At 46.7% G+C, this 72089-nt stretch overlaps 4 protein-coding genes across 5 annotated transcripts in view; 1 reads left to right on the top strand and 3 right to left on the bottom strand.

The window, feature by feature from the left end:
• Positions 1–12354: 12354 nt before the first annotated feature.
• On the bottom strand, positions 12355–13596 carry LOC125553100 (uncharacterized). Its single transcript, XM_048716865.2, has one exon. The coding sequence runs from the start codon at positions 13487–13489 to the stop codon at positions 12623–12625; it is 867 nt and encodes a 288-aa protein (XP_048572822.2). The 5' UTR covers positions 13490–13596; the 3' UTR covers positions 12355–12622.
• A 3559-nt stretch (positions 13597–17155) lies between these two features.
• LOC147977013 (receptor protein kinase WSS1-like) lies at positions 17156–18233 on the bottom strand. Of its 2 annotated transcripts, XM_087519137.1 has the most exons (2): positions 17794–18233; positions 17512–17647 (listed from the first exon to the last, which is right to left on the bottom strand). In XM_087519137.1, the coding sequence occupies exons 1-2, from the start codon at positions 18128–18130 to the stop codon at positions 17643–17645; spliced, it is 342 nt and encodes a 113-aa protein (XP_087375263.1). In that variant the 5' UTR covers positions 18131–18233; the 3' UTR covers positions 17512–17642. The 2 variants fall into 2 exon arrangements, with proteins under 2 accessions (XP_087375262.1, XP_087375263.1); XM_087519136.1 differs by having other exon boundaries at positions 17156–18233.
• A 33991-nt stretch (positions 18234–52224) lies between these two features.
• On the bottom strand, positions 52225–53264 carry LOC125553110 (uncharacterized). Its single transcript, XM_048716886.2, has one exon. It carries the CDS (start codon positions 53161–53163, stop codon positions 52339–52341), a length of 825 nt encoding a protein of 274 aa, XP_048572843.2. The 5' UTR covers positions 53164–53264; the 3' UTR covers positions 52225–52338.
• Positions 53265–69856: 16592 nt separating this feature from the next.
• The window catches only part of LOC147977012 (uncharacterized), a 3254-nt gene continuing 1021 nt past the window's right edge, over positions 69857–72089 (top strand). The window contains exons 1-3 of the mRNA XM_087519139.1: positions 69857–70266; positions 70783–71679; positions 71887–72036. Coding sequence (XP_087375265.1) covers positions 70237–70266; positions 70783–71679; positions 71887–72036 — 1077 coding nt within the window. The 5' untranslated portion in view covers positions 69857–70236. The remainder of the gene's footprint in view (positions 70267–70782; positions 71680–71886; positions 72037–72089) is intronic.

Below are 72089 nucleotides of genomic sequence, written 5' to 3'. Positions count from 1 at the left end.
ATGGTGTCATGCCGGTGACGATGGAGATCATGACGATGCTTCAGAGATGGAGATCACAAGCACAAGATGATGATGGCCATATCATATCACTTATATTGATTGCATGTGATGTTTATCTTTTATGCATCTTATCTTGCTTTGTTTGACGGTAGCATTATAAGATGATCTCTCACTAAATTTCAAGATAAAAGTGTTCTCCCTGAGTATGCACCGTTGCCAAAGTTCGTCATGCCCAGACACCACGTGATGATCGGGTGTGATAAGCTCTACGTCCATCTACAACGGGTGCAAGCCAGTTTTGCACACGCAGAATACTCAGGTTAAACTTGACGAGCCTAGCATATGCAGATATGGCCTCGGAACACTGAGACCGAAAGGTCGAGCGTGAATCATATAGTAGATATGATCAACATAGTGATGTTCACCATTGAAAACTACTCCATTTCATGTGATGACCTGTTATGGTTTAGTTGATATGGATCACGTGATCACTTAGAGGATTAGAGGGATGTCTATCTAAGTGGGAGTTCTTAAGTAATATGATTAATTGAACTTTAATTTATCATGAACTTAGTCCTGGTAGTATTTGCATATCGATGTTGTAGATCAATAGCTCGCGATGTTGCTCCCAGTTTAATTTTTATATGTTCCTAGAGAAAACTAAGTTGAAAAATGTTAATAGCAATGATACGGATTGGATCCGTGATCTGAGGATTTTCCTCATTGCTGGACAAAAGAATTATGTCCTTGATGCACCGCTAGGTGACAAACCTATTGCAGGAGCAGATGCAGATGTTATGAACGTTTGGCTAGATCAATATGATGACTACTTGATAGTTTAGTGCACCATGCTTAAACGGCTTAGAATCGGGACTTCAAAGACGTTTTGAACGTCATGGACCATATGATATGTTCCAGGAGTTGAAGTTAATATTTCAAGTTAATACCCGAGTTGAGAGATATGAAGTCTCCAACAAGTTCTATAGCTAAAAGATGGAGGAGAATAACTCAAGCAGTGAGCATGTGCTCAGATTGTCTGGGTACTACAATCGCTTGAATAAAGTGGGAGTTAATCTTCCAGATAAAATAGTGATTGACAGAATTCTCTAGTCACCATCACCAAGTTAGTAGAACTTCCTGATGAACTATGATATGCAAAGGATAACGGAAACAATTCCCAAGCTCTTCGTGATGCTGAAATCGACAAAGGTAGAAATCAAGAAAAACATCAAGTGTTGATGGTTGACGAGACCACTAGTTTCAAGAAAACGGCAAAGGGAAGAAGGGGAACTTCAAGAAGAACGGCAAGCGAGTTGCTTCTCAAGTGAAGAAGCCCAAGTATGGACCTAAGCCTGAGACTGAGTGCTTCTACTGCAAAGGGACTGGTCACTGGAAGCGGAACTACCCCAAATAATTGGCGGATAAGAAAGAAGGCAAAGTGAACATATGTATATTTGATATACATGTTATTGATATGTACTTTACTAGTGTTTATAGCAACCCCTCAGTATTTGATACTAATTTAGTTGCTAAGAATAGTAACTCGAAATGGGAGTTGCAGAATGAACAGAGACTAGTTAAGGGTGAAGTGATGATGTGTATTGGAAATGGTTCCAAGATTGATATGATCATCATCGCACACTCCCTATACTTTAAGGATTAGTGTTAAACCTAAAATAAATGTTATTTAGTGTTTGCGTTGAGCATAAATATGATTGGATCATGTTTATTGCAATACGGTTATTCATGTAAGTTAGAGAATAATTGTTGTTCTGTTTACATGAATAAAACCTTCTATGGTCATACACCCAATGAAAATGGTTTGTTGGATCTCGATCGTAGTGATACACATTTTCATAATATTGAAGGCAAAAGATGCAAAGTTAATAATGATAGTGCAACTTATTTATGGCACTGCCGTTTAGGTCATATTGGTGTAAAGCGCATGAAGAAAATCCATGCTGATGGGATTTTCGAATCACTTGATTATGAATCAGTTGATGCTTGCGAACCATGCCTCATGGGCAAGATGACTAAGACTCCGTTCTCCGGAACAATGGAGCGAGCAACAGATTTGTTGGAAATCATACATACTGATGTATGTGGTCCGATGAATATTGAGGCTCACGGCAGGTATCATTATTTTCTGATCTTCACAGATGATTTGAGCAGATATGAGTATATCTACTTGATGAAACACAAGTGTGAAACATTTGAAAAGTTCAAAGAAATTCAGAGTGAAGTGGAGAATCATCGTAACAAAAAATAAAAGTTTCTACGATATGATCGCAGAAGTAAAATATTTGAGTTACGAGTTTGGCCTTCAGTTAAAACAATGTGAAATAGTTTCACTACTCACGCCACCTGGAACACCACAGTGTAATGGTGTGTCCGAATGTCATAACCGTACTTTATAAGATATGGTGCGATCTATGATGTCTCTTACCGATCTACCACTATCGTTTTGGGGTTATGCATTAGAGACAGCTGCATTAACGTTAAATAGGGCACCATCTAAATCCGTTGAGACGACACCGTATGAACTATGGTTTGGCAAGAAACCTAAGCTATCGTTTCTTAAAGTTTGAGGTTGCAATGCTTATGTGAAAAAGTTTCAACTTGATAAGCTCAAATCCAAATCGAAGAAGTGCGTCTTCATAGGATACCCAAAAGTAACTGTTGGGTACACCTTCTATCACAGATCCGAAGGCAAGATATTTGTTGCTGAGAATGGATCTTTTCTAGAGAAGGAGTTTCTCTCAAAAGAAGTGAGTGGGAGGAAAGTAGAACTTGATGAGGTAACTGTACCTGCTCCCTTATTGGAAAGTAGTTCATCACAGAAATATGTTCCTATGACTACTACACCAATTAGTGAGGAAGCTAATGATGATGATCATGTAACTTCAGATCAAGTTGCTACCGAACCTCGTAGGTAAACCAGAGTGAGATCCGCACCAGAGTGGTACGGTAATCCTGTTCTGGAGGTCATGTTACTTGACCATGACGAGCTTACGAACTATGAGGAAGCGATGATGAGCCCAGATTCCGTGAAATGGCTTGAGGCCATGAAATCTAAGATGAGATCAATGTATGAGAACAAAGTATGGACTTTGATTGACTTGCCCATTGATCGGCGAGCCAGTGAGATTAAATGGATCCTCAAGAGGAAGACGGACGCTGATAGTAGTGTTACTATCTACAAAGCTAGAATTGTCGCAAAAAGGTTTTCGACAAGTTCAAGGTGTTGACTACGTTGAGAGTTTCTCACTCGTATCTATGCTTAAGTCTGTCCGAATCATGTTAGCAATTGCCGCATTTTATGAAATCTAGCAAATGGATAAACAAAACTGCATTCCTTAATGGATTTATTTAAGAAGAGGTGTATATGATGCAACCAGTAGGTTTTGTCAATCCTAAAGGTGCTAACAAAATATGCAAACGCCAGCGATCCATCTATGGACTGGTGCGAGCATCTCGGAGTTGGAATATATGCTTTGATAAGTTGTCAAAGCATATAGTTTTATACAGACTTGCGGTGAAGCCTGTATTTACAAGGAAGTGAGTGGGAGCACTACAGCATTTCTGATAAGTATATGTGAATGACATATTATTGATCGGAGATAATGTAGAATTATTCTGCAAAGCATAAATGAATGTTTGAAAGGAGTTTTTTCAAAGAAAGACCTCGATGAAGCTGCTTACATATTGAGCATCAAGATCTATAGAGATAGATCAAGACACTTGATAAGTTTTTCAATGAGTACATACCTTGACAAGATTTTGAAGCAGTTCAAAATGGAACCGTCAAAGAAGGAGTTCTTGCCTGTGTTACAAGGTGTGAAGTTGAGTAAGAGTCAAAACCCGACCACGATAGAAGATAGAGAGAGAATGAAAGTCATTCCCTATGCCTCAGCCATAGGTTCTACAAAGTATGCCATGCTGTGTACCAGACCTATTGTATACCCTGCCCAGAGTTTGGCAAGGGAATACAATTGTGATCTAGGAGTAGATCACTGGACATTGGTCAAAATTATCCTTAGTGGAATAAGGATATGTTTCTCGATTAAGGAGGTGACAAAAGGTTCATCGTAAAGGGTTACGTCGATGCAAGTTTTGACACTGATCCAGATGACTAAAAGTCTCAATCTGGATACATATTGAAAGTGGGTGCAATAAGCTAGAGAAGCTCCGTGCAGAGCATTGTTAACATAGAAATTTGCAAAATACTTACGGATCTGAATGTGGCAGACCCGTTGACTAAACTTCTCTCACAAGCAAAACATGATCACACCTTAGTAAACTTTGGGTGTTAATCACATATTGATGTGAACTAGATTATTTACTCTAGTAAACCCTTTGGGTGTTGGTCACATGACGATGTGAACTATGGGTGTTAATCACATGGTGATGTGAACTATTGATGTTAAATCACATGGCGATGTGAACTAGATTATTGACTATAGTGCAAGTGGGAGACTGAAGGAAATATGCCCTAGAGGCAATAATAAAGTTATTATTTATTTCCTTATATCATGATAAATGTTTATTATTCATGCTAGAATTGTATTAACCGGAAACATAATACATGTGTGAATAAATAGACAAACAGAGTGTCACTAGTATGCCTCTACTTGACTAGCTCGTTGATCAAAGATGGTTATGTTTTCTAACCATAGACATGAGTTGTCATTTGATTAACGGGATCACATCATTAGGAGAATGATGTGATTGACTTGACCCATTCCGTTAGCATAGCACTTGATCGTTTAGTTTGTTGCTATTGCTTTCTTCATGACTTATACATGTTCCTATGACTATGAGATTATGCAACTCCCGTTTACCGGAGGAACACTTTGTGTGCTACCAAACGTCACAACGTAACTGGGTGATTATAAAGGTGCTCTACATGTGTCTCCAAAGGTACTTGTTGGGTTGGCGTATTTCAAGATTAGGATTTGTCACTCCGATTGTCAAAGAGGTATCTCTGGGCCCACTCGGTAATGCACATCACTATAAGCCTTGCAAGCTTTGCAACTAATGAGTTAGTTGCGGGATGATGTATTACGGAACGAGTAATGAGACTTGCCGGTAACGAGATTGAAATAGGTATTGAGATACCGACGATCGAATCTCGGGCAAGTAACATACCGATGACAAAGGGAACAACGTATGTAGTTATGCGGTCTGACCGATAAAGATCTTCATAGAATATGTAGGAGCCAATATGGGCATCTAAGTCCCGCTATTGGTTATTGACAAGAGAGGTGTCTCGGTCATGTCTACATAGTTCTCGAACCCGTAGGGTCCGCATGCTTAACGTTCGTTGACGATATAGTACTATATGAGTTATGTATGTTGATGATCGAATGTTGTTCGGAGTCCGAGATGAGATCACGAACATGACGAGGAACTCCGGAATGGTCCGGAGATAAAATTTGATATATGGGATAGTAGTGTTTGATCTCCGGAAGGGTTCCGGAATTCACCGGAAGGGGTTCCGGATGTTTCCCGAAATGTTTGGGCACGAGAACACTTTATCTGGGCCAAAGGGGAAAGCCCACGAGGCTTTTGGAAAGTGCAAAAGGAAGTTTTGCGGAGACCAGAGGCTAGACGCTAGGAACCCTGGCGTCTAGGGGGTAGACGCCGGGAACCCTGGCATCTAGCCCTGGAGTCCGAGAAGGACTCTTGCCTTTCGGGTGAAACCGACTTTGAGGAGGCCTTTACTCCAAGTTTTGACCCCAGGGCTCAACATATAAATAGAGGGGTAGGGCTAGCACCAAAGACACATCAAGAAACCCCAAGCCGTGTGCCGGCAACCCCGTCCCCTCTAGTTTATCCTCCGTCATAGTTTTCGTAGTGCTTAGGCGAAGCCCTGCGGAGATTGTTCTTCACCAAACACCGTCACCACGCCGTCGTGCTGCCGGAACTCATCTACTACTTCGCCCCACTTGCTGGATCGAGAAGGCGAGGACGTCACCGAGCCGAACGTGTGCAGAACTCAGAGGTGCCGTGCTTTCGGTTCTTGGATCGGTCGGACGTGAAGACGTACGACTACATCAACCGCGTTGATATAACGCTTCCGCGAACGGTCTACGAGGGTACGTAGACAACACTCTCCCCTCTCGTTGCTATGCATCACCATGATCTTGCGTGTGCGTAGGAATTTTTTTGAAATTACTATGTTCCCCAACACTTGCCATGGGAGAAGTGCTTAGCTTTGGGTTCGATCTTGCGGTGTCCTTTCCCAGTGACAGAAGGGGCAGCAAGGCACGTATTGCATCGTTGTCATCGAGGATAACAAGATGGGTTTTATTTCATATTGCATGAATTTATCTCTCTACATCATGTCATCTTGCTTAAGGCGTTACTCTGTTTTAACTTAATACTCTAGATGCATGCTGGATAGCGGTCGATGAGTGGAGTAATAGTAGTAGATGCAGAATCATTTCGGTCTACTTGTCACGGACGTGATGCCTATATACATGATCATGCCTAGATATTCTCATAACTATGCTCAATTCTGTCAATTGCTCAAGAGTAATTTGTTCACCCACCGTAGAATACTTATGCTCTTGAGAGAAGCCACTAGTGAAACCTATGGCCCCCGGGTCTATTCTCATCATATCAATCTCCATCACTTTAATCTTGCTTTGCTTTTTACTTTGCCTTTACTTTCTACTTTACATCTTTATACCAAAAATACCAAAAATATTATATCCATCAGATCTCACTCTCGTAAGTGACCGTGAAGGGATTGACAACCCCTAATCGCGCTGGTTGCGAGTAGCTATCGTTTTGTGCAGGTACGAGGGACTTGAGTATGGCCTCCTACTGGATTGATACCTTGGTTCTCAAAAACTGAGGGAAATACTTACGCTACTCTGTTGCATCATCCCTTCCTTTTCGGGGAAAACCAACGCAAGCTCAAGACGTAGCAGCACCCTTAATATAACTTGCAACACATACCAAACCCTCAATAATACACGGGTTTAGAGAACTCCTAAAGTCATCTAAACCCTTCCAATGGTGCTGAAAGTTGATTCTGATGACATGAAGCTAGCTAGTATAGTTAAGAACTGGCCTACCATGTTTACCAACATAGGGTATCTAGATGCATTCACCTTGCACCAATCAAGAAGACTGAATTCATGGTTGGCTGTTATGTTTCTCATTCACGCTTTGATGGTCTTGATTAAGTGCTTGATAAGATTGACCGGAACTCACAATCTACTAGTGGCATTGAGCTACTTGTCACACAACTAGACTTGGATGATGACGCACCAGATATTTGTTATTTCATTATGTGTGGGTATAGACTATAGACTGGTTGGTTGGAACGTTATGCACATAAAAGAACATTCTGCAAATAGTCGCGTCATTCAGGTATTTGTCAGAGTGAATGGTTTAGAAATATCTACCATGATATTTAATGTTATTTAAATATACTTGAACACACACATACATGGAAATATTTGTATGCACTATATAATTTATGGAAATTTCAAAAATATTCCAACAGCACCCTTATTGATATTGAAATATATTGCTTTTTCTGAGAAGTTCAAAGGCCACATATTAAGTAGTTCGGACCCTTACAAAAACACTCTTATTGAAATTGAAAATAAATCCATGTTATTGGGGGTGTAAAAGTCTTCTTCTTTCTACATCCACCGGCAGTCAAAGAGGGAGCTGGAGGATCAAGATGTATAGAACAATTGTTTCCCTTTCGAACTATCCCAACGTAATTTGGTAAGTTCAAAATGGGCATGACTAGTTTAGTACCCTATAACAAACAAAGCAATGCCTCTTAGAGACCAAACCCTATAATTTTTTAACCCTGCCACAACCTAGCCGAAGCGTTGGTCCTTGCCTTGTCCATCGTTAAAAGCGATAGTTGGGAGGAAAGGGTGTCCATTGTCTTGCCGGGGCAACCGTAGATCACAACTACCTTTTTGTTTTGCATGTGATCACTATTTTTTTGACATCCAACTTTCCCTTTATTCACTGGTGATCAAAGTTACATCCTTTACAAGCACATGATTAATATAGAACGTCTAGGATTTTCCATCCAAGCAATAGGAGTAGAAAACTTAGCTAGGCCATCTAATGCATGAACAACACAATTCAGTTCTATGGGGCAATAGGTGGTGGGGGCGTATTTCTTAGTTTGTAGGGCATGATACGAGAGCCACCTCCTGGGTTAGTCTTTCCGACTCCCAAGGAAGCCCCGCCGCCGCCAACCTCGACCGCCTCCTTAACCATTCCTCATCACCGTCGTCGGTTGTGGCCTCCACGGCGGACCTGTCGGCGGCGGCGGGCCTTCCCTCTATGACTGCATCCCTCCCTGTCTCTTTCTCCATAAAACCTCCTCCTGATTTGTCTCGTCTCCTTCATGATCTGTTTGTGCTGCCACTTGTTACGTGGCTGGCTTGTTGTGAGGGTTCCAAATCGAGCAAAGCTTCTCCGAGAAACCACGTGGTTGGTTGCGATGTTCCGTTGGTGGATGCAGGGTTGAACCGATTCATGGGTCAGGGCTACTGCTGCCCTAGTTTCAGTCTGGAGCGGCTAGACGGATTGCCATTATCGTGTGGTATTCCGTGGTCTGGCGACAACTAATACGATGATCGAAACGAGAGTTGCGAAGTGCCCTGTCCTCTATGGCTTTGGAGGGCCGTGGAAGTGATGCAACAGACTGATGACATGCATACAGCTGGATGTGTGAAGATCTAAAGGTTCTACACTGGTGGTTTGAATCATGTGATTTGCAGGTTTGTGTGTGACATGCATCTATGTTCCCATGAGGCGTTACTCCACTCGGACACACGGATGATGCTGCATTGCCGGTGTGGACGACACATCAATGGTCGGCGTTCATTGATTTTGGTTGTTAGTGCAGATTTGCCATAGTCATGTCGGGTTGCTTGAGCATCCGTAATTTGGATTTTTGCGGCTCTATTACATTTCTTCTTTGATGAGATCAGGGAAATGGAGGTGACAATACATCATGTCTTCGATTTGGTGGTGCTTCTCAAGTACCTAGTCCAAAGCACCGGGGTGAAAGCCCTAGGTTTGACCTACTTGGTTATACCTGGCAATGGTGGTTTACCTTTTTGAAGGAAATGCATGTAGTTTTCTCGGACTTGGTCTTCAGGGTGAAAACCCATGATCTACCTTCAGTTGTAAGATCCGGTGTTGACGGCATTTATGCGACATACCCTTCCTGAAGGCATTGCTATTGAAGAAACCTTTATCATAGTCCTGATGTAGTCATGCGATGGTTGTTTCCGTATTTCGTCGATCGTTGGTTTGATCGCTTTTGATTTATTTCTTCTACCCGGGCATAGCTTCGGTCTTGTATGACTTTGCTCACTGCCGGCGTGACATTTTGTGTGCGTGTGGTGGTTGTGTGCATCCTAACTGCGCAGAGGCTGGGTGTGTTCATTGTGTTTGTAGGCCCTTGATGCTACAGTAAGAATCAATAAAAGTGCCCTTTATCGAAAAGGGCAATGAGGGTTTTTTTTTGGGGGGGGGGGGGGGGGGGGGGGCTCTACAGCACATGTGATAACAATCATCAAATATTGTTCTGGCTGCTCTGCCGAAGCTGCCACCCTCCATAGAAAGCCACCATATCAGGTAAGTTACAGGCTAGCAATATATCTTGTGAGCTGTGGAAATGGAGGATATGGGATAAGGTATAAGTTGGGCGTGATAATACAAAGCTATGAGTTGTAATACGAACTATAGTAGTTGTTTCCCTTTTGAACTGTCCGGACGGACGTAATTAGTCTGTTTAAAAAAAACATGACAAGTATGTACCCTATATCAAACAAAACATTGCCGTGAGGCCTCCGTATGACGTGAATGCATGCATGCATATATCATCGAATATTACCTCCTGCCAGAGGTGGGGAGGCTACGCGGGGTCGCGGCAGGGTTCAACAGAGGCGTGGGAAACCTAGCCGCGCTGCCGCGGCCCCCTCCCCACCTCCTCGCCGCCACCAGAGGTGCGGCCGGCGAAGCCGCGCTGACTCCCGGGAAGGTGGCGGCCGAGCGCCTCGGCTGACCTGGCTCCGTGCGCTGTGCCGTCTCCCCCTTTTCCCGTCGACTTCCGCTGCGCACTGACGTTGGTGCGCCTCCGGCGGCTCATCCCCCCTCCCCGGCCCTCGCCCGCCCCCTTTCGGTCGGGCTTCGGCTGCTCCTGGACTTCACCAGCGCGACCTCCCCCCTCCCCACCTTCTGCGCCAGATCCATGGCGGCCGCCAGCGCCCCTGCTGCTGCTGACGCCGGATCCCGGGAGGATGGGGTTGGGGCTTCTTGGTCGGGCTGGCCAGCCCTAGGGGCGCCGCGGTGGCGCTCTTCCACCCTGCGGGTTGCGGCCATGGCTCCGGAGCGACGGTTCATCTCGGTGGTCCTCAGTGGTTGCCCGCGGCTGCTGCCTCCTGCAGCGTGCTGATCGGGTGTGTGGCACGCCTGCGAGCTCCCTTCACCCTCCCCATACCATGCAGGTGTGGCCTCGGCCCTGGCGGCCATGGACCTGTGCCCTCCTCTCGTGTCCATGGTTGGTCGGAGCGGCTCCAGATCCGGCACTCCCCACGTTCGAGTTGCGTCTATTTCCGGCTCATTCGGCTTGTCGGTGTCTCGGTAGCTCCGCAAGCACCCCCTACGGGCGTTTGTGGTTGGCCCATATCCACCCCGGTGCGGCTTCGACTCTGGTGTGCCTCTGGAGCTGCACCCCTTCCAGCTCCTTCGGCTCGCCGGGCGTCCCAGCAGCTCGGATCTGCGTTTCTCTCCAGATCTTAGCTTGTTTGGGTCTTCGACCAGCGTCGCATCCCTCCATTCTTCCGCCCGACTGCCCAACCCTGCCCACCTTCGTGCTCCTTCCGCCCTTCCGCATGTTCACTAGCTCATTCTTTCGGCAGCGCACGATGCCTTCCTGCGATGGCAGCTTCGGCCTCCTCCTCGACCTCCTCCTCCTCGACTATTGCTCCGATAGCTTGGGACTGCTCAGACTCGGCCAGGGCGAAATCCTTGCTCGAAATTTCAATGCTGGCAGCGAAGACACCCGCGAGTGCCTTTTCCTTCTTGGAGGCGCTGCCATGGTCGTTTTCTGTGCCCCGCTTCGAGCATCAGGGGAAACCCTAGGTCCTGCTTTGTGGATCGGACGACAATGGTGCCCCGGCGTCGTTCCCCTTCATGAAGGCATCGTCTTGTATGCTCGCGGTGTCCTCGCTGGTAATTTCGATGATGTTGTTCGTCTTGTTGGTTTGGTTTGGGCTGCGTCCTAGGGTGGCGAGATTAGCCGTGTTACTTTTCTGTTTGAGCTGAGCATCCTATGTCCCTCTGCTCCGGTAGCCATGTTCACGCCTCCTGCGTTTGTGTCATGACTTCTACCACCCTCTATACTCGTTCTTAATTTCTTCTATCAATGAAATGATACGCAAGCTTTACGTATTCACAAAGAAAAAAGAGCTATCTAGGCTAGCTTCTTGTAGCTTAGCTAACAGCCTCCCTTCGAGGAACGCTCACCCCTGACATCCTGATTTCTATTTTTAGAAAAGGAGGACAGCCCCTAATCTCTGATGATCAGCCTTGACATCCAATGGACCAGATCCCTTGGGCGCACCCTTGACATTAAGCTGTATGTGCCGGAGCAAAACACTCAGCAACCATTTATCTACCGTGGCAAAATTTCTCGCACAACCGGACAATTTGCTTCCTAAGCGTATCGATGGTCTGAGTCAGATCCCTGCTCTACACTGTTTTTTTTTGAGAGAACTCTACACTATAGATATGTTCTTGCCTTATTGGTCGATCCAGAGCGCTAGCCCCTTTAATCTTTTTTTCACGTGCTTGTGATGAAGCTCTTGCTTCTGCGGGGATTTTTATCCTTGGCCGTACAAAATACTGTAATCGTTAAACTACAACAGTATTGAAGGATCTGGTCTATTAGATCAACATGGATACACTGTGCATATTATTTGTACGAATATCTGCTCTTTTGCTCCATCCGCTTCATCCAAACATTCGACATTGATGCATCTAACATCTAACATTTACACTTGCACAAGAGAAGTGTCTATAGATTAAGCATTTATAATTCACTATGTGATCTAGAGTCCAAATGCCCTACCAGGATACAACAACATCATAAATCACAGAGAATAGAACACATGACATGCATACATCCACGGCAAATTTCTGGATACATCCACGGCAAATTTGTACATAAGAAAACATGGTTGGTATACATTAGCTGCAAGCCGCCATTGATATTGTTTTCAGCAAGTATGTAAGATAATTTCTGGAAATTTTATTTAAAGTAGGAAATTAACACATCATAGAGAATACAAGAGATAGAATAATATGCCCACCTTGACATTCACGAACCAAGTTCATAAGAAAATACACTTGGTCTACATCAGCTGCAAGCCGCCCGTTGATATTCGGGTCAGCGTGTATGTAAGACATTTTAGGGAAATTTCATTGAAAGTAGGAAAATGATACTATATAGATCCATGAAGTTACATAACATGATTGGCCCCACCAACTGATTGTGAGATATACTGAACTTGGACACGGACGTTAGCTCCATCATGGAAGATGGAACTAATCCGCTTATAGATCATTCATCTCCTGTTACGACTTTGTTGCTCCCAGACACGACATGGTTGGTTCCAGATACGGTATTGTTGCTCCCAGATACTGTATTGCGGCTCCCGGATACCGTATGGAAGCTCCCAGATACATTATTGTCGTTTCCGGATACGACATTGTTGTTGTCAGTTATGACATGCTTGTTCCCAGATACGACATGGTTGCTTCCAACTACGGTATTGTCACTCCCCGTTACGATAGTGTTGTTACTCCCTGACACACTGTTGTTGTTCCCAGATATGACAGTGTTGTCATTCCCAGAAACAACATTGGTGCTCCCAGATCTGACGGTATTGTTGGTCCCTGATATCGTATTTGGTTGAGGTTGTTGTTGGAGTGTTCTTCTATTACGCTTCACATACAATGGCATGTTAGTGAAAGCCTTACCCAGTGAACGACCAGCGATGGCGATGCCCTTGAACCGTATCAAACTCTTGGGTACCTCGCCAATCAATGAATTATCCGAGAGATCCAAGTAACGAAGGTGGTCAAGCTCACCAATCCACGATGGAATGGTGCCGATCAGTCTGTTGTTGGCAAGGTTGAGCTCCTCCAGCCATGCCAGGCCTGCCAAGGATGCTCCTGCAATGGGTCCTGCAAGGCCGCGCCCGGGGAGCCGCAGCGCCGTGACGCGTCCACTTACGCCGTCGCACTTCACACCTTCCCAGCCACAACACGTGGTTCCGGACCACGCTGCACGGAGGATGACGCCACCGCCGGTGAGGTTCCGGGCAAAGTCCCGCAGAGTGCAGAGGTCGTCGGCGTGGCACGACGTCGCGCTCGTCGCCGGCAGGAGGAACACCAAGCAGAGGAGCACTAGCCAGCATTTCACCATGGATTAAGCTGTGGTATGCTATGTATCCACAAACAGAACAACTCTTTGTAAGAAACCTTCTTTGGGATGGAAGTAATTCACAAGTGCTCTTGGCAAAAACTGCTTGGGTGGTGCATGTTGTCTTATAGTGTGTGTGTGTGTGTGTGTGTGTGTGTGTGTGTGTGTGTGTGTGTGTGTGTGTGTGTGTGTGTGTGTGTGTGTGTGTGTTTGTAAGCATGCGTTACAAGTGGTTCAGTACCCATAGTCCGCGGTAACAAGGCCCACGTCTGCCTCCCAATTCAAACTTGATTTTTGTTGTTGTCTGCCGACTGAAAGCCGTGGACTAAAGTTGGCAACTTCCGCTACTCAATTCAAACTTCTTATAGTACATAATTGCTTGTGGTCAGCTGCTATAGTTCCAATTTATTGTCTACAGCATAAGATACTTGAATTTGGTAGACTGCCTTAACAACCGCCATCTCACTGCCACTGGATAAGGTATAAGTTGTGCGTGGGAAAACTAAGCTATGAGCTGTGTCAGGAAGGAACTGGTAGTTGCTTCTCTCTTGAACTATCCCAATATAAGTTAGGTGTGAGAAAAGAAACTAAGCAACGGACCAAATATATTCCATGTATTAACCCCCAAAGCTTGTTTACTCTGGGCAACCAAAAAGGGAATAATCGTGTGCTTTTCCATGTATATTTGTGTACTTTGTTTTTTTCCGAATGTGTACTCTTTTATGTACTTCAACTTGCAGCAGTTAAGGTACTTGAAATGCACTGAACTCTCCGCTTAAGACAGAAAATGCAGAGAACGAGAAATCTACTTGATGAATGCCACCAGAAGTATCACTATCAAGAGACAAAATACCAATCAATCATGTATGCGGGACGCTATTTAGTGAACCTACTAGCTAGTGTTCACATGTCTGTACTAGCTACAAAGAAGCTGCAGTTTCTCTTGTGACCTGTGGAGATGGAGTACCTACTAGTCACTAGATAAGGTATCACTGAATATCTAGATGAGGTGTACCTAGCTCTCCATACGGTGAGAGCTAGGTAAATAAACTTGTAGTTTAGCTAATAGCCTCCCTTCAACGGACGTTCTCCTCAATGACACCCCTCACAGCCAAACCTCCTTTGGCAACCCTCACACACGAGTCTGCGTCCTGCACTATATGCATGTATCTTCTGCGATCGAGATGGCCGAGCACAACCCCCTTTACTATGTGCCTGACGATTCTAGGTCCACCTAAATGTCTTCCCAAATGGAGATCTTTTCTTGTTTGCAAGATATCAAATGCAGCATCAGCTGGATGCAAATTCCTTTTCCTGGCAGTCATATCCTTTGATAGGGCTGGACGCGAGGTGAGCTGTGTTGGACTTTGGTGGACCGAGCTGAGCTAGTTAGAAAGTTGTGATGAGCCGATAGAACCAACTTGACTCGAACTTAGCTCCTGCTTGGTCCGGCTCATGAGCATCTAAGGGGCAGTTGTTCAGGAGCGATCTAGGGGCTATGTTTTTCCGCTTTTGAAAGCAAACTAAGGACGTATGTTGAACTTGTATTTTCATATGAAAAGTAAAATGATGGTGGTAAATTATGTTGAACATATATCTAGAAACGGCCATAGTAAAGTAAAATGATTATATTTTCATATGAAAAGTGTAGAAATCGAACCAGTAACAAGATAAAGCTGGCCACTATAGCCTCTTTCCATTCAAACAGAGAAGTAGAGAGGAGATATATTTGTTAGATGATAATAGGGCTGGGAAAAGGATAGATATCTCACATGCCTAAAATTAAAGGGATACATTTAGGTTCTACCGCAATAACATAAACACATGACTTAAATGGGTAAATGACAATAACGACACAGAGACAAAGTTCTTATACATCCAACGAAAAATATAGAAACATCCACATGAGAACACCACCTATGATCCATCTCCATGCCCCATACACCAAAATAGCAACATCCACATGAGAACACCACCTATGATCCATCTCCATTCCCCATACACCAAAATAGCAACATCCACATGAGATTCTACATGTAACAACAGTTGACCCAACTGTTGTGAGTACATGACCAGTGAAATATGTAAAAATAAACTGTAGAAACTAATGTAGTTACTAATAGTTGAAATCCACCTTGAGAGGAGTCACTCTTTGAGGTATGCATATGTTCGATGGACCTGTGGTGGAGCGGAGTTCCATGTGACGCATCGACGACGTGGAGTCTTGGCGGCGTGGCATGGCAGGGCCTGGGCGACGGATGTGTGATGATGGATGCGCGTAGGGAGGACGTGTTGTCTGGCGCCGTGGTGGCATCAACAACAGTCCTGGCAAGGTCGATGCGTTAGTATCTGCTCTGAAGATGGATCAATGGAAGACGGTGGCGACGACCTATGAGAGTGCGTCAGACCGGTTTGTGCCGCAAACCTGGTATGTGGCTTGGTTGGGACCTCCGGATTTAGATGTTAGGCTTAGGTGAGAGGTATGGGTGTTCGGCTGACACTTTCTGCACCCCTTCATCAATGGATTGGAGTAGTGACAGATGTTGCCAAGATGACGGCTTCAAACATATTGATGTATTACTTTGTAAGGTTTTGTGAATAATTAATAAATTGGTTACATGCATCGCCCAGATGCAGAGGCCGGGGTCACCCTCCTTCAAAACAAATAGTTGTAATCCACCGCACTCTTGGGAAACTTTGTGGTCTGAACATCCTCCTCCCCCTCCTAATTTTCTGAAAGGAAGCCATGACATAACATAAGGGGTTTAATGTGTAACAAAAATATGGAAATCATACCAGCACATTATGTCTTTATGGGCACCTTTAATATGACTTGCAAGACACACCAATCCCAAAATGATAGCTGGGTTTAGAGAACTCCTAAAGTCATCTAAACCATTCCACCGATGCTGAAAGTTAAGTCTGACAACATGAAGCTAGCTAGTATAGTTAAGAACCACCTTACCATCTTTCCTTTCATAAGGTATCTAGATGCATTCACCTTGCACCAATCAAGAAGACTGAATACATGGTCGTCTGTTATGTTTCCCCACATAAGGTATCATGATGAAGTGCTGGATAAGAATCACGGATTTGGATGATGATGCACCAGATATTTGTTATATCAGTATGGGTGGGTATAGACTGGTTGGTTGGAACGTTATGCAAATAGTCATGTCCATAAGATATTTGTCAGAGTGATTGCTTTAGAAATATCTACCATGATATTTAAAGTTTTTAAAATATACTTCAACACGCACACATACATGCAGATGTTTATGCATGTATGCAGTATATAATTTACGGAAATTTGAAAAATTATTTGAAAAACACCCTTATTGAAATTGAAATATATTATTTTTCTCAAAAGGTTAAATATCACATAATAAGTAGTATATACCCTTAAAAACACCGTTATTGAGATTGAAAAAAAAAATCGAAGTCATTGGCGGTGTCGAATCTTCTTCCGCCCACATCCACTCGCGGTAAGTCGTGAGCAAAGGTCATTCCTGCCTCTGGGCCTCCATCCAGTGTAGCCAAGAAGCAGTGACTGAGTAGTTGTCGATGTAGAACTTAAGGCATTTACGTTCGAGACATGTGTAAGAAATCGTCGCCCCAAAGAAGAAAACACCAAAATCGTTGCAACTGATATTAATGTAAGCAAGTATGTAAGATAAAGTCTGGAAATTTTATTTAAAGTAGGAAAAGGATGCTCTATCCATGAAGTTACATAACACGATTGGCCCCACCAAGTGTTTGTGAGCTACACTGACTCGCAAACCATTAACCTCCTTTCACAACTTTGTTGCTCCCAGACACGACATGGTTGCTCCCAGATACGGTATTGTTGCTCCCGGATACGGTATTGAGAGTCCCGGATACGGTGTGGAAGCTCCCGGATACATTATTGTCTATCCCGGAAACAACATTGTTGTTGTCAGTTACGATATGTTTGGTCCCAGAAACAACATGGTTACTACCAGATACGGTATTGCCGCTCCCAGTTGTGATGGTATTGTTGCTCCCAGCAACAGTGTTGTCATTCCCAGATACAACCGTGTTGTCGTTCCCGGATACAACATTGGTTCTACCAGATCGGACTTTGTTGTTGGTCCCAGATATGATATTGGGTTGTTGTTGTTGGAGTGTTCGTCTGCTACGCTTCACATACAATGGCATGTTAGTGAAAGCCATACCCAATGAACAACCAGTGGTGGCGAAGCCCTTGAGCTGTATCAAACTCTTGGGTACCTCGCCAACCAATAAATTGTCAGAAAGATCCAAGTAGCATAGGTGATCAAGCTCACCAATCCACGATGGGATGGTGCCGATCAGTTTGTTGTTGGCAAGGTTGAGCTCCTCCAGCTGCACGAGGCCCGCCAAGGATGCTCTAGGGATGGGCCCCGCAAGGCCGCACCCGGGTAGCCGAAGCCCCGTGACGCGTCCACTTGTGCCGTCGCAGCTCACACCTTCCCAGCCGCAGCACGAGACACCGGTCCAAACAGCGCGTAGGAGCACGCCGCCACCACTGAGATTCCCGGCGAAGCCCTGCAGCGCACGGAGGTCGTCGGTGTGGCACGACGTAGCACTCGTCGCCGGCAAGAGGAACGCCAAGAATTGGAGCAGCAGCCAGCATTTCGCCATGGATTCAGCTGAAGTATGCTATGTCTACACAAACACAACAACTATTGGTAAGAAATCTTGTTTGGGATGCAAGTGATTCGCAAGTGCTCTTGGCAAAAACTGCTCGGTGGTGCATGTTATCTTATAGTGTGTGTGTGTGTGTAAGCACGCGTTGCAAGTGGTTCAGTAGTACTGTTAGTCCGTGGCCACAAGGACCACAACTGCCTCCCAATTCAAACTTGGTTTTTGTTATCTTCTGTCGACTGAAATCCGTGGACTCAAGCTGCCACTCAATGCCAGTATGCAAGTAGAGAGAGGAGATTAATAATTGAATGATCCCATATGCAAGCAGAGAGAGGGCTCTTGTCACCCATGCCATGCAGAGTAATAGTTGAGTGATCCCGTGCGACTACAGTTCCAGTGCACAGAGAGAAAGAGGGACACCGAAAAATCGTAGGAGGATATTATATGCGAACGTCAATGAATACGATGGTGTGGATGACATGGAATGGCTCGGAAGAGACGACGCACTGTGACCGGCTTAATAAGGGCTGGGAAGATACGATGCATTCTCACCAACCTAAGGTAAAACTTTTTTTGCGTGGGGCCAATGTAAGGTAGTACTCCCTTCGTTCCTAAATACAAGTCTTTTTAAAGATTTCACTAGAAAGACTACACTCGGATGTATATAGACGCATTTTAGAGTATAGTTTCAGTCATTTTGCTTTGTATGTAGTTTATAGTAAAATCTTAAAAAATAATTATATTTAGAAACGGAGGAAGTAATTAGCAAGCACTAAGAGCATTTAGAACCGCATATAGCAAATCTGGATCCTCAAACGTCGGCGGACATGCCCGGACGCGTTCATGAGCAGTGACCGGTCACATTTCAAATTTTCCTTCGCAAAGCTGGACACCTCAATTAGCAAATCTCAATTCCATATAAACACATGCAGCCTACGTGAACGATGCAACATAGATCATCCTGTTATTACATCAGGACATGCCATCGGACTATCAAAATTTGGCATGTTCTACCTAAATATTAGTTATGGAGAAGATCATCCACGGCTGCCCTTGCCCTTGTCAGCGCCTTTGTCGTCTTTCTCGCGGAAGTGGCACACGAAAACGCAAAATGGATCCACCTGGATCTTCTCGTCGTCGGAGTTGTCCGACCCGTCGCTGTCCTTCTTCTCCTCTTTGGGCAGCGCAGCCATGGCACGGGCTGCCCGATTTTGCTCCCAGGCGAGGGCACGTTTGTTCCTCCGCCGCCGCTTCTTTAGGATGTGAGCACAAATGGCTTCCTCCTCTACGGCAGCGCGCGTTACCGCATCCGCCATGCCCTGTCGGCAGCGGGGTGACCCAGGACCACCCTTATCCTCTTCCCATGGTGGGCACACCGATCCCTGTAGCAGTCATACTCCGGCGGACCGGACATGGGGAGGCTAGTGGACCACGATGATCCAGCCCCGGCGGATCTGAGCGCCTGTTGCGCCGACACAATGGATTCGTGTCGGGAAGATCCCCCCGTCGATCGGGCGCAGTTCTCCTCATAGCGGCGGAGTGCAATGCAGACGGCCATAGACTCCTTCAACCCGCACTGGATGACACCATTCAACCGATCCTGACTGGTTAGAGTAAGGTCTGCTGACCCCCCCCCCCCCCCCCCCCATCCCGGAGAAGGCCGGAGATCACTTGACGGAAGCTTTAGTGGCAGAGTTGATTGAAGGGGAGTGGAGTGGACTAGCTAGGATTTGGTACAGCGTGCGTATGGGAACAAATATATGTAGGGTCGGCGTGGGCTAGCGTGGGCCGGCTCAAACGTGGCAGACGCGCCCAGTCGCGCCCAAGCCACCCCATATCTGCCCCAGATTCGGGCAGAATATGAGGTGTGCCGGTAAGTCTGGACGTTTGGGACCAGTTTGAGGCGTCCGTTTATGTCGCTTTTTTGACCGATCACTGACCGGGCCGTCCGCCCAGGCATTTGAGGGTTTGAGGCGCCCGTTGCAGATGCCATAAGTTCACTAGAAATTTGAGATTGTCCTCTAATATAATTTCAATCTAATACATCATGTAATTAAGAAAGTACATCAGGATGTACTCCCAATCGCATGTGTAATGGTTACACAAACGAAACAGATAATGGTAATCAGTCCGCCAATCACCTTAGGCTACTCATAATGCGGAGTATCATATAATAGTATCATACATATAATACTAGTGTATGATACTATCTTCATAATGTATAGTATTATAAATTATATTATTTATTATTATGCATGACACAAAGTAGCATAACATTTAATATGATACGGTATCTATCTATGTTACTCTAATCCTTTCTTTCTTTTTTAATTCTCTACCACATCAGCGTGTTTGCTATTTCCAAATATATGATACTAGCTAAAATAACTATTGGCAGCCTTAGTGTGGGGGGTTATATTTGGTGCGGCCACTCGGCTAGTATGCAAGATTGACGTTGGGCGCTTCTGTATGAAGTTTCAAGTACGGTTTAATAATGATGGATTTGAGTGGGTTTGATGGCCGTTTACCGTGCAACACAACCTAAACTCATGAAATAAATTTTTTTTATTTGGTACTGTAGATTTTTTTAAATGGAAGAGGACCCCGGTCTCTGCATCTGGACGATGCATGCAACCACTTTATTAATTATTCACACAAAACCTTACAAAGTGACACAAAAGTAAGACTAAAGCCACCGTCTAGGCAACATCTGTCGCTACTCCTATCTAGTTGATGATGGGATGCTGATAGTCTGGACCTAATACCACAGACCTTGCAGCCAAACTTAACATCTAAGACCCGAGGTCCCAACTAGGACGCCTGCCGGGTATGGGGCACCCACCAGTCCGGCGCACTCCTCAACCTGGACGCCTGCCGGGTATGAGGCTGCCGCAGCCATCTGCCACAAATCCATGTTTAGTGTTGTACTGCTACATGTACCTTGCCCGGTCTAGCTGCCGTCGATGCCACCACGACGCCAGACAACGCCACCATCCCGCGCTCGTCCATCATCACACGCCCACCGGCGAGACCCCGCTGCTCCATGTCGCTGAGACCCGCCATTGTCGACGTGTCAGATACCATGCCGCTCCTCCTCTTGTCCCCTCCAGCCAACGCTTGCTCCAAAACGATGCCCCCAGGAGGGAGAACGACATCGAAACGTCGCCATCGTCCGATCCGGTAGACCCAGATCTTGGGTTTCCCCCGGAACCTTCCGATCAGGTTGATGTGACCTGCAACGACGATGCCTTGAGAAGGGAACGATGTCCTAAACGCTGTCATCGTCCCCCATGACCGCAGTCGGGCGTGATTTTCACTGGAAGCCACGTCTTCCCGATCTCGCGGTTGGCTGGAACCGAACGGAGTCGCGCCACGAAGAAGAACGCCGATGTCGGTTAACCGGCGGAGATCCGACATCTCCTCACCGGTCCCTCCACGCGCCGCCGGTCGGCTGAAGGCCACCCCGTGGCGGATCCGATCGGGGTTGGATCCGCAATCGCCGCCGCCACCATCTCCGCGCAGATCAGGCACCCGTCGGATGGGGCGCTGCCACCGCCGCCGTCCATCACAGGGCCTCCACTCCGCCGGCTTATCGCGCTTCGGCCACCGCCGCACGACAAGGGATCGCCGTCCCAGCCGCCGCCTTCGGATCCCATGAGAAGGGCCACCCCTGCCGCCTCCAATGAGATCTCGCCGTGTCCACCCGCCCAGGTGCCGTCGGCGCCGGGCCCGCCGCCACAGCGGCCCTCGCCGGCGGCAATGGCGGCAGAGGGAGGCGCGAGAGGAGGCCTGCGGCGCTAGGGTTCGGGGGCCCCTGGCGTCGCCTAGGGGGAGGCCATGCGAGGGGGAGATTTATATTGATATCTTTTCTATAACGTGTTCTAACATAAAAATGTTTGAATTTAAAATAAATAAATAATACTAATCGTATTTTCAAATGGAGTAGGTCCAGTGCTAATCATAGAAATGCACTGTGCACTGCTCCAATTTACTGTCTACAGCGTAAGACAGAGAAATGCACTGTATACTTTGACAGGATGATTGGTAGACTGCATTTACGTCCGCCATCTTTGTATAGGGCCTCTCTGTAAACTTGGCCACAGTGAAAATTAATAATCCTATTAATTTCTACATGTCGGTAAGAATGAGAAACTGCTTGATGCCACCACAAGAATCACGAGGAAGAGAAAAGATCTGGTATGTATGTTTGTTGGATGATATTCAGTGAACCTACTAGCTAGTGTTCAGTCACATGTCTGTACTAGCTAAAAAGAAGGTGCGGTTTTCCTTGTGAGCTGTGAAGATGAAGCACATGAGCCATGAGGCGTACCTAGTTAGTAGATAAGGGTGTGTTCGGTTGCCCGCAGCGATTTAGCCATCACTGCATGTGTCTCAGTTGGGACTAATTGAGAAAAAATAGACAAAAAAACCATTCCTGCACATCGTTTGATTGCCTGCATGGAGACTGCCTGCATTAGAGGAGCAATTTTGGCATGGTGTTTGGTGCCCTGCATTGTTGTGCTGATGCAACTACATGGTGTTTGGTTGCATACACATGATATGATTAAGAGTTAACAGTTACACATAACACATAGAGTTATACTAGAGTGCCTTGGCGACTGCGGTGGATGGTAGCCGCGGCGCCGTCTTCGACATGACAAGCACGGAGTCGCGGGCGAGCCATCCCATCGGCGGTGCCGCGAACAAGTTGCATGTGTCGCCACCACAGAGCAAGTCTGTGTGGAGGGACAAATATGAGGGTGTTAAGGGAGAAATGCAGTGCGCACACCATGGCGGTGTCAGTGCAGTAAGATGCAGGAGAGGAGGATGAAAGGAATGATGTCGGCGACAGTATATCAGGATGCAGGCGAGGAGGCCGAGAGGAACCACGTTGATGGTGGAGCTAGTGTAGCATGACGTGGGAGAGAAGGCCGAGAGGAACGACCCCAACGACTGTTCGAGTGTAGTAGGACACAGGATCAAGCCGCGGGGCATAGGCCTAGAGAAACAATTAAGGAATGTCATTAAACCAGACCACACATATGCATATGTATAATTATGAGAAAGATGTACATCTACTCGTCTAAAAACATTAAAACAGAAAATGTGCAACACGAAAATCGTGTGGAACTGCAAGATGAAGCTACTGGTCGAAGGAAATTTCAAATGATCGACTGTGCACGACGAATTTGACAAAATTCGTCCAACATAACTCAAAAAGTGAACACGAAATTGAACATTTATAACAGACGAAACTACGAACAGACTGACTAAGTGAAACCACAACATCGAAGTGCTTCTTTTTCGTGTAGACTTTATTTTAAATCGAAGCACCGTTATGTACATTAGAAGGGACTAATGTTTGGACAAGATTAAGAGTTAAACGAATAGAGCACATGCAACCTCAGCTACACATTGGTATTAGACAAAACAAGGGTGCACCCCTAGACCCACCCATGTGTTCTCTCTTGCATGACTCGAGTTTGGCTAGTTGGAAACTATATATTTGGCCACTCCTAGCAGGCCTGGCTGCGAGGTGCTTTCAAGTCTGTGCTGTGCAGGCCAAATAGTGAACGCAGACAACCAAAAAACTCATTTTTGTCCCGCGAGAGCCTGTTTGCTCTATGCGGACAACCAAACACCCCTAAGGTATTATTGAATATATTCCCTCACTAGTAGAAAAGGGGGCAAAGGTTCAGGCCGAGTAAGCCCATTAGTCCCGGTTCAGTCTAGAACCGGGACCAATGGGTGCATTGGACCCGGTTTGTGAGCCCAGGGGGCCGGCCGGGCCACGTGGGCCATTGGTCCCGGTTCGTCTGGACCTTCTGGTCCCGGTTTGTGGGACGAACCAGGACCAATGGTCCTGGCTCCTGGCCCACCACCATTGGCCCCAGTTGGGGGCATGAACCGGGACCAAAGGCCCCCCTTTAGTCCTGGTTCATGCCACCAACCGGGACCAATGGTGGTGCCTATATATACCCCCTCGCGCAAGAGCAAAGCACACTGCTCTGTTTTTTCTGGCCGAGGGGGAGAGGGCTTGGTGGTGCTCTAGCTCACCTCCTATGCACACAAGGTGTTCGATGGAATGCCCGAGCCACACTACTTAAGCTTTCTCCTCTCCAAGCTCGACCTCCAAACTCCATTTTCCTCAATATTTGCCTAGGTTTAGCGATCCGTCACGCCCCGCCCCCGTCTTCACCACCGTCGATCACCCGCGCCGATCTCATCACCGGCACCACCGTGGTGAGCCTCTTGTTCTTATCTTCTTTCTGAAAGGAAAAATATCCTTACTTGTATGTTTAGATAGATACTTGTATAATTTTCTTACTTTTATTATTGCATCTTATATAGTGCGATGGTTTTGGTATCCGCCCCCGTCAGCCCTCGTCCTGTCTATGATTCGGATGTGGTATATATTATCTTTATAACTATTGGTTCATTTATTGTTTATGAAAATTATGCCGACCAACGTGACATAGATTTTATTTATCTAGGAGGTATGTGAACCGGAAATTCCAACCGACCCTATTGTTGAGAGGTTAAATTTAGTTGAAGAATAAAACAATTTCTTGAAGGAAAAAATAAAAAAAATTGAGGAGGTGAAGATGATATTGGAGTTGCATGTTGCGGATGTCATCGATGATCACAAGATCAAGATGGATGCAATGCGCTTGAAGATTAGAAAGATTAGAAAATATGCCGTTCATACCGAGGCTTGGTATCATTATGTCGTTGGATCAATTGTTACCTTGGTTGCGATTATGATCGCGTTTGTTTTCGCATTGAAATGTTTTACATAGTTTCAATGTATGGTTTAATTAATTAGATGCTCTGGAGAGCTATATGTTGTTAGATGAGAACTATGTATGTACTTTGATTTTAATGTGATGATGAACTTATATTAATTTGGTCACTTCATTATCTATTCATGATGTTCTGTAATGGTTTTTGACACACTTAATTATATATAACACACACAGATGAACCGGCAATGGATGTACGGTGACAGACACACCTCCGAGTACATTAAGGGCGTGCATGAATTTCTCGAAGCGGCTGAGGCAAATAAGCAGAATGGTTTTATTTGTTGTCCATGCCCTAAGTGTGGGAATACGAAGTCTTACTGTGACCGGAAAATCCTTCACACCCACCTGCTTTACAAGGGTTTCATGTGTCGATGGGAACGACACCTATGGGATCACAAGAATCCCTACTACGGTTAGCGGGGCGCGGGGTCGTGGGAAGAGCGGATCAAACAGATAGTACACAGTTTGTTTATCCAGGTTCGGGCCGCGAGGATGCGTAAAACCCTACTCCTACTTTGGTGGATGTATATTCCTGTTCTTGAGCTAGCTCTGGGGCGTTAGGAGCTCCAAAAAGCCGAATCCTTCCCCTGGTCACCTCGGGCCTCCTTTTATAGAAAAAGAGGTCGCCAAAGTGGCACACAGGAGGTGGAAAGGGTACAGTGATGCGAGGTTATCCCTCGCATTACATGACAAGGCGCATTTAATGCGTCTGCTTAGGTGTCCTTGTTTTATCGGGGACGGGGGAGAAATCCGTCTCGTCCGTCGCCGCTCCTTCTTGTGTCGACACGCGCCCTGGCCAACGATGCCTGTGATGCCACGTAGGTAGGTAGGCAGCTGAGGTGGTGCAGTGGTGGGTCTTCACGAAGATCTGCATGCCGCCACGCAGGTGTCTGCCCAGCTGGTTGGGTTGGCAGCTCCATGCGTACGGCGGTGGAAGTTTAGTCGGCGTGGGCCTGATGGTGGCCCTGCGGATGTCCTCGGCAAGGGCCTTGCCGGGGCTCCGGCAAGGGTCTTGCCGAGGCGCTTGCTGTCATCCCCGGTAAGGCGCTTGCCGGGGGTCTTGTGGTCTTCCTTGGCTGGGATCCCGCCAAGGGTTCTCATCTTCTATATCTGATTGTGAATGTTTCTTCACAAAGATTTGCATGCCACCGCGGAGGGGTCTCCTGAATCCTTGCCCCATGGGGGCAGTGGACTCAAGGGTGATTTGCTCCGTAGGGTGGGGCGAGTTGCCGCGGCAAGGGTCTTGCCGGGGCTGCTAAAGCCGGCCCCGGCAAGGATCTTACCGGGGGAGCTCGCCTCGTCCCTTGGCTCTTCGTGGTCCTGGCCTTGGCGTTGCTCCAGTTCCCTCAAGCTCCGGTCTTACCTTGGCTCACCTCCCCTGCCTTTCTTGGTGTGGTCGTGGGCGCGGCTCTGACTGCCCGTGCACAGTTATAGGGGTACAAAAAGTGTACCCCTATTTTTGTACACCGACAGGAGCCCCCGGGCCTGGGCCACACATAAGCGCAACGCGTTGTCGGGCTAGGCCCAAAAACGGTGCGCGGGCAGGCGGGGCGGTTTTTACTGCGGTAAGATCTTTCGCGCGCTGCGCTTCCCACGATCCGCGCGCGTGGCGCGGTGTGGAGGGGTGCGCGTGACGTGGACGGCATGCGTGGGATGGTTCTCGTGGGCATGCGTCACATCACAGTCAATGTGAAAGGAGGCGGCTCGTGTTTTCCCCATAAAAAGGAATAACCGCGGGCGCGCTGCTCACTTTCTCCTCTTTCCTCGTGCCTTTTCCAATCTCAGAGCCGTTGTTTCCGCTCTTCCTTCTTTCCTAAGCTTCCGCCGTCACCCGCCGTCGTTGCTTCGCCATCCCCCTCCCTCAGTCCTCTAACCTTCTTAGCCGCCATGGCGCCCAAATCCGTCAAGGGCAAGGTGGTGGCTAAGGGCGCTGGGACTGTGGAGCCGCCGGAGAGCGCGCTATTGGGGGACCGGACGAAGTCCGCCTTTTTCTTACCCTCGACGGTCGATGTTCGTGAGCTCCGGGCCTTCTTCAGGCCTCTATGGGGAGTGAAGACGAGGGGAGAGAATTCGGGACATCCGGCGACGCGCGTCATTCCTGCCGCTTGCGCCGATCCTGCTCCAAATCGGTATCCCTTTTTCGTCGATTATCTTTCTGCTGGGTTATGCCCCCCTTTTTCCGATTTCTTCTGCGACATTATGCACACCTTCGGCTTTCGCCTGTTAGATTTTACTCCGAATGCGGTGGCGTGCATGGCTTTCTTTGCGCTTCTTTGCGAAGGCTTCGCCGGGGTGCGGCCCAACACGGTGCTCTTCTGCCATTATTTCTCCCCTCGGATCCAGCCGGGAGGTGCCGTCTCTGGTTGCGTCACCTGGATCCCAAGATCCAAGGGGGCGTACCCGGACGGTGCCGTGAAGGAGAGGTGGGAGGAATGGCGTGGCCGGTGGTGCTGGATTGAAGATGAAGACCCGCCGGAATTCTGCAAGGTCTGCCGAGTGCCGCCGGCTCGCGGCGGCGATTGGGGTGATGTCGACGCCGCCGACGGGAGGCTCACTGTCGCCACCACCAGGATTCTCCAGCTGACCTGGGCTGGACTCACCCTTGAGATGATCGGGGCGGACTTCATTCGCCGCCGGATCGCCCCGTTGCACAACAAGGGGAGGCCAGCCTGGCTCTTTACGAATCCGGCTGACATTATGCGACTCCGCCCTGGTCTCGACCACATTTTCACGGTGATGGCGCATGCCCACTTCTGCCAGCGGCTTTTTCAGCTTGATGTGGGTCGCGACGGCGAGGTCGAACGGACCGGCAAGGACGCGAGGGCTGCCGCAAAGGTCGGCAAGGCCCTCAAGGGGCCGTTTTTCAAGTTGCCAGCGGGGGTGGTCCCGTTGTGCAATAATTCACGTCGGTCCGAGATCATCGCTATGATGCCGGACTGTAATGCGCACGGCCCCGTCCCGAGCTAGAAGGAGCCGAAGGATGCGGATGTGCAACAATTCTTTGACACCCTGATTGAGGTATATGTCAACGCTGACGCCGAGCGGTGGCTTGTCATGCACACCACCCAGGCAGAGCTGGACTACATCGCCACTAGGGCGAGGGAGGCGCAGCTTGCCATGGAGGTCGGCAGTGCCGGGGGTGTGGAGGACAAGGCTGCAATGGCTGCGGAGGAAGAGGAGCTCACCCGGTGGGCGGCGGCCTCCGGGGAGGTTAGCAGCGCTGATACTGGAGCTCCGCTTGTCGAAGATGCGGCCGACGAGTCGTCGAGGGAGGAGGACGTGGCGACGGGCTCGACGCCAGCCAGGGGAAGAGGGCGAGTCCTGCGGTGGGCTGGCTCCGGCGAGCCGGTCCAGCCCGGCAGGGCTACGCGGCCTCAATTGACCCTGGAGGGGTCCGGGCGTCACACGAGGGCCACGGCAGCGAAGAGGCTGACGAAGGCCGCTGAGAAGAAGAAGACAATAGCCCCTTCCCCATCTGGGCGCGCACAAACCCCGCCTTCTTCGCCTCCTCCGGGAGATGTCGACTTGGATGTTGACGCGGAGATCAATTTTAATCTCAGGCCTCTCAGCCCGAAGAGGAAAAGGAAAGTGATGGAAGAGGAGGAGATGGATGACGAGTAAGTACCCCGTTCCTGACTGCCATTCCCATTCTCCTGAATTAAGTCACTTATCTTGATCCGTTTTTGCTTTTGCAGGGATGCAGAGACGTTGGCCCAGAGGGCGAAGAGGGCGAAGGCCTTGGTGGGCGGCCAGCCCCCGGCCAGTGCTTCAAAGTCGCCACTGGTGGTGCTGAGCAGCCCGGACAGTAGCCCCCAGCGTAAGTTCATCACCCTCCTCTTATTCGACATGTGGTAGGCGTTCGATGCTATGGTGCTGACCTTGTCGGGTTTGCAGGAGGGGAGCGGCAGCAGGAGGAGCCGCAGAGGGCTACCCCCAACACACCACCCCCATCAACTACACTGTCGCGAGGGGCGTCCCCGGCAAGGGCGTCAAGCACCGAGCCCACACCCATGGAGGAAGAGGGGAACTTGGGCGCTGGTGACTCTGCCACGGCGCCGAATGCTGGCGGGGAGGGGACTTCTGCTTCACAGCCCGGCACTGGTGAGTCGCCTGTCCTCCGTCTCTATTTTTCCCTTATTCTTTTTCTTGGCTTCATTGCTCCCATCACTACCCAGGCCCTCCTTCGATAGATATGGAGGACGTGGATACTGTTGTTGGGAACATTGCTGAGGAGGCCACGGCGGAGGCCGACAGGATTGCCGCCGAGGAGGCCGCCAGAGATGCTGACGTGGTCGCCGCCGATGAGGCCGCCAAGGATGCTGCCGAGGACACCACTGCGGGGGCCGCCAAGGCGACCGGCGAGGCTCCTGCCGAGGGTGCCAGCGGTGGGCCTGCTAGGGAGGCCGGCAAGGCTTTTGCTGAGGGTGCCAGCGGTGGGCCTGCCGGGGAGGCCGGCAAGGCCACAGCCGAGGAAGAGGTGGTTGATGATCAGCCTCCTTCCTCCACAACCTCGGGCCCCGGCAGATATCTGAAGGTGGGCGACGATCTTTTCATCCATCTTCCAGGGGCGTCAAGTTCCCGAGCGCCCGCCGAAGGGGAAGTCTTTGACGGCGAGGTGCTCGCCGCCACCGGGCTCGAGGTGGTCGATGAACCGGGTGTTGGCGGTGATGGTTCTCCAGAAGAGCAGCTTTTCCGTGCCATGGGGGCCAATTTCCGAAAACTCCAAGTGCTCTACCGTGCCCGTCTGGACAAGGTTAAGTCCAGGATGGCAACGGTGGACAAGGTAGAGGTGGACTTAAAGGCGCGCGTTGCTGAGAGGCAGACCTGGTTTCACCAGACTCGCGAGGAGCAGAGGGCCTTTCAGGGGGAATTGGCCAAGCGTGATGTAGAGCTCACCATGAAGATGGCTGACATCGAGAAGGCCCAGGAAAAGGCGATGAACTTGGCTGCCGCGGCCGAGGCCGCCCGGAACCAGCATCAAGCCGCATTGGATTCCCAGGAAGAGGACCTCACCGTGCGTGAGGCGAAGCTTGCCGCAACGCTCCGCGGCAAGGATGAGGAGCTCGAGGCCCTTGTCGTGTGATGGACTCGTGAGCTGGAGCAGAGGCACAAAGAGGCACTCAATGCCCAAGCTCTGGCCCATGCCGGCAAGGTAAAGGAGTTGGAGGTAGAGCGGGACGAGCTGAAGGAGCAGGCCCTCAAGCTGTCCAATGAGAAGAGCATGCTCAACAGCGCCTTGGTAGAGGCGCAAGGAGCAGTCATCAGCAGGACTGGGGAGCTCTCCGAAGCGCAAAACTCCATCAGAGATCTCAAGCTGAAGCTGGAGAATCTCGAGAAGATGTTGTCGGAGAGCAAGGCTTGGGAGGAGACCTTGACCAGGAGCCTGGAGGAGGAGAAGCAGCTGCGGGCGAACGAGGCCGCCTCCCACCAGGAATATGTGGCGGGCGAGAACAGATGGATCAGCCGTCTGGAAGACGTCGCCGGCAGGGTCACCTCGCAGTTGGCCACCATGGGGATGCCAAACATGAGGTATGCCCCTGAGCGCAGCGGGACCGTCAACGCCAAGCTGACCCAGTTTTTCGAGGGCGTCCTTGGAGCCTTGGCTTATCTTCACTCCAGCAGGGCGGCCACGTTGGCTGGGGAGGCCCGGCGACTTTGCCGGGGGCCATGACCAAGGTCCTCACCAAGATGGTGTACTGGAATCTCGACCTCGACTTCGAAGCCGCGATGGATAGCTTGCCGGATGGTACTGACCTCACGGTGCTCAAGGAGCGCATCAAGCTCATCATCAGCAGCATCGACGAAATCAAGAGGGTGGAAGGCCAGCGCCGGGATTAGGCATCCCGTTCTTCTTCGCCGCTGCAGGTTCCCGACCAAGACAAATTTTATCTTTAGTTAGAACCGCAGCAATGATGTGATGTAACATAACTTTTGCAGTACACTTAATTTTCATGCACGTCATTTCCCCGTTCAATTTCTCTTTGTATCTGCGCCCTACGTCGATTGGGTAGGTTCGCCGGCGCGGAAGCCCCTAGCGGCGTTTTGCGGACGGATCCCCATGGGCCTGTCGGGTATGCGTGTTGCCGGACGAGCCACCTTACCGTTCTGAACGCGGCCGCTCGAACTGTCAAGCTTGACTCGAGTCAGAATCGAGAGCGTTGTTGATCGCGGAAGGCTACTCTGCCATCCTCGACGCAGCCGCTTGAGCTGTTGAGCAGACTCAAAAAAGGGCAAGGGCGTTGCCGATCGTGGGAGAGCCCCCTGGCGTGCAGATTTCCCATACAAAGGTGTGACATCTCCGGGGGGGAATAACTTCGTATAAGAAGGATAAAACAAATCAGGGTTCAGTGCAACTTAGCTTCTGTTTGCAGTCGCTCGAGTGCCAATCTTCTGGCCTGCTTCCTTCTCCAAGAGCCACGAAGACGAAGGAGTGCTGGGCTAACTGCTAGAGTCGATTCTCACAACGGTGCCCCCTACCTGGCGCGCCAAAGATGTCGGTGGGAACGACACCTATGGGATCACAAGAATCCCTACTACGGTTAGCGGGGCGCGGGGTCGTGAGAAGAGCGGATCAAACAGATAGTACATACTTTGTTTATCCAGGTTCAGGCCGCGAGGATGCGTAAAACCCTACTCCTGCTTTGGTGGATGTATATTCCTGTTCTTGAGCTAGCTCTGGGGCGTTAGGAGCTCTAAAAAGATCCTTCCCCTGGTCGCCTCGGGCCTCCTTTTATAGAAAAAGGGGTCGCCACAGTGGCACACAGGAGGTGGAAAGGGTACAGTGATGCGAGGTTATCCCTCGCATTACATGACAAGGCGCATTTAATGCGTCTGCTTAGGTTTCCTTGCTTTATCGGGGACGGGGGAGAAATCCGTCTCGTCCATCGCCGCTCCTTCTTGTGTCGACATACGCCCTGGCCAGCGATGCCTGTGATGCCACGTAGGTAGGCAGGCAGCTGAGGTGGCGCAGTGGTGGGTCTTCATGAAGATCTGCATGCCGCCACGCAGGTGCCTGCCCAGCTGGTTGAGTTGGCAGCTGCATGCGTACGGTGGTGGAAGTTTAGTCAGCGTGGGCTTGATGGTGGCCCTGCAGATGTCCTCGGCAAGGGCCTTGCCGGGGCCCCGACAAGGGTCTTGCCGAGGCGCCTGCTGTCATCCCCGGCAAGGCGCTTGCCGGGGGTCTTGTGGTCTTCCTTGGCTGGGATCCCGCCAAGGGTTGTCATCTTCTATATCTGATTGTGAATGTTTCTTCACAAAGATCTGCATGCCACCGCGGAGGGGTCTCTCAAATCCTTGCCGCATGGGGGCAGTGGACTGAAGGGTGATTTGCTCCGTAGGCGTGGGGCGAGTTGCCGCGACAAGGGTCTTGTCGGGGCTGCTAAAGCCGACCCCGGCAAGGATCTTGCCGGGGGAGCCCGCCTCGTCCCTTGGCTCTTCATGGTCCTGGCCTTGGCGTTGCTCCAGTTCCCTCGAGCTCCGGTCCTACCTTGTCTCACCTCCCCTGCCTTGCTTGGTGTGGTCGTGGGCGCGGCTCTGACTGCCCGTGCACAGTTATAGGGGTACAAAAAGTGTACACCTCTTTTTGTACACCGACATCATGCCACACTATAATGTTTGGACAAGGCACGGAGAAATAGGGGTTATGATGGAAGATGGCGAAGAAGAAGAGTACGATGACAACTATGTGCCCCCTGAATACGGTGATGCTGCAACGGGGGGAGCTGGTGAAGATCAAGAGGAACCAGATGATGTGCCCAATGATGCTGCAACAGGTGAAGCTGCTGAAGATCAAGAGGAACCAGACGATGTGCCCGATGATGATGATCTCCGCCGGGTCATTGTCGACGCAAGGACACAATGCGAAAGTCAAAAGGAAAAGCTGAAGTTCGATCGCATGTTAGAGGATCACAAAAAAGGGTTGTACCCCAATTGCGAAGATGGCAACACAAAACTCGGTACCGTAATGGAATTGCTGCAATGGAAGGCAGAGAATGTTGTGCCTGACAAAGGATTTGAGAAGCTACTGAAAATATTGAAGAAGAAGCTTCCAAAGTCTAATGAATTGCCTGACAGTACATACGCAGCAAAGAAGGTCGTATGCCCTCTAGGATTGGAGGTGCAGAAGATACATGCATGCCCTAATGACTGCATCCTCTACCGCGGTGCATACAAGAATATGAACGCATGCCCGGTATGCGGTGCATTGCGGTATAAGATCAGACGAGATGACCCTGGTGATGTTGACGGCGAGCCCCCCCAGGAAGAGGGTTCCTGCAAAGGTGATGTGGTATGCTCCTATAATACCACGGTTGAAACGTCTGTTCAGAAACGGAGAGCATGCCAAGTTGATGCGATGGCACAGTGAGGACCGTAAGAAAGACGGGAAGTTGAGAGCACCCGCTGACGGGTCGCAATGGAGAAAAATCGAGAGAAAGTACTGGGATGAGTTTGCAAAGGACCCAAGGAACGTATGGTTTGCTTTAAGCGCGGATGGCATTAATCCTTTCGGGGAGCAGAGCAGCAATCACAGCACCTGGCCCATGACTCTATGTATGTATAACCTTCCTCCTTGGATGTGCATGAAGCGGAAGTTCATTATGATGCCAGTTCTCATCCAAGGCCCTAAGCAACCCAACAACGACATTGATGTGTACCTAAGGCCATTAGTTGAAGAACTTTTACAGCTGTGGAATGGAAACGGTGTACGTACGTGGGATGAGCACAAACAAGAGGAATTTAACCTAAAGGTGTTGCTGTTCGTGACCATAAACGATTGGCCCGCTCTCAGTAACCTTTCAGGACAGACAAACAAGGGATACCACGCATGCACGCACTGTTTGGATGACACCGAAAGTATATACCTGGACAGATGCAGGAAAAATGTGTCCGTGGGCCATCGTCGATTTCTCTCGACCAACCATCAATGTCGAAAGAAAGGCAAGCATTTCAAAGGCGAGGCAGATCATCGGAAGAAGCCCGCCATGCGTACCGGTGATCACGTACTTGCTATGGTCAATGATTTACACGTAATCTTTGGAAAGGGTCCCGGCGGACTAGCTGTTCCGAATGACGCTGAGGGACGCGCACCCATGTGGAAGAAGAAATCTATATTCTTCGACCTACCCTACTGGAAAGAGCTAGAGGTCCGCTCTTCAATCAACATGATGCACATGACGAAGAACCTTTGCGTGAACCTGTTAGGCTTCTTGGGCGTGTATGGGAAGACAAAAGATACACCTGAGACACGGGAGGACCTGCAACGTTTACACGAAAAAGACGGCATGCCTCCGAAGCAGTATGAAGGTCCTGCCAGCTACGCTCTTACGAAAGAAGAGAAAGAAATCTTCTTTGAATGCCTGCTCAGTATGAAGGTCCCGACTGGCTTCTCGTCGAATATAAAGGGAATAATAAATATGCCAGAGAAAAAGTTCCAGAACCTAAAGTCTCATGACTGCCACATGATTATGACGCAACTGCTTCCGGTTGCATTGAGGGGGCTTCTACCGGAAAACGTCCGATTAGCCATTGTGAAGCTATGTGCATTCCTCAATGCAATCTCTCAGAAGGTGATCGATCCAGAAATCATACCAAGGCTAAGGAGTGATGTGGCGAGTTGTCTTGTCAGTTTTGAGCTGGTGTTCCCACCATCCTTCTTCAATATCATGACGCACGTCCTAGTTCATCTAGTCGACGAGATGGTCATTCTGGGCCGGTATTTCTACACAATATGTTCCCCTTTGAGAGGTTCATGGGAGTCCTAAAGAAATATGTCCGTAACCGCGCTAGGCCAGAATGAAGCATCTCCATGGGCCATCAAACAGAAGATGTCATCGGGTTTTATGTTGACTTCATTCCTGGCCTTAAGAAGATAGGTCTCCCTAAATCGCGGCATGAGGGGAGACTGACTGGAAAAGGCATGCTAGGAGCGGACTCAATAATATGTAGGGACGGGCATTCTTGGTCTAAAGCACACTACACAGTTTTACAGAACTCTACCTTGGTGACCCCGTATGTCGATGAACACAAGAACAGTCTGCGCTCCAAACACCCGGAGCAGTGCGACGACTGGATTACATGTGAACACATCAGGACTTTCAACAGTTGGTTGGAAACACGTCTCAGAGGTGACAACACTGTTTGTGATGAGCTGTACTTGTTGTCCAGGGGACCATCTTTGACTGTATTGATTTACAAAGGATACGAGATAAATGGGAATACATTTTACACGATTGACCAAGATCAAAAGAGCACCAACCAAAACAGCGGTGTCCGCTTTGATGCAGCAACCGAGATGGGAAAGGACACATATTATGGTTACATAGTGGACATATGTGAACTTGACTACGGGCATGATTTTAAGGTCCCTTTGTTTAAGTGCAAATGGGTCAATCTGTCAGGAGGCGGGGTACAGGTAGACCCTCAGTACGGAATAACAACAGTGGATCTGAAAAATCTTGGGTACACTGACGAATCGTTCGTCCTAGCCAATGATGTGGCACAGGTTATCTATGTGAAGGACGTGTCTACCAGACCGAGAAAAAGAAAAGATAAGGAAGCGAATACATCATACGATGAGCCAAAGAGCCACATAGTTCTTTCAGGAAAAAGGGACATCGTGGGAGTGGAGGGCAAGACAGACATGTCTGAAGATTATGAAAAGTTTCATGAAATTCCTCCCTTCAAAGTCAAGGCTGACCCAAGCATCCTGATAAACATTGAAGATTATCCATGGTTATGGCGCAATAAGCAAATGACACAAACGAAGAAAAAGTGAAGACTTTCTCCCGCAACTATTATGATGACACCATGCCAACTTTGTAACAGACGAGTATGATACCATTCTCCGTTTATACATGCACATGCTATGCCAACTTTTTTAGAGTTCATTTCAAATTCTTTAATGTCTTATGGTTTGGCCCTCGTAATACCATTAATCCCGGTTCACTCCTTGTCAACAATGTTCTCACCAAGAACACTCTCAAGAGGGCAGCCACGTGGGCCATTGGTAAAGTTAATCACAAACTTGTGATTCACACAAATTTCAAAGAATTCAAATTTTAACTATTCAAATTTGAAAACTAATGGCACCAACAGAAAGTTTATAATTTTTCTAAAACTAAAAGCAAAAAGAGTTAAAAAATAAAGCAAAAAACAAAAGAAAATAAATAATGCAGAAAACAAAACAAAAAAACTGAAAATAAAAATAAAAATAGCAACAATAAGTATTTTGTTGTAAGTAGAAACAAAATAAAATAAATAAAGCAACAAAGAAAACAAAAAAACAAAAAAATGTTTTCAAATTTGAAAACTAATGACATTAACAAAAAGTTTATAATTTTTCTAAAACTTAAAGCATAAAGAATTAAAAAAAGCAAAAAACAAAATAAAATAAAATAAATAAAGCAAAAAAATTCAAAAAACAAAAAAAGTGCCACCTACTGGGCCCCCACGGCCTGAATACGACTAGAAACCCATCCATGGGCCAGGATTCAGGCCCGCAGGAGGCTCAGTAGGCCCACAGGCATAGCAGTGACAATTAGGCTCGTAAGCCTGCAATGGAGAGAAGCTCGAGAGGGGTGCGGCAGTGGGGCTTATAAACCACTGCGCACCCCTCTCAACTAGTGAGGTGGGACTAAACTTTCGACGCGGGCGCAGCAGCACAAGGCCTTTGGTCCCGGTTGGTGGCACCAACCGGGACTAAACGTGGGCATTGGTCCCGGTTGGTGCCACGAACCGGTACCAATGCCTCCCTTTAGTCCTAGTTGATGCCACCAACCGGGACCAAAGGCCGCCGCTTCCCGCCCTTTGGGCTGCTGAAAAGTGGCCTTTGGTTCCGGTTGGTGGCACCAACCGAGACTAATGCCCACCTTTAGTCCTGGTTGCTGCCACGAACCGAGACTAAAGGCTCTGCTATATATGTCCACACTTAGGAAATTTTCACTCTCATCTTGCAGTTGCCGCCCCCGACGACGTCGACGCCGCCAGGCTGCACTGACGCCACCCGCCCCGGCCCGCCCCCGTCGTCGCCGTCGCCCGCACCCCTGCCCCTACGTGCGCCGCCCCGGCCCGCCCCCGTCGCCGTCGCCCGCGCCCCTGCCCCGACGCGCGCCGCCCCGTCCCGCCCTCGCCGTCGCCCGCGGCGGCCCCTTCCTCGACGCGCGCCGCCCCGGCCCGCCCTCGCCGTCGCCCGCGCCCCCTACCCCGAGCGTGCGCCCACTGCCCCATCGCCATCCTCGCTGCCGACCCCGCGGTCCTCCTGGTCCGGCCGGCGCCCTCCCTAGCTAGCATTTTTTTCATATATATGCTTTTTTCATATATATGCTTGTTTTTTATATATATGTATATGTGTTCTCTGTGTATATATATGTTCATGTATATATGGAAAAGATAGTTTTTAGAAAAATTAGGATTTTTTTTCTGTTCATAGATTTTTTTTGGTGATATTAATTATTGTAAATATGCAATTGTTTGTATATTCATATGAACAATGAATTAAGCAATACTACTTCATGTATTTTTAAGAAGGAAGAAGAAGAAAAAGAATGAGAGGAAAAAGGAAATAAGAAGAGGAAGAAAGGAGAAGAAGAGGGGAGAGGAAGAAGAGGAGAAATAAATAAGAAGAAGAAAAAAGAAGAACAAGAAGAGGAGAAGAAGAAAGGAATAGAGGAGAAGAAGAGAAAATAGAATATATATATATATATTCTATTTTCTCTTCTTCTCCTCTATTCCTTTCTTCTTTTTTTCTTCGATCTTCTCCTCTAGCTATTCCTTTCTTCTTCTCCTCTTTTTATTTCTTCTTCGTTTTCTTATGTTTTATCGGGTCTGTCGTCGTCGATATACCCCTCCCGATAACTTCAACACGTGTGGGGGGGGGTCTATATACCCCCTCCCCGATAACATTAGTTTCCCGTGTATGTGTCTCATCGTTGTGGATATTACCCCCTCCCGGTAACTTCAACACGAGGGGGGATCGATATACCCGGGCCCCCTCCCGATAGCTTCAACACGTGGGGGGGGGGGTCGATATACCCCCTCCCTGATAATATTATTTTCCCATGTACGTATGTCGTCGTTGTCGATATATAAACCCCTCCCGATAAGTTCAACATGTGGGGGGGGGGGGGGTCGATATACCCGCTCCCCGATAACATTATTTTCCCGTGTATGTATCTCATCGTTGTCGATATTACCCCCTCCCGGTAACTTCAACACGAGGAGGGGGGTCGATATACCCCCTCCCGATAACTTCAACACATGGGGGGTCGATATACCCCCTCCCCGATAATATTATTTTCCCATGTACGTATGTCATCGTTGTCGATATATAAACCCCTCCCGATAACTTCAACACGTGGGGGGGGGTCGATATACCCGCTCCCCGATAACATTATTTCCCCGTGTATGTATCTCATCGTTGTCGATATTACCCCCTCCCGGTAACTTCAACACGTGGGCACGTGGGGAGGGGGGTCGATATACCCCTCCCCGATAATATTATTTTCCCATGTATGTATGTCGTCGTTGTCGATAAAAACTCCTCCCGATAACTTCAACACGTGTGGGAGGGGGGTCGATATACCCGCTCCCCGATAACATTATTTTCTCGTGTATGTATCTCATCGTTGCCGATATTACCCCCTCCCGGATAACTTTGATAGTGAAAACTCTCGAGGAGTACACCCAAACTAATATATCCACGTGATGTCATGCTTGTGTAATAATTGCCATGTTGTAATATATATTTGCAGAAACAATGGAGCACGGACGAGACGAGGAAGCAGAAGAGACGTTGTGGGACATAATCTTAGACGGAGGTGATGTCATGTCGTGTTATCTTAACGACAATGATGGTCTGGAAGAACAGTAGGGTGAAGAAGCAGGTCCGGAAGAACAGCAGGGTGAAGAAGCAGGTCCAGAAGAACAGGGTGACGACTCCGATGACCGAACAGAGTCCGGCCAGGTAAATATATTAGTTAAGCCTGTGCTGAGACTAGCTAATTGATGCATTCATTGTTTTGGTATGTACACATATTAATTAACTCTCGTCTTTCTTCTTTTTTCTAGCCCTCCGGATCGAGCATAACTTCGGTAACGAGACGAGGCCCGAAGAAAAAGTTGCGCGAGGATGAAAGGTTTGAGATCACAGCAATCGCGCGTGACGGCCAACCGATTGAACCCATCCGGACGAAGGATGCATTTACTGCTCAGTGCGGGGTTCTTGTTAGGAACAAGATCCCGATCAGGATCCACCAATGGTTTAAGCCGGCTAAAGAAGACCCCGAGGTGTCTTATGTCAATGATATGCAGAAAGATGATCTTTGGAATGAGCTGAAGGCAAATTTCACCCTACCGCCAGAGGAGGATCCAGAGAAGCCGGTTATAGAGCAATTAATTAAGTCTGCTGCTCTTAAGAAGATGGCAGAGCTATGCAGGAGGTGGAAGAATGAGCTGAAAAGGTTTGTCGACAAAGAAGAGACACCACAATTCATCGGCAAATATGAGAAGATCAGAGATCAATGGCCCGCATTTGTGGCCCATAAGACATCAGATAAGAGTAAGAAGATGTCGGAGACAAACAAGAAAAATGCTGCGAAGAAGAAGCTTCACCATCGCACGGGGTCAGGTGGCTACCTCAAAGGCCGGCCTAAGTGGGCAAAGGCTGAGGCTGATCTGCTTGATAAAGGGATCGAACCAGAGACAATGAACTGGCCAGACCGTTGCCGGACTTGGTTCTTCGGGGCTGGCGGATCCTTGGACCCTGTAACAGGGAAGTGCGTTTGGACGGACGAGCAACTTGACATACCCTTGAAGAAGCTTCGGTACTATATCGATGCAGCGCAGAAAGGGACATTCCTTCCAGACAAAGAGAACGACGAGCTCACGAAGGCCCTCGGAAATCCTGAGCACCCTGGACGGACACGAGGCACGCCAGGCTCCATTCCGTGAAAGGCTGGATTTCCGGACGCAGGCGGTTACAAATGCCATGAGAGGAGGAAGAAAGTGCAGCAGACCGAACTGCAGGCGCTGCATGCAAGGGTACAAGCGATAGAGGAATGAGAAGCAAATCGCAGCAAACGACTTGCCAAAGCTTCCCCTGAAGCTACCCCGCCATCTCAGCGGAGAAGCAGCGTGGCTTCCACCTAGCTGCTTCAGCCGGAGCATGTCTTGACGGCTCCTGCCAGCTATCCCGTGGATGCTATCACGGAGTCTCAAAATTGCCACCTTATGACGCAATGGATTAATATGAAGGTCAAGGCGGCCGTTGGCTCTGTTTTTCCTAATGAACCCGGCGCAACTTTTCACTGCCTGCCGATTTCAGAAGGATATGCTAAGGTGATGGTGGATGAAATAACGGACGGATTTGAGGACCTCCCGCTTGACCACCCTACCAGAGAAGGGGAGACTCAGCTAGGTTCTTCTCTGAGGACTCCATGCCTATGGCGGAAGGAGCTCATCAACCTTCCGAACTGGACGCCTCCTCCTCCGGCGAGTCAGGGCACTCCGCCTCCTCCACTGCCTCCTCCTCCGGCGAGTGACGATCAAGGCACTCGGCCGGCTCCTTCTCCGGCGCGTGGCGGCACTCCGCCTCCTTCTCCGCCTGCGCCGGCGTGCCCGAGCAGCCAGCCTCCTCCTTCTCCGCCTCGTCAGCAAGGGCGGAAGAGACCCGCCGCCGCTCCGGCAGCTACTCCGGTGCGTCGTAGTCCTTCTCCTCCGCCTCGTAAGCAAGTAAAGAAGACAACCGCTCCATCTGCTCGGCCGGCGTCTAGTAGTACAGCCAGAGGCGGGAGGACATACAGATTCGGTCCTTCTCTGAAGACTCAAGAGAAGTTACCATATGAGAGGACCCCGGAGGAGAACGCGAAGATCGCGCGAACCGAAGTGGATGACTGGTTTCAAGGGTTGAAAGCAAAGAGACATCCACCTCCGAAGGAGAAGGTATATCCGGTGAAAGCGAAGCGCACTCTGGCTGCCCTAGCAAAACCACCCAAGTCTCTGCCGAAAGGCAACTATGAGCGCATTATTGGAAAGACATGGGCCGAAGTGGAGCGGTCGGGAAGTACAGTCAGTGAACAAAGGATGAAAGAATGACGAGCAGATGGGAAACAAATTGCCCAGCTCGGCGAACAAGGGAATCAATCGTGCCCCCCGCTCAAGGTGCCTAGCGACATCGTCGATCCGAGGATGGTGCCCGGTTATAGCAATCTTGGAGATTACCTGCCCGACGATGTACATTATGATTTCATGGACGTGCAGATACAAAGATACGAGTACGGGAAGCCTCTCGTCAAAGATGAAAGATCTCTATCAACGATGATGCGAAGATTGCATGATTGGTACTTGAAAATCTGCAGAGTGTCTGGGGGGAGGAGTACTTTGTATGTGAGAGTTAAAAAGGAGCATGACCTCGTTGGAATTAATCTGTTGCCTATTCCATTTGAGGAGTTCTATCAGTTTTTCAATCAATTGGCCCTCGATAAAGCAACGGTCACCTGCTACTGTCTGTAAGTAGTACTACTTCTGTCATTAAGTCTCTATATAGCTCAGCTCTTTCATTGCATGTATTTATAATTATCCTCACTATATTATGCAGATTGAAGATCGCCGAATTGAAGAAAAGACAAGTCGGTGATATTGGGTTCATTAACACATATCTCATAGATGCAACTGAGGTTGAATTTCGTGCCACAGATACCGAGGCCAACTTGCTACGATCATTCAAAATAAATGAAAACAAAGATATAATACTCTTTCCTTACAACTTCAAGTGAGTGTTACTGTCTTGTGCATATTCGGTTTCCCTTATATATTAGTCTAGGTTATAGTAATGTAATTGATGAGTTATGCATGCGTGCGCAGGTACCACTATATTCTCATAGAGATTAGGCTTGAGCAGGGAGTAGTAACGGTCTTGGACTCTAAACGAAAAGATCCCCAGGAGTATGCGGATATGACTCAAATACTCAAGAAGTAAGTTAAATCGATCATTATCCACCATATCAGCAACTTTGTTCATTTCTGATATCAAGTAATTGTTTTCTTTGTCTGGCAGGGTTTGGAGAAAATTCACCAAAAAAGCTCAGGGACTGCCGAAGGAGCTGAAATTTAGACACCAGAAAGTAAGTACTATAGTAACATGTTCTGCGCATCTCCTAGCTATTGATTCAAGCGCTAGTTTCATCAATACCATTTGGCATTCTTGCTTATCTGTTTAATTGACCTCTATTTCTTGTAAAGTGGTTGTGGCAGGACCAAAGGAATGATTTCTGTGGATACTACGTTTGCGAGTCCATCCGCCACACGACCTGTGAGCGGGGCTACTCTGCCGAACAATATGAAGTGCGTAAATAACAATATTCACAATTTTATTTTATTACCATCATTTGTGTTGAGTTTCATTCATTCATTCATTCATATATATATATATATATATATATATATGTATTGACCCCCTTCTTCAAATTAGATGTTACGGGTGCGGGATGAACTCCTAGCACCAGATCGCATGCGAGCAATTCAAGAGGAATTGGCGGCATTCTTTCTTGACCACGTGATCGCTGAAGACGGAGAATACTATGTGGACCATGCGTCCGTAATTAAGGAGATTATATTTGTAAGATATAATTATTGTATATATGTAGCTGGTAGTGTCGGATAGATATACGAGAACTTGTTGTTCGACCAATCTCTCGGAGAAGTAGAGGTGGTCGATATCACTTCTCTCTGTATGCATATATGTTCATGACGATCTTCTGTTTCCTTCGTTTGCTTACTAGCTAGCTAGCGTGTCTAGTCCTCTCTATACGTATGTATAGTACGTAGCATCGACCAAGCACAGACATAAGAGAGGACACTTCTCTCTATTAATTAGCTATCTAACACAATATATGAAATACCTAAATTAACCCCCCAAAACCCCCAACCCCCCCCTTTAAAAAAACAAAAACCCCAGCCACAGAAATGCTGATGCGTGGAGGCCTATTGGTCCTGGTTGGTGCCACCAACCGGGACCAAAGGCCCTCCTGCCTGGGCTCAACGCGCAGGCCACGTGGAGGCCCATATGTCCCGGTTCTGGTTAGAACCGGGACTAAAGGGTCAGGGCATTAGTAACGACCCTTTAGTCCCGGTTCAGGAACCGGGACAAAAGGCCCTTACGAACCGGGACAATAGGCCCGTTTTCTACTATTGCCTCCAACCCATACTGTGAGAGCTAAGATCGTCTACAACCGTGGACACCAAATCTGGGCCCTCATACATCAAGGGATGCACCCGGACACATCAGCAAGCAGTGACCAGTCATGTCTCAAAATTCATCCGCTGCATCCAAGTACCTCAAAGTTGATACCTCAAATCAATACAAACTATGCATAATAAAAAGCTACGTACTACATAGATATCCTATATATATCTGAGAGTAGTCATTGTTAGAGATGTCCATGATCTTCATGATGGGCTCCGGGTAGATGGGCGTCTGCGGCAACTCCGGCTCATCGTTGGACTCACTTAGAGGCGAAGATTTCATCGGTCTTCGCCCTCTAGTGGAATAATGCCTGCATTTAGTCCATCATCCAACTTTTTAACAATATCAGTCCCACCTATGACAATTTGAGTTTACCTATGACAATTTGAGTTTACGTCAACATTAGAATTCCACCTCGGTGACGACGTATGCGTATGCTAGCCATGTTTCCTTTATATTTGTCTCAGGACAAGACTTGATGAGTATCTCACTACAAGAAATCTGTTAATTCATGACGGATTTCTGGTGACGTTCACGAGATCCGTCATGAAAACCGTCACATATAAGCAAGATACGAATGGGCCTGAAAACAGTAGCCCCTTTATGACAAACTTTGAGGGACCGTCACAAAAACTGTCACGGATCGACCAGCTGTGCCTAGTCGGGCCTAGACTTTTTTTCTTCATATACCATTTGGACCGTCATGGATGGTTCTAGCTGATGTGCCATTTGTTTGGCCCACGGTTCAGTCGAATGCAATCAACCCTAAAGAAACCAAAACTGAGAGCGCGTGGGGCAAAAGAAAATTTTAAGTCGCCAGCGCGGGGTGTTGAAATTTTCGAGCCGACCCGTTTAACTGCAGAGTCCACGCCAACCTAACCCTAATTACCCTTCTCCCAGCTCCTCCCTACCAACCTTCAAGCGCCGCCACTCCACCTATCCTCCTGGTGCCACTCCACCGGTGCCGGCGCTGAACCACCCCGTGCCGCTCCACCGTTGCCGGCGCTGAACCACCCCGCGCCGGGCCGCTCCCCACCATTCCCCTCCCATCGCCATTCAGATCTCCCCTAGTCCTACCCCTCAAGCCGAGGCGGCAGTGGCGGCAGCGGGACTGACGGCCGGACTTGGAAGCCCCCGAGGTCACCGCGGTGGGGCAGGCAGCCAAATTTGGAAGTCCCCGAGGTCACCAGCGGCGGGCACGGATCCAGCTCCATCCGACGGAGAGCCCTTGTGAGTAAGGAGTCACCCATCTTGGTTGTTCGTCAGGGATTGAGTGCTTACATAGTTTCGTATTCGGGATGGGGATCTGCAGGTCGGTCTCATGGGGATGGTTAGCTGCAAGGCGGAGCAGAACACAAACGAGTCCTTCACGCTCGACCACGGCACCGACCGCATCGATTTTAGATGGTGAGTGCAGAGCACAGACAGCATCGACGATGTTGGCTATTAGTACGACAGTGCAAGAAAATCCAGTAATATGGGAATAAAACCTACAGATTCTTAACCATCTCTGATTAGTTCAGTAATTGAGTTCTAGATGTGTTTTAGGATACAAGTTGCGCGCGACTAAGACAGATTTTCCAATTTACATGTCGCAAGATTCATCTCTCTATCCACCCCTTTGTCTTGCCTTTGGTCTTCCTACGTCCAGGGGAATGGCTTGCTTGCTTTTCACTTGGTACATAATACTTGTTCTTCCCAGAATACTGTCTAGACACCATACTCCATCTTATTTATTAATGATTTTTAGGGGTTCTCATGCTTGTTTATTCTGGATTTCTCTGTCAGAACTGCTTGTGTGTCCATCTACGACAATGGCTTCTGGTCAGTTTATCTATTTCTTGCTTTCCTTGCAGTGGCGGAGCTACAAAGAAAAGCCTGGGCAGGCCAATCTAAAAACCATGAAAAAATCAACCCAAGGAAAGGATGATGGCTGCTGCTGAAAAGTCCTCCTCAACTCCATCCGTAACGTACATCTCTTTTCTCACTTGAAAACCAAATTGATTTTGCGTTGATTAGCGTTGCTACCCAGTGCCCATGGCAATTATCTACTACCCAAATTAGCATGTGTATTATCAATTCAGTGAATCTCAGAGTGCTATAGCCTACTTTTTATAGGGAAATTAGACTGCCTGGGAGATGAGAGTTTGCGGGGTGTGCATGTGCCTGTGTTAGTGCAGCAACGCTCGTCGCCTAGGTCTACACTTGCCGTCGCCCGGCTGGGCGCAGCCGCTGCTAGCTGCCGCCTGGGGTATGGCCAAGCCACCGCGGCATGGGTCGCCCTCGAGCATTCGCAGTCCGCACCGCTCTGCGCTGCTACTCGCTGCGACCGGCAGCCGGACCTTAATTTGCTGCTCCGGCCCACCTCTCTCTTTCCCTCCGTGCAGCTGTTCGCCTGGCTCATGCCCTAGCATCGAGGGCGACCGAGGCTGGATGCAAGGAGAGAAGCTTGACGAGGCGAGACAGCATGCGAGCGAGGCTGTCGTGGGCTGGCCTGCGCGTATATAGTTAATTTTTACCTCAGCGGCTGGGCGGGCCATGGCACGCTTTTGCCGTCGCGAAGCTCCACCGGTGCTTCCTTGCTCCCTAGTGTTGTTCATTATACTGTATCTTAGGAACCTTAATTACTTATTTCTTTCTACTGCAAGGTATTTGTTCAATTTCAACCTGGATCACGTATCTTGGAGTGACAACCCACATTCAGCTGTTATATCTCGAAATGGCTCACATGGCAAGTTGGATTCCATTCCTGTGCAGGTGAATTTCGGCTTTCTCTTCTTCTTTTACATTGTCATGTAAATCTGAAATTACTCAATATCAATTTATGTATGCAACAGTATTTAACTACTAGGTGTAAATGTAAAAAATGTTGATATAACTTCAAACATTTTAATTTTGGAAGACAATGATTACCCCAATCCAATTGGAGTTCAGTTAGCGTTTACTATTGCTCACTTGTTATACAGTGTACTGTCTATCTATGTTAGACCACTTCTTGGTTCTTTTAGGAATGGTAAATCTCACCATGGACTCATTGTTTGGGCAAATAAAAAACACTTGTGTTTATTATTAGTAATATTATGCCAATTGGCAATTATTACTGAGCAAACAGTGACAGAGGTGATGGTGGCACTGTGAAGAGCGCCTTATATATCCGTCAGGATTGGTCAGCTGTGAATGTTCAGACAGTTGTGGTGGTGTATCCACTTCAGATTTTTGTTAAAACCTGAAGTAATATTGCATTTCTTTATTGTGGTCAATACTTTCATGTAGTTTGGAACATGATGAGTCACTATTGCGTATGTTTCAGTATGCCAAAGCTGAAAACATGTGTGGCAGGTAGTTAGAATAGTGTGGTGTGCGAGCTACAAATGGGACACGTGTCACGCTCCGGAGGCGACGGACGCCCGTGCTGGATCAGCCGGGTGCTCCCAAGCTTTTCCCTTGTTCTAAATTGGTTAACTGAAGTTCACTCATGCTCGTGAATATTTGGTCTTTGTAAAGAATTCTACTATTAGAATAATGAGATCACTAGGTGGATCATTTAATTGCCTAAAATGTTTTGCTTTTAAGTGTTTTTTATTTTACATGAAAAAAGCAAGTTTGATAGGAATTGGCTTTAATTGGTGAAGAAAGTATGCCTCCAGTATTACTTTTTCTGGTTTTCTAACTACAAATTACAGAACATTGTATTGTATGGACCATCCTGTATTGTATGAACAATCTGTTTTGATAGACCAAGCCCTATCAGTGTATATAAACTTCATTTTTTGTGGTACTTGATGAATAAGAAATGATCTCTCCATCCTTTGCTTAAAAATTGTTTGGAAAATCAACTACTCCCCCTGTAAACAAATATAAGAGCGTTCGGATCACAACTTTAGTGATCTAACCGGTCTTATATTTCTTTACGGAGGGAGTATACTATTACTCTGTAGATTCATTTGGGGGCTGGCTGTTATTACTTACTATATTTTTGTATATGTTTTGGATTCTATGCAGGTTGGCACTCAGCTGGAGATTGAAGTTTTTAGCAGGAATTACTTGGCTTCGAATAACTACCTGGAAGCATTAGTGGTGCAGTGTTGGAGATTAAATCCAGCTAGTACTATAGTTTACTCGAAATAAAAAAATGCTTATAGCGCTTTCTTGTTGCAATTGGGTTGCATGAAAAACACGCTGGAAAAAAAATGGGCTAATGGTTGGACTAAAAGAATAGGTATTCTAATGGGTAGAACTGAAATAAGTGGCTAATGGGTTGGACTGGACCAAAATTATTGGACTAAAACCTTAATTGGGCTGGATACTAGATGGGCCATGTTGGCTGCCACATCAGATCCACATAGACCCCACCTCAGGTCCATGTTGCTACCAGGTCACGTAAATCTGTGACGGATTAGTCTGTCATGGAATATTGGGCCCAGCGGGCCTGGGGACAGATCTATGACGGCCAGAAACCGTCAAGGAAGGTGATGTGCCAAATTATGACGCGATATACATGACGGATTTCAAATCCGTCACGTGTGCACATCCACGACGGTTTTTCATTGGTCCATGACAGCTCGGGACTGTTATCGATTAACAGGTTTCTTGTAGTGTCTAATTGTTTTCTTAAAGGAGGATTGTCCCTGGCCTTTGCATCAAAATGATGCATACATCCATATTATTAATGAAAGAACCGACCAAGTACGAAATTTGATACAAGTTTGCTAATCAAGCTGAAATGAAATAAAAATTGCCACAACGGGCAAAAATATGACAAGATGACTACACACCTATCATATTGTTGGACTGCCGGCCAAATCGGTTGTATGTATCACGTGCAACCTTCTCCCAACGGTTGCACCCATAAGCCATATGCTGAGTAACAACCACATACGGATCCAGCCAATTGTCCTGTAGATGACTTGCAAAACTATTGTGATGATTTTTCTGTTAAAAATCACGTCATTCAAGAGTTTCTGGACCAAAGTAATGCACACACTCCGCCTCGAATATGCACCGCTTTTTTAGGCTCAACTTCATTTAGCCATGTCCCAAACAGTGGCAATGCAATTAGGAGGTCTGACTTTGAAGGCCACATGTACTGTACGCCATAGTAACTTGGCTATTGAGCATTCGAGCAAAAGATGTTGGATGGATTCATCTTGATCATAGAAACTACACCGTTTACTACCCTCCCAACTACGGTTTTCCAAGTTGTCCTCAGTCAAGATCACTTCCTTGTCAACAAACCACATAGAGACCTTTATTTTTAAAGGCACCTTAATTTTCCAAATGTGAATTGATTTTGGGATTGGACTGGTGTATATCAAATCTATATAAATAGATTTCAGTGAGAATACCCTTGACACCGAAAGTTTCCGGTGTAGTGTATCACGATCATGAGATAGGTTAACATCCATCGACCTACGCAAAAGATGTAGCCATCTATCCCATCGCCCCCACCAGGGATATCCCGATGTTTAAGGAACCAATCCTAGTATTGTACTTGTGTCTTTACTTTGTACAATATTATAAAGGGTTGTATATTGTATGGCTAGTCGCGTTTCCCCTAGCCATGTGTCTTCCCAAAACCTAGCAGTATTGCCGTTCTCTATAATAAATTTGGTCCTATTGAAAAAGGCAACCTTTGTTCGCATCAGTCCCTTCAAAAAAGGTGAATTGTTCAACTACGCCATTACTTGTGCGAGGGTTTTGGATTGCAAATTCTTGTTACGCGACAATTGTATCTACACACCCTCCTCAACAGATAGCCTGTATAGCCATTTACATAGCTAACGCTTGTTATTTACCTAAAGTTTTTCATCCCTAAACCCCCTTGGTATCTCGGCCTACAAATTATATCCCACTTGGCCAATATGTACTTAGATCTAGTCTCATCACTTTGCCAGAAAAAATGTGATCGATAAAAGTCCAACCTTTTTAGTACCCCCACAGGTACTTCAAAGAAGGACAATAGGTACATCGGCATAATTATGAACACCGAATTTATCAGAATTAGCGGACGCCCATAAGACATAAGCTTGCCCCTCCAGCGACTTAGTTTCTTCTCAAATCGATCTTCTATGCACATCCACCCTTTGTTGGTTAGTTTTCGGTGATGAGTTGGGATTCCAGCTCACACCCAGCTCACACCTAAACTACTGTCCATAATTTCCTATTCTTCCTTGGCGCGTCCAAAACAGAACAGTTTACTCTTGTTGAAATTGATTTGCAAACCCGATAGTTGTTTGAAAAAACACAAAACCAGTTTCATATTTCTAGCCTTTGCCAAATCATGTTCGATGAAAATAACCCCTCCGTCTACAAGATGAGGGTTAAGCCCACCCACATGACCGTCCTCTTTGGCTCGACCAATGAGGACCGGCAACATATCAGCAACGCGATTAAATAAGATATGAGACATGGATCCCCCTTATCAGTCTCTTTTGCATATGGAAATAATTACCTATGTTATCATTTGCCCTGATCCCTATGTTGCCTTTTTGTATAAAGGATTATATTCGACCTGCTTCCTCCAGGTCGCATCGAAACCCCCTTCATACGCAAAGCATCTTGCAAAAATTGTCATTTAACATTATCGTAAGCCTTCTCGATGTCCATTTTGAAGACCACTCCATCTAGTTTCTTTGAGTAAATTTCATGTAAGGTTTCATGAAGAACGGCCACACCCTCAAAGATATGTCTCTCCGACATGAAAGCCTTATGAGTCGGCGGCACCACAGTATGCGTAATCTGTGTGAGACCATGCAGACCGACTTTTGTAAATATTTTAAAGCTCACATTAAGCAGACATAACGGTCTGAACTGCTCAATGTGAAACGCCTCCTCCTTTGAAAACAATGTAATAGTTCCAAAGTTGTGCCCGAACAATTGTAGTTGGCCATTAAATAGATCATGGAACATGAGTATAAGGTCACATTTAATGATATCACAACACCTCTTATAAAATTCAGCTGGAAAACCATCTGGGCCCGGTTCCTTATTATTCTTCATTTGTACTATCACCTCGAACACCTACTTCTCCGAGAAAGGTCCCGTCAGAATCTCATTCTCACCGGCCCCTAGTTGGAGTAAATCTCCAACCACATGCTCGTTGAGCGAAACAAGGTTCCCCACTGGCGCCCCAAATAGCTTTCTGTAGAACTCTATGATATAGAATTTTAGATTCTCGTTCCCTACAATTGTACCCTCGTCTTGTTTAAATTGAATAATTATTGGTTCTTTTCATGTATGTTGTATCGAGAGTCGGCAATATATCATATGCCTATTTAATCATCATCCCTAGCTTTGAGCAGTTGATCTTATAATTAATTTATTATATCTTTTCAGTATATAACGGAATTTAGCCGTTTGCACTAATTTATATTTTTCGCAATAGTAATTGTGTCGTATTTTTTGGGTAAAAATCGGTGTCAACGAACGCCAGCTGAAATTGATAATATGTTAATGATGCCCGCTCCTATGTGGGCAACTACCACATCCGGTCAAATGACATGGCCACGAAGATTAGAGGTAATAGGTGTTGCCGCCGCAGGACTCAGTTATGAGAGCCTGAAGGTAGAACGAGCAAGAGTGTTACACGGTGGATGGAGCCGAGAGGGAGGATGAAAAAGAGAGGCGGCAAGCGACATACTTCATCCTCTCCAGTCTCCAGTCGCTGCATCCTCCCCAGTGGGAATCGGAACGCCACCGCTAACATCTCTCCCACATCATCGTGGAATCACCGCCAACAGCGGGGACTAGGTCTTTGAATCAAGGTAGCTCGTTCGTGTAGATGAAGTGAAGAATGGCCTTGAAAACCGCAACTCTCATGGCATAAAATTTTACATGGTCCTTGCCGGTAGCCGATTACACCTCCTTTTGTAGCACCGGTAACCGTGTAGCTACAACGAGCCCACATGCCCGTGGATCTCGCTGTCCTTGACGAGGAACTTGACATCCCAACAGTTCTCACTAGCTAGCAGTTGCTCGAGGTGCAGGGCCAAGTTGGACTGTGACACGGGTATCACAGCGCCGACTACAATGGTGCTGCTAGTGCAAGACTTTGTGGTTACCTCAACTCGACATTGGACAGTGAGAGCCCCGTCATGTCCGACATAGTGTGAATTCGCTGATTCCACTGTGATGAAGTCTGGGATTCCATAGCCCTCACCTACGGCATCGGCATAGACATGTGTAAAATTGATCTGGTGCACCGGTGACTTACCGGCGGGGTCTCTGAGCTTAAAGGTCAACGATGCTTTCAGTAGTCGTCGTCATCATCATCATCATCATCATCCTCGTCATTGTCATCGCTGCCTTTGTTGTCGTAATGGTTGTTATCATCCTCATATATAATCATCATTGTTGTCGGCCGACCGCTTGAGCAAGAGGCCAGTGTACTCGGCCTTGTCCCCTTCTTGGCCGATCGAGAGGGTAACCATTTATCTACCGAGGCAAAAGTTCTCGCACAACCGGACAATTTGCTTCCTAAGCGTATCCATGGTTTGTGTCAGCTCCCTGCTCTGCACTATATATATGCTCTTGCCTTACTGGTCGATCGAGAGGGCTAGCTCCTTATGACTCTTTTTTTTTCACCTGTTGCGATGAAGCTCTTGCTTCTGCGGGGAATTTTATCCTTGGCCGAAAAAATTACTGTAATCGTTAAACTATTCCAGTATCGAAGGATCTGGTCCATTAGATCAAGACGGATACATGGTACGTATTATTTGTACAAATATCTGCCATTTTGTTCCATCTGCTCTTTTTAAATAGCTTGCCACGCCCGGTCGCTCCATCTGCCTCATCCAAACATTCGACAGTGATGCATCTAACATTTATACTTGCACAAGAGAGGTGTGTATATCTAGCTGATATTAAGCACGTATAATTCACTATGTGATCCACAGGCCAAATGCCGAATCAGGTTACGAAAGCATCACACATCACAAAGAATAGAACACATGGCATGCATACATCCACGATGCAAATTTGTACGTAAGCAAACATGCTTGGTATACATTAGCTGCAAGCCGCCGCTGATATTTTTGTCAGCAAGTATGTAAGATAATTTCTGGAAATTTTATTTAAAGTAGAAAAAGGATGGTACATCCATGAGGTTACAAAACATGATTGGCCCCAACAAGTGGTTGTGAGCTACATCGACAGACAAACTATTAACCTCCTGTCACGACTTTATTGCTCCCAGACACGACATGGTTGCTCCCAGATACGGTATTGTTGCTCCCGGATACGGTATTGTGACTCCCGGATACGGTGTGGAAGCTCCCAGATACATTATTGTCAATCCCGGAAACAACATTGTTGTTGTCAGTTACGATATGTTTGCTCCCAGATACGACATGGTTGCTACCGGTTACGGTATTGTCGCTCCCGGTTGTGATGGTATTGTTGCTCCCAGCCACCGTGTTGTTGTTCCCGGATATGACAGTGTTGTCGTTTCCGGATACAACATTGGTTCTACCAGATCGGACTTTGTTGTTTGTCCCGGATATGATATTTGGTTGTTGTTGTTGGAGTGTTCTTCTGTTACCCAGTGAACGACCAGTGGAGGCAAGGCCCTTGAGCTGTATCAATCTCTTGGGTACCTCGCCAACCAATAAATTATTAGAGAGATCCAAGTAGCGAAGGTGATCAAGCTCACCAATCCATGATGAGATGGTTCCGATCAGTTTGTTGTTGGCAAGGTTGAGCTCCACCAGCTGCGTGAGGCCCGCCAAGGATGCTCCAGAGATAGGCCCCGCAAGCCCGTGCCCAGGGAGCCGAAGCGCCGTGACGCGTCCACTTGTGCCGTCGCAGCTCACACCTTCCCAGCCACAGCACGAGGCGCCGGACCAGACGGCACGTAGGAGCACGCCACCACCACCCAGGTTCCCGGCGAAGCCCTGCAGCGCGTGGAGGTCGTCGGTGTGGCATGACATAGCGCTCGCCGCTGGCAAGAGAAACGCCAACAAGTGGAGCAGCAGCCAGCATTTCGCCATGGATCTAGCTGAAGTATGCTATCTATGCACAAACGCAACAACTCTCGGTAAGAAACCTTGTTTGGTGTGCAATTGATTCGCAAGTGCTCTTGGCAAAAACTGCTTGGGTGGTGCATGTTATCTTATAGTGTGTGTGTGTGTGTGTGTAAGTACGCGTTGCAAGTGGTTCGGTACTGTTAGTCCGTGGCCACAAGGCCCACAAGTGCCTCCCAATTCAACTTGGTTTTTGTTGTTGTCCGTCGACTGAAATCCATCGACTCCAGCTGCTGCTGCTCCTCCAAGTCAATTCAAACTTCTTCAAGTCCATTATTGCTTGTTGTGATGTTGTCAGCTGCCACGTAGGATCTGGGCTGAGCTGGAGAGGTAACCTAAGAGAGAGGAGATTGCCGTATGCAAGAATAGTCGCCTTTTGTGGGGGCATCTTCAAAACGGACCCTCAAACCTCCCGCAACCGTACGAACTGTGTGAGTTGGATGTGTTTAGTCATCCAACACGGTCCTGTACTGCTCTGCCAAGTGGTCCGGACGCACTTTTTCCGGCAAACTTGATACTAACTACGTGGGGCGGGAGGGGGGGGGGGCTTTGCAGGAGTTCGAACAACAGACACGTAGGACTCCGACACCCCCCACCCACACCAAACCCCCTTCCGGACGCCGCGCCTCCATCCTTCAATTTTCTCTCTTCAATTTTTCTCTCTTGCCATCCTCGTAGCTCCACCACCCCGGCCGCCATGCCACGCCCCTGCCGGAACTCGTCGAGTCCGGCACCTCCAATGGTACACCCAGGCTCCAAGCCGCTTCTACTCCGCCGCTGTTCTACAACTCTCCTCCGACCACCGCGCAGCTACCATCAGCTCCTACGATACACACCATGCTCGACAACTGTTCGATGAAATGTGCTCGTGCTGATTTTTTGTCCCTTCTTCTTTGAAGCAACGGATTCGGATATGGAATACATATACAAGCACTATGTTGAGTCGTCTGACGGCTCGTCCGACGAGAAGGACTATAGGGAAGAGGCGACGATGATGCAGGCGGTCCGTGCAGACGCGGAGTGTGCGGAAGAGCATGCTCTCAATTTCAAGGAATCAATCAAGAGTCATCGAGTGCTCAACCGCAACAGTGTGGGTGGCCATTTGATGCCCCCTGATGGATGACTACTTTGCCCCTGATGCCCTCTGTGCTGACAATTTTCGCCGGCGCTTCCGGATACGCAAAAGTGTCTTCAATTGTATGTACCATGGCGTTCGGTCCTTTGATGGCTAATTCATCTTGAAGAAGGATGCCGTGGGAATGGTTGGTTTCTCTGGTTACTAGAAGTGCAGGGCCGCACTGCGGATGCTTGCATATGGCACAACCGCTGATTCGTGGGACGAGTATCTACGGATGTCTGAGAGCACATGCGGAGATGCCATGATCAGGTTTGTAATTACCATGATTGAGGTGTTTGGACCTTAGTACCGGAGAGAACCTACTGTGGCATACACCAAGAGGGTCTTAGAAATTTCGGAAGCAAGAGAGTGGCCAGGTTTGCTCGGATCTCTTGACTGCATGCATTGGAAATAGAAGAACCACCCAAAAGCTTTACATATGGGCAATAGTACGGTCATGTTAAGAAGCCCACCGTCATTCTTGAAGCAGTTGCATCAAAGGATCTTTGGATCTGGCACGCTTTCTGTGGCATGCCCAGATCTCATAATGACATCAATGTGTTGCAGCGATCACCATTGTTTGCTAGGCTGGCTGAAGGAAAAGCTCCTCCTTGCCACCATACTCTCAATGGGCATGAGTACAACATGTGCTACTATCTGGTTGACGGTATGTATCAACTGTGGGCTACCTTTGTGAATACCATCTCTAACCTAGATGGCCAGAAAAAGCCTCACTTTGCCCAAAGACAAGAAACACTTAAAAAGGATGTTGAGATGGCATTTGGAGTTCTGTAGGCACGTTTTGAGGTTAGTGGACCTGTTAAACAATGAGATCAAGCGACCTTATCTGAGGTGATGACCTATTTTGTGATCATGCACAATATGATCGTGGAGGATGAGGGTTAGGATGCTGCCGCGAGTCTTGAATTTGAGAACATGGGTAATCCTATCGAACTTTCTGACCAGAATCCAGTCACATTTGAAGAGTTTATTCAAATGCATCAACAAATTCGGCATCGAGCAACTGAAGGAAGATCTGATTGGGCATCTGTGGACGATTAAAAGGGACAACAATGTTGGAGTATAATATTTGAACTTATTTATTGTTGCATTTGAAGATTTGAAATACTCTAGACTATATATACGGCTATTTGAGTGTGAAGGCTTTAGAAAAAATTTAGTCCGGATGTATGCGGATAACATTGGATGGTTGGCTTCCACATCCGTGTTCATGGACTGGTCCCATGTTCGTGGACGAACTTGAGAGCAAATTTACGGGTCAATGTTGTACTTCATTAGTGTCAAAGAAGCTTTACATTATGGGATGGGGGAGTAGATGCCCTCACCCATGCTATGTGGAGTGATCCCGTGTGACTACAGTTCCAGTGACCAGAGAGAAAGAGGGATACCCAAAAATCGTAGGAAGATATTATAAGCGGACGTCAAAGAATACCCAAAAAAGACGGCGCATTGTGACCAGCTTTAATGTAAAGACTATGTTGACTTTTCTTAAGCCGACTAATTCTACATGGTTATACACATTGATTAGCAAATAATATTGGGTGTCTGGCTGGGCGTGGAATAAAGATTTAGAAACATACCAATTTCTAGCAATCGAGCGAGGCAAAAAAAACATAAGGTCAATATCTTTTTTTTCAAATATGCACAAGTGTGCATATCGTATATTAAAGAAAAAAGGCAAAGAAAGCCTCCACCAAACATAAGGTCAATATCATCGAGGAACATATTTGTAAGATAATTAGCAAGCACCAAGCTAACTAAAAGTTTGAGATTGCCCACTAATATAGTTTCAACATATTACATCATGCAGTTGAAAAACACGTGATGATGTACCCCAAACACATGTCAAATGGTAGTATGCAAGATCAACGTTCGGGATTTTTGTCCACATACAGTCTGAAGATGATGAGTGGGTTTGGTGTGGCTGTTTACGGTGGAGCACATCCTAAACGCATGAAATATACTTTTCATATTTTATTTCATGAAATATACTTTTCATATTTTGTTCTATATATGTGGTAAACCATATAAATGTTTGAATGGTTGAAAGATTAATACTTCTTATATATTTTGAACAGATTAAGTACAACTTGTAGCAATGTACGCAGTGCTATTGTGCTAATTACAGAAATCCACTGTATTCTGCTGCAGTTTATTGTGTAGAACGTAAGACATGGATGCACGGTACTCTGACACGATAATTGGTAGACTGTATTTACAACCGTCATCTTCGTCGAGCACGGTACTCTGACATGGATGCATGGAACGTAAATCATTATATTAACTTCTACATGTCGGCAAGGAACTACTTGATGCCACAAGTATCACAAGCAAGACAAAATATCAAGCAACATGTTGGCTGGATGATATTAAGTGAACCTGGGAGTACTAGGCTACTACTAGAGTGCAACTGCAGTCTACCATACACAAGTACTAGCTAGTTAGGAAGAAGCTGCAATTTCCTCTTGTAAGCTGAGGATATGGTACATGAGGTGTATCAGTCACTAGATAAGGTACATGTTAGGTGTGAGAAAACTGAGCTACAAGCCAGATGCTTATAGCTAGAGGGCGAACAGGGTGATACATGGACCTTGTAATTTCCCATAGCCTGTATAGCATACTAAAACTATATTTATTTTAAATAAATAAATTCATATCAATATTTCTACTCCTGGACAATCATGGGCCATTGAGTTGGTCGTTGGATAAATCATTACTATGAGCTGTAATAGGAAGGAAGCTGTAGTTGTCTCTTTTGAACTGACCCAAACCAAATACTCCCCAGTTTAAAAAATATAAGGCATATTTTTTTCTTAAATAGTCATATTTATTTAACTTGGTCAGTCCAGAGCCAAAAAAAAATAATACCAAACATCCACAATTCTGAATAAATGAAATATGAAATTTATTTTATGATGAATCTAATGAGACGAATTTGATATTATGGATATTGATATATTTCTCTAACATTTCATCAAACTTAAAGAGGTTTGTCTTTTCATCAAAAAATAATACACTTTATATTTCGAAACAGAGGGAGTAATTTTTTTAATGAAAACTCAACAACACCAACGGCGCAACAAAGCGTGCCCAACCCTTGTAGCATATTCCATGTAGGAGTATTTCTTTCTTTAGGAGAATATTCCATGTATTTCCCTCCAAAGCTTGTTTACTCTGGAGAACCAAAAATTTATAATCATGTGTCTCCATGTATTTCCCTCTTATTGGGGCTTCTGTTTTAAGCTTGTACCTCGTGTACTCTTTTATGTACCACAACTTGTAGCAATCAATGTACTCATATGCACAGTGGTAATCATAGAAATGCAATATACTCTCCGATCCAGCTTAAGAGACAGCAATGCACAGTACTAACAGCATGACTAGTAGACTGCATTCACAACCGCCATCTTCGTCGAGCACATCTAAGTCAACTTGTTTCTGATGAAAGCAATACTGTTGACTTGTATGTACATGTCGGCAAGATCGGAAATCTACTTGATGCATGCCACCAGAGGTATCACTATCATGAGACAAAATACCAAGCAATCATGCACGTGAGATGATATTCAGTGAACCTACTAGCCAGTGTTCACATGTCTGTAGTAGCTACAAAGAAGCTGCAGTTTCTCTTGTGAGCTGTGAAGATGAAGTACATGAGGCGTACCTACTAGTCACTAGATAAGGTACCACTGAATATCTAAATGAGGTGTATCTAGCGTTCCATACGGTGAGAGGTAAGTAGTTAAGCTTGTAGCCTATCTTCTACGGGCAATCTCCTCAACGACACCCCTCGCAGCAAGCTGTGTGCCCCCGGGCAAAAAGTTCTTTGGCAACCCACGGACGTCCGCTTCTTGGCATGGCTCCTCTGGCACGATCTGATCGTTCCAAACGTGCGAGTCAGCGTCTTCTCTTGTGCTATATGTTTCTTCCGCGATCGAGACGGCCAAGCACATCCTCCTTCACTGCACCTTCGCTTTACAATTTTGGGCCCACCTAAGTCTTCCCAAATGGAGATCTTTTTTTTTTGCTGGGGAATGAAGATCTTTTCCTTATTGCAAGGTCACAAATGCAGCATCAGCTGGATGCAAATTTCGTTTGCTGACGGTCATATCCATTGGTAGGGCTATACACGAGTCGAGCCATGCCGCACTTTGGTGAACCGAGCTGAGCTAACTCGGAAGCTGTGATGAGCCGATGCAAGCACCTCAACTCAAGCTTTTTCTTCACGGGTACCTCGACTCGATGTTAGCTCCGGCTCAGTCCGGCTCGCAAGCCTCTAACGGGAGTTGTTTAGGACCGGTTCAGGAGCTATATTTTTCGCTTTTGAAAGCAAACAAGGATGTATATTGAACATGTATGACTGTAGGTGTGTTTGTTTGGGCTGCAACTTCTCCGGCTGCAGCTGCAACGGCTCCGGCTGGAAGGAGTAGTTGTAGCTGCTAGCTGCAGCTGAAAGGTTGGAGCTGAGGTGCAGTCATTTGGCACTCATGTTGTAGTAGCTGCGGCTGATGCTGAAACATGCGGAAATGACCATACCTGTTGTTCTGTAGATTGGGTTGAAGTGTTGATTGTACTGATTTAACAGTAAATGACCTGATTAAGTGCTGTTTTTGTTGTACATAGTTATTTTTCACAGTATTGAACTGAAATTACACTAGTTGATGGTATTAATAGTATAGTTGAATAAATTTGGCATATATTCGACATATGACAACCCATCACAACATATAGTAGTAATTACATATATTACATCCAACCATCATTATGTTGCAAAATTCAAGGTTATGGTGAAAATACAACAGTACTACTCTCTCGCCGTAATCACCGAACACAAAACCGTCTTTGCTTTAAGCCGTGTCATTAAGCCCTGATAGGCAGTGAGAATGAAGGACCTGGTTGGTCTAGCACATATGACAGTAGCAGTTCATCATACGGCAGTAGTAGTTCCTGGTAGGTTTAGCAGTAGCCGTTCAAATTAGAAAATAATCTATGAAATTTGCATCACATAGCAGTAGCACTAGCAAAGGAAATTTGCAGCGCACACACACAACACAGGCAGTAACAACACGGAGACAAAGCACACACTGACGCATCAGCCCATGCATGTACTACGCCACACGGCGTCGAAATTGTAGAGGGTCGGGCCAGCGTCGTCGGTGTCGAAGCAGGGCGAGCCGGCGCCGTGGGAGTCAAAGAGGCCCCGGTGGCGGTGGCAGAGTCGAAGAAGCTCAGGGCGAGCCGGCGGAGTCGGAAGGAGAAGAGGAACTGGGCGGAGGGGAAGCTTGTGATGGGGAGTTTCGGGGAGGGGTCGATCCGTTCCACCGGCCAGTGGAGCGAAGGGGTTCCGATCGCCGGAGATTCGCCGGTGGCGGCGGCGGGGGACGAGAGAAAAACCTAGGCAAATGTTCTCGGTTTTTTTTAATGGTTTGGATTTTCTTACCACATGTGTCATGTAGCAGATGTTCTCGGTTGAGACGTATGTTAGTACGGTGGGAACGAACCGTTCAGTAGCTGTTTAGGTGTAGTATGTAAATTGGTGGGAGGGTAAACCCGTCTTTTGTATATTTGGAGCCAGCTCCTGCCGCGAAAAGCCTGAAATGGCAGATGCCCCTTTTGGGTCAAAAATTTGGAGCGCTCCGGCCCAGGGCTCTTTGGAGCTGGCTTAGAAAATGGCTTCTGGCCCTAAAAAGCGGGAGCCCAAACAAAGACACCCTACGTATATCTTAAAATGGTCATAGTAATGTAAAATGGTTATATTTTCATATGAAAAGTGTAGAAATACGAACCTATAACAAGATAAAGTTAGCCACTGTAGCTTATTTCTATTCAAACAGAGAACATAGAGAAGCAATCTATTCGTTACCCCTTCCGTTCCATAATTTTTGCCGTGGTTTTAGTTCAACAGATATCTCTCATGCCTAAATTTCAAAGGATATATTTAGGTTGTACCACAATAACCTAAACGCAAGTGTTAAATGGGTAAATGATGATAACGACACAAAGAAAAAGTTCTTATGCATCCAGTGCAAAATATAGAAACATCTACATCAGAAGACCACATATGATCCACCTCCATTTTACATACACCAAAATAGCAACATTCACATGAGTCTACCTGTAACAATAGTTGTTGCAAATGTTGGGAGTAGATGACCAGTGAAATAAGTAAAAAAGAATAGTACTCCCTCCGTAAAGAAATATAAGATCGTTTAGATCATTACTTCAACGATCTAAGCAATTTTATATTTCTTTACAGAGGGAGTAGAAACTAATGTAGTTACTAATAGTTGCAATCCACCACACTCCTGGGCAACTTGATGCTTTGAACATCCTCCTCCCCACCCTAATTTTTTGAAAGTTAGCCATGACATAACATCAGAGAGTGAATGTGTAACAAAAATATGGAAATCATGCCACCACATTTTGTCTTAGTGGGCACCTGATACGTCTCCAACGTATCTATAATTTTTGATTGCTTCATGCTATATTATCTACTGTTTTGGACTATATTGGGCTTTATTTTCCACTTTTATATTATTTTTGGGACTAACCTATTAACCGGAGGCCCAGCCCAGAATTGATTTTTTTGCCTATTTCAGTGTTTCGGAGAAACAGAATATCAAACGGAATAAAACCTTCGGGAACGTGATTTTCTCACCGAACGTGATCCAGGAGACTTGGACCCTACTCCAAGGAGTCAAAGAGGAGGTCACGAGGGTGGGGGGCACGCCCCCTGCCTCGTGGGCCCCTCGGTGCTCCACCGACGTACTCCTTCCTCCTATATATACCTACGTACCCCCAAACGATCAGAACAGGAGCCAAAAACCTAATTCCACCGCCGCAAATTTCTATATCCATGAGATCCCATCTTAGGGCCTGTTTCGGAGCTCCGCCGGAAGAGGGCCGTCATCACGGAGGGCTTCTACATCATCCTAGCCCCTCCGATGAAGTGTGAGTAGTTTACCTCAGATCTTCGGGTCCATAGTTAGTAGCTAGATGGCTTCTTCTCTCTTTTTGGATCTCAATACAAAGTTCCCCCCCTCTCTTGTGGAGATCTATTCGATGTAATCTTCTTTTTGTGGTGTGTTTGTTGAGACCGATGAATTGTGGGTTTATGATCAAGTCTATCTATGAATAATATGTGAATCTTCTCTGAATTCTTTTATGTATGATTGGTTATCTTTGCAAGTCTCTTCGAATTATCCGTTTGGTTTGGCCAACTAGATTGGTAGTTCTTGCCATGGGAGAAGTGCTTAGCTTTGGGTTCGATCTTGCGGTGTCCTTTCCCAGTGATAGAAGGGGCAGCAAGGCACGTATTGCATCGTTGCCATCGAGGATAACAAGATGGGGTTTATTTCATATTGCATGAATTTATCTCTCTACATCATGTCATCTTGCTCAAGGCGTTACTCTATTTTTAACTTAATACTCTAGATGCATGCTGGATAGCGGTCGATGAGTGGAGTAATAGTAGTAGATGCAGAATCGTTTCGGTCTACTTGTCACGGACGTGATGCCTATGTATCATGCCTAGATATTCTCATAACTATGCTCAATTCTGTCAATTGCTCAACAGTAATTTGTTCACCCACCGTAGACTAATTATGCTCTTGAGAGAAGCCACTAGTGAAACCTATGGCCCCCGGGTCTATTCTCATCATATCAATCTCCATCACTTTAATCTTGCTTTGCTTTGCTTTTTTACTTTGCCTTTACTTTTTACTTTGCATCTTTATACCAAAAATACCAAAAATATTATATCTATCAGATCTCACTCTTGTAAGTGACCGTGAAGGGATTGACAACCCCTAATCGCGTTGGTTGCGAGTAGCTACCATTTTGTGCAGGTACGAGGGACTTGAGCGTGGCCTCCTACTGGATTGATACCTTGGTTCTCATAAACTGAGGAAAATACTTATGCTACTCTGCTACACCATCCCTTCCTCTTCGGGGAAAACCAACGCAAGCTCAAGACGTAGCAAGAAGGATTTCTGGCGCCGTTGCCGGGGAGTCTACGCAAAAAGTCAACATACCAAGTACCCATCACAATCCCTATCTCTCGCATTACATTATTTGCCATTTGCCTCTCGTTTTCCTCTCCCCCACTTCACCCTTGCCGTTTTATTCGCCCTCTCTCTCTCTATCCTCCGTCTCCTTTCCGCTTGCCTCTTGTTTGCTCGTGTGCTAGTTTGCTTGCTTGTCGTTATGTCTGAAATTGAGGAAGTTATCGCCAATATGGGCGATAACAATATCATGGAAAATTCTGATGCTCCTGCTGAAGAACCCCCTACCTACCATACAAAAAGATTTCGAATCGGTAGTGGTAATATTATTGGAAAAGGAGTTATTCAATATTTATTTACTTGTGCCGGTGCTTTGCCCTCTATGGGCGGTTCTATTCTCCATAGAACTAGTAGTCTTGCGGACGCTATTGCCATGCTTATCGTTGAACTTGAAAGGCAATTTATGCATATGCACCCATCTATACAAAGAGTTTTCCTAGAATTTTCTAATATCGAGCATTCCTCTATTAAGCGTGCCGCTACTATATTTTTGGCTCATGAATTCAGATTTATAATAAAAGAAGCCAAAGAAATCTTTGCGCACTATAGGATGGACGCTGGTCGTCCTCCCATAGAATCTATCCTCTTTGATCAAGAAGAAATTATGCGCTTTCAATCTCCTGACTATGTTGCTTTTAATGAAAACCTCAGAAAAAAGTGCTAGGATACTCTCTTGAGCCTAGACTCACAAAGTTCTGTCAAAAGAATGCTTATAATGATGAATTGGTTGTACAATACGAAGGGCCGAAAGAGGAACCTATACCTCCTAAAATTGATCTTGGGGACTTCTGTCCTATTAAATTTAGCCCTTTTGATTACTTTTGCTTGTCTCAAAGAAAACTTGCTGCTGAACGTAGAGAATATGAAATGAGCGTCACCGATCTATCTTATTACTACGGCACAACCTAGATCTATCCTCGCTTTTATGCCTAGCTAGGGGCGTTAAACGATAGGGCTTGTTGGGAGGCAACCCAATTTTATTTTTATTCCTTGCTTTTTGCTCCTGCTTAGTAATAAATAAATTATTTAGCCTCTGTTTTGGTTGTGTTTTTTGTGTTTAATTAGTGTTTGTGCCAAGTAGAACCGTTGGGAAGACTTGGGGAAAGTCTTGTTGAACTTGCTGTAAAAAACAGAAACTTTAGCGCTCACGGGAACTGCTGTCATTTTTATTTGAAGAGTTCTATTTAGTTAATTCTTTTTGCAGATGATTAATAGATAAATTCCTCACGTCCATCAATTTATTTTAGAATTTTGGGGGTTCCAGATCTTGCGCTAGCTACCGATTACTACAGACTGTTCTGTTTTTGACAGATTCTGTTTTTCGTGTGTTGTTTGCTTATTTTGATGAATCTATGGCTCGTAAAATAGTTTATAATCCATAGAGAAGTTGGAATACAGTAGGTTTAACACCAATATAAATAAATAATGAGTTCATTACAGTACCTTGAAGTGGTCTTTTGTTTTCTTTCGCTAACGGAGCTCACGAGTTTTCTATTTTGAGTTTTGTGTTGTGAAGTTTTCAAGTTTTGGGTGAATTCTTTTGATGGATTATGGAACAAGGAGTGGCAAGAGCCTAAGCTTGGGGATGCCCATGGCACCCCCAAGATAATCCAAGGACACCAAAAAGTCAAATCTTGGGGATGCCCCGGAAGGCATCCCCTCTTTCGTCCACTTCCATCGGTAATTTACTTGGAGCTATATTTTTATTCACCAACATGATATGTGTTTTGCTTGGAGCGTCTTGTATTATTTGTGTCTTTGTGTCTTAAGTATGCCACAATCATCCTTGCTGTACACACCTTTTGAGAGAGCCATACATGAATTAAAATTTGATAGAATACTCTATGTGCTTCACTTATATCTTTTGAGATAAGTAGTTTTGTTCCATGTGCTTCACTTATACCTTTTGAGCTATGTAGTTTTGCTCTATGTGCTTCACTTATATCTTTTGAGCGTTATAATTTTTCTCTATGTGCTTCACTTAGATCTTTTAGAGCACGGTGGTGGATTTGTTTTAAAGAAACTATTGATCTCTCATGCTTCACTTAAATTATTTTGAGAGTCTCTTAATAGCATGGTAATTTGCTTAATAATAATATGCTTGGTATTCAAGATTTGTGAAACTTTCTTTTGAGTGTGTTGAATACTAAGAAAAGATTGAAGCATGATAATTTTTTTGAGTTATGGAGGTGATAATATTAAAGTCATGCTAGTTGAGTAGTTGTGAATTTAAAGAATACATGTGTTAAAGTTTGTGATTCCCGTAGCATGCACGTATGGTGAACCGTTATGTGATGAAGTCGGAGCATGACTTATTTATTGATTGTCTTCCTTATGAGTGGCGGTCGGGGACGAGCGATGGTCTTTTCCTACCAATCTATCCCCCTAGGAGCATGCGCGTAATACTTTGCTTTGATAACTTCTAGATTTTTGCAATAAGTATATGAGTTCTTTATGACTAATGTTGAGTCCATGGATCATACGCACCCTCATCCTTCCACCTTTGCTAGCCTCTCTAATACCGCGCACCTTTCGCCGGTATCATACACCTACCATATACCTTCCTCAAAACAGCCACCATACCTACCTATTATGGCATTTCCATAGCCATTCCGAGATATATTGCCATACAAATTTCCACCATCTAGTTCATCATGACACATTCATCATTGTCATATTGCTTAGCATGATCATGTAGTTGACATAGTATTTGTGGCAAAGCCACCGTTCATAATTTCTTCATACTTGTCACTCTTGATTCATTGCATATCCCGGTACACCGCCAGAGGCATCCATATAGAGTCATACCTTGTTTTAGAATTGAGTTGTAAATAAATAAAAGTGTGATGATCATCATTTAATAAAGCATTGTCCCAAAAAAGAGAAAGACGAAAAAAAAGAAGCCCCCAAAAAATGGGAGAAAATAAATAAAAAGGGGCAATGCTACTATCCTTTTACCACACTTGTGCTTCAAAGTAGCACCATGATCTTCATAGTAGAGAGTCTCTCATGTTATCACTTTCATATACTAGTGGGAATTTTACATTATAGAACTTGGCTTGTATATTCCAATGATGGGCCTCCTCAAGTGCCCTAGGTCTTCGTGAGCAAGCAAGTTGGATGCACACCCACTAGTTTCTTTTATTGAGCTTTCATACATTTATAGCTCTAGTGCATCCGTTGCATGGCAATCCCTACTCACTCACACTGATATCTATTGATGGGCATCTCCATAGCCCGTTGAAACGCCTAGTTGATGTGAGACTATCTTCTCCTTTTTGTCTTCTCCACAACCACCATTCTATTCCACCTATAGTGCTATATCCATGACTCACGCTCATGTATTGCGTGAAGATTGAAAAAGTTTTGAAAAAGTTAGAGTATGAAACAATTGCTTGGCTTGTCATCGGGGTTGTGCATGATTTAAATATTTTGTGTGGTGAAGATAAAGCATAGCCAGACTATATGATTTTGTAGGGATAACTTTCTTTGGCCATGATATTTTGAGAAGACATAATTGCTTTGTTAGTATGTTTGAAGTATTATTATTTTTATGTCAATATAAACTTTTGTCTTGAATCTTTCGAATCTGAATATTCATATCACAATTAAGAAGATTTGCATTGAAATTATGCCAAGTAGCACTCCACATCAAAAATTCTCTTTTTATCATTTACCTACTCGAGGACGAGCAGGAATTAAGCTTGGGGATGCCTAATACGTCTCCAACGTATCTATAAGTTTTGATTGCTCCATGCTATATTATCTACTGTTTTGGACTATGTTGGGCTTTATTTTCCAATTTTATATTATTTTTGAGACTAACCTATTAACCGGAGGCCCAGCCCAGAATTGCTGTTTTTTGCCTATTTCAGTGTTTCGGAGAAACAGAATATCAAACGGAGTCCAAACGGAATAAAACCTTCGGGAACGTGATTTTCTCACCGAACGTGATCCAGGAGACTTGGACCCTACTCCAAGGAGTCAAAGAGGAGGTCACGAGGGTGGGGGGCGCCCCCCCTAGGGCGCGCCCCCCTACCTCGTGGGCCCCTCGGTGCTCCACCGACGTACTCCTTCCTCCTATATATACCTATGTACCCCCGAATGATCAGAACACGAGCCAAAAACCTAATTCCACCGCCGCAACTTTCTGTATCCACGAGATCTCATCTTGGGGCCTGTTCCGGAGCTCCGCAGGAAGAGGGCCATCATCACAGAGGGCTTCTACATCATCCTAGCCCCTCCGATGAAGTATGAGTAGTTTACCTCAGACCTTCGGGTCCATAGTTAGTAGCTAGATGGCTTATTCTCTCCCTTTGGATCTCAATACAAAGTTCTCCCCCTCTCTTGTGGAGATCTATTCGATGTAATCTTCTTTTTGCGGTGTGTTTGTTGAGACCGATGAATTGTGGGTTTATGATCAAGTCTATCTATGAATAATATTTGAATCTTCTCTGAATTCTTTTATGTATGATTGGTTATCTTCGCAAGTCTCTTTGAATTATCCGTTTGGTTTGGCCAACTAGATTGGTAGTTCTTGCTGAATAAAATATGCCCTAGAGGCAATAATAAAGTTATTATTTATTTCCTTATATCATGATAAATGTTATTGTTCATGCTAGAATTGTATTAACCAGAAACATAATACATGTGTGAATAAATAGACAAACAGAGTGTCACTAGTATGCCTCTACTTGACTAGCTCGTTGATCAAAGATGGTTATGGTTCCTAACCATAGACATGAGTTATCATTTGATTAACGGGATCACATCATTAGGAGAATGATGTGATTGACTTGACCCATTCCGTTAGCATAGCACTTGATCGTTTAGTTTGTTGCTATTGCTTTTTTCATGACTTATACATGTTCCTATGACTATGAGATTATGCAACTCCCGTTTACCGGAGGAACACTTTGTGTGCTACCAAACGTCACAATGTAACTGGGTGATTATAAAGGTGCTCTACAGGTGTCTCCAAAGGTACTTGTTGGCTTGTCATATTTCGAGATTAGGATTTGTCACTCCGATTGTCGGAGAGGTATCTCTGGGCCCACTCGTTAATGCACATCACTATAAGCCTTGCAAGCATTGCAACTAATGAGTTAGTTTCGGGATGATGTATTACGGAACGAGTAACGAGACTTGCCGGTAACGAGATTGAACTAGGTATTGAGATACCGACGATCGAATCTCGGGCAAATAACATACCGATGACAAAGGGAACAATGTATGTAGTTATGCAGTCTGACCGATAAAGATCTTCGTAGAATATGTAGGAGCCAATATGGGCATCTAAGTCCCGTTATTGGTTATTGACAAGAGAGGTGTCTCGGTCATGTCTACATAGTTCTCGAACCCGTAGGGTCCGCACGGTTAACGTGCGTTGACGATATAGTACTATATGAGTTATGTATGTTGATGATCGAATGTTGTTCGAAGTCCGAGATGAGATCATGGACATGACGAGGAACTCCGGAATGGTCCGGAGATAAAGTTTGATATATGGGATAGTAGTGTTTGATCTCCGGAAGGGTTCCGGAATTCACCGGAAGGGGTTCCGGATGTTTCCCGAAATGTTTGGGCACGAGAACACTTTATCTGGGCCAAAGGGGAAAGCCCACGAGGCTTTTGGAAAGTGCAAAAGGAAGTTTTGCGGAGACCAGAGGCTAGACGCCAGGAACCCTGGCGTCTAGGGGGTAGACGCCGGGAACCCTGGCATCTAGCCCTGGAGTCCGAGAAGGACTCTTGCCTTTCGGGTGAAACCGACTTTAAGGAGGCTTTTACTCCAAGTTTCGACCCCAGGGCTCAACATATAAATAGAGGGGTAGGGCTAGCACCAAAGACACATCAAGAAACCCCAAGCCATGTGCCGGCAACCCCGTCCCCTCTAGTTTATCCTCCGTCATAGTTTTCGTAGTGCTTAGGCAAAGCCCTGCGGAGATTCTTCTTCACCAAACACCGTCACCACACCGTCGTGCTGCCGGAACTCATCTACTACTTCGCCCCTCTTGCTGGATCGAGAAGGCGAGGACGTCACCGAGCCGAATGTGTGCAGAACTTGGAGGTGCCGTGCTTTCGGTACTTGGATCGGTCGGACGTGAAGACGTACGACTACATCAACCGTGTTGATAGAACGCTTCCGCGAACGGTCTACGAGGGTACGTAGACAACACTCTCCCCTCTTGTTGCTATGCATCACCATGATCTTGCGTGTGCGTAGGAAATTTTTTGAAATTACTATGTTCCCCAACAGTGGCATCTTGGACATGCCGCGACCGAAGCTCCACTCGACGCCATCATCGTTGCCAGAACAGAAACCAGCGCCCCGCCTCCGCTAACCACGCGGCGAAGATGCCGCCATCCACCGGTCTTCCAGTCGTAGCCGACTCCAAGACGATGCCCCCAAGGAGGAGAGAGACACGAAGACGCCTTCATCGCCCGATCTAGCAGATCTGAGGTTTCGTTCTGAAGCCCAAGCCATGGAGAGGAGGAGCACACCTCCATGACGACGCTTCCAAGAAAGGGCACAACACCCGCGGGCGCCGCCATCGCCGGCTCCAATGCAAACGGAGCAAGGATTTCTCCCCGGGACATGTCGACCACCTCTACCACCACCGACCGCCGCCCACCAACCATCACACCTGCCGAGGCTAGCCTCCTTTGTGTGGCAGGATCCCACGATCCAACGCGCCCAGATACGCACCACCCCTGGCCATAGCCGCCGACCACTACCGCCATAGAAACCAGCACCGCAATGCAAACGAGCAACACCCAGATCAGAGAGATCCAAATCTAAGCTGCTCGAAGGAAGCCGTTGGGCAGGAGCAGACCTTCGACCCACACCACACCTCGCGCCCCGGGGAACACAACCAGTCGTGCCCGACGAGCGCCAGCCGCCGGCCGTCGACCTACGCTCCACGCACACATCTGGATCATCACGCGCATACACGCCATCCACGCAAGCTATCCACGCCCAGGTCACGCAAGAGCCCGGAACCAGGCCGCTGCCCCGGCGCCCCCACTCGCCGCCCGCAGCTGATGCGAGTCACCGCACGCCGGCAGCCATTCGCCGGCCGCCGCCGCAAGCTCCCCCTTGCCAGCGAGCCGTCGGGAAAAAGAGACCCTCGCCGCCGCCGGATCCGCGCAGGCTTCGCCCGGTGGAGCCATTGGCGACGGCGAGGGGAGGAGAAGCGGTGGATGGTGTTAGAGGCGCCGCCCGAGTCATCTCTTGCCTGAAAAATTATATCATAAGAACCTCTTTCAAATACAATCCAGTACAGAGTAGTATACTTTTCATAGCATATACTCTACTTCATATTTTGTTAGTCATTTTAGATGATGCAAGGGCACTTGAAAAAAAAAGAATATTTAGATGGTACAAAATGTGACTTATCCCAAAACAACAGAAAGTGAATAAATTTTTTTAATGGACAAAAAAAAAGGAAGTGAGTAAAATGGAAATTGTCACGAAAGGACAAGCCCCGTCTTCTCTCTCGCAGTTTGGGATCGAGGCATCGAGCTTTTCTTCCTCCCGTAAAATCTCCCAATCGACCGCCGCTGGGAGAGAGCAGTCGCGCCGGAGCCGGAGGACTTCTCTGCGCCGCCATCACCACTGTCCACCGTGGCGGGTAGGGGAGGGGTACGTGGCGTCTACTGTAGGCCGCCGTCGGTGCTGGGAGCCGTCTCCGCTGGTGCTCTGGGGCCGGGGCCTCCTGAGCCTTTGCTGGGCGCTCGAGGAGCGACGCCGGGGCCCCCTCCGGCCGGGAAAGTTTGCGCCAAGATCAGGATCTGCAGCCGTGGAGTCGAGCCGCCACGCCTTGGCGAGGGACCGAGGGGATGGATTCCCCCATGGCGAAGAAGGCGACGGTGAGAATCCCATAGCCTTTCGTGTTGCCGTTCTTATTCTTGTACCGCCGGTAGATTCGGTGGATGACCAAGTGATTGTACTTTCTTGGCAAGAGCGTGCTGACATCGCATTAGGAATCCAAGGGAAATGAACAAGTGGTGATTGTAATCGGAACAGATCTGGGGTATTTGACCGGTGTCGCATTGTCGGCCGCATTTCCTCGAACCTTGCTCCCAACTAGGATGTCATTGAGCACCGTAAGGACCTGCGGGTTTGGTGTGTTGGAATGGGAGTGACACTGACTGGGAGTAGTGAGATTGGATTTTTTGGGGTTGCTCATATGAGGTGGAAATTCATGCCTTTGTGGGCTTTGGGATAACTTTGTGCTAATTTGGGTCTCACGTAGACGCACATTCGTAGTTCTTGTCACTATATGGCTTGGTACTACTGTTTGTTCTTATATCTGTTAACTATTTCGAGTCTCTGAATTTGGTTAATCGGCAACAAAGTAACCTGATCCATATTTCTGTATGCAGAAACCAGAGGAGGAAGATAGGTTGAGCGTGCTGCCAGATGATGTTTTACTGTCTATCCTGCGGAAAGTCGACATAAGCACGGCCGCACGAACAAGTTCACTGTCAACACGGTGGAGGCAGCTGCCCTGGCTGCTGCCTGAGCTCAACATTGATGTCAGCTGTTTCCTACCTGCTCCACGCTCAGACCCGATTGAGGCAAATGACATGCAGGAAGCTATGGTGGCTCTAACCAAAGCAACCAGGAGTTTATTGTCTAAGCCTCATAGAGGATCCACCACCACGAGGCTGGACCTTGTGATCTACTTGATCAATACTTTCTTGTCTGACCTTGGCCCACTGGTGGGTGACGCAGTCGATTGTGGTTTGTTAAAAGATTTGGATCTCACCATTCATGACGAGACAGATGCTCTTGACCGTAATGAAGAGTATATGCTTCAGCGAGCGCAGGATATATATGGGTTTTTCACTGCCTACCCTAGTGTGCTCCATTGCCTCACAAAGCTCTCTCTGTACAATGTATGCTTCAGTGAACTGGACATCAATCGTGTCCTGTTTGACAGCTGCAAGGAACTGAAGCATCTATTCCTCATTTACTGTGATACTGGCCGTCACACTCTCTGTAAGATAGATGCACCAAATTCAAAACTCAGTGTTTTAGAAATCCACTTCTGTCGCTTTGAGATGCTTGAGTTGGTCTGCCTTCCAAAGCTGGAGAAGCTCACATGGTATCATTGGTTGTCTGAATATAGCCCCTTGCTGTTGTGTTATGTCCCATCTCTTGGGGAATTAGAACTCTCATCTGCGTTAACACTAAAGCATGTACCATTTAAATTAAGTGAGGTTCTACATGGAACCACAAGCATACATACTCTGACATTGGACTTCCAAGGAGAAAAAGTACCACTTTTTTTTTGTATTCACTACATTTGTCACGCCTCTGTATTTTCTGTGTGGTCATATTTATCCGGGATATACCATGGATGAGTTTTTGCATGATAGAGTACAAATAGAGCTGTAAATAATTCAAGAACCTCCATACATGTACTGTTTTCTATAGATGCTTTTAAACTGTTTCTTCTTATTTTGTTTTTATCTTGTGGTCAGCTTTGGATGCAACCTGAAATGAAGCAACTCTGCACCGCATTCAACAAGCTAAGGAAGCTGTCTGTGTGTGGTATCTTTGTTGAATTTGACATTATATGGACGACAGCCTTTCTTGTGGCGGCACCCTCCATTGAAATATTATGTATTGAGGTAACTTGTGCAGTTCCAGTCTAGTATTCCAGTTGAAGTATGTTTCTTATTAC

The sequence above is a fragment of the Triticum urartu genome, chromosome 4A (genome assembly GCF_056163025.1).
Source record: "Triticum urartu cultivar PI428250 chromosome 4A, HENAU_Tu73, whole genome shotgun sequence".
In the NCBI taxonomy this organism is placed as follows: Eukaryota; Viridiplantae; Streptophyta; class Magnoliopsida; order Poales; family Poaceae; genus Triticum; species Triticum urartu.
The sequence above is the reverse complement of the archived record's forward strand: the minus strand, read 5'-3'. Positions and strand labels throughout refer to the sequence as shown.

What these genes read in the sequence shown, in the direction of transcription:
- LOC125553100 (XM_048716865.2), bottom strand. Translation starts at nt 13,489, where the DNA reads ATGGTGAAATGCTGGCTAGTGCTCCTCTGCTTGGTGTTCCTCCTGCCG.
- LOC147977013 (XM_087519136.1), bottom strand. Translation starts at nt 18,130, where the DNA reads ATGGCGAAATGCTGGCTGCTGCTCCAATTCTTGGCGTTCCTCTTGCCG.
- LOC125553110 (XM_048716886.2), bottom strand. Translation starts at nt 53,163, where the DNA reads ATGGCGAAATGCTGGCTGCTGCTCCACTTGTTGGCGTTTCTCTTGCCA.